The sequence below is a fragment of the Strongylocentrotus purpuratus genome, unplaced genomic scaffold, assembly GCF_000002235.5.
Source record: "Strongylocentrotus purpuratus isolate Spur 01 unplaced genomic scaffold, Spur_5.0 spur5_scaffold_5, whole genome shotgun sequence".
NCBI classification, from domain to species: domain Eukaryota; kingdom Metazoa; phylum Echinodermata; class Echinoidea; order Camarodonta; family Strongylocentrotidae; genus Strongylocentrotus; species Strongylocentrotus purpuratus.
The window spans coordinates 20,307,324-20,379,412 of record NW_022145611.1 but is presented as its reverse complement, the minus strand read 5'-3'; the positions used below and the strand labels follow the sequence as shown (position 1 = coordinate 20,379,412).

General features: G+C 36.2%; 1 protein-coding gene and 1 long non-coding RNA gene across 6 annotated transcripts; both read left to right on the top strand.

Moving 5' to 3' along the window:
- The first annotated feature begins 13,395 nt into the window (after positions 1 to 13,395).
- LOC576366 (EH domain-binding protein 1-like protein 1) lies at positions 13,396 to 63,139 on the top strand. Of its 5 annotated transcripts, none has more exons than XM_030998557.1 (21): positions 13,396 to 13,625; positions 26,244 to 26,301; positions 26,798 to 26,893; positions 27,406 to 27,462; positions 28,273 to 28,454; positions 30,066 to 30,286; positions 37,166 to 37,457; positions 37,913 to 38,183; positions 39,705 to 39,916; positions 41,448 to 41,496; positions 42,509 to 43,210; positions 43,775 to 43,897; positions 45,941 to 46,076; positions 49,225 to 49,263; positions 53,292 to 53,459; positions 54,245 to 54,378; positions 54,867 to 54,987; positions 58,579 to 58,672; positions 59,422 to 59,495; positions 60,638 to 60,752; positions 61,249 to 63,139. In XM_030998557.1, the coding sequence occupies exons 1-21, from the start codon at positions 13,522 to 13,524 to the stop codon at positions 61,343 to 61,345; spliced, it is 3,345 nt and encodes a 1,114-aa protein (XP_030854417.1). In that variant the 5' UTR covers positions 13,396 to 13,521; the 3' UTR covers positions 61,346 to 63,139. The 5 variants fall into 5 exon arrangements, with proteins under 5 accessions (XP_030854417.1, XP_030854420.1, XP_030854416.1 ...); XM_030998560.1 differs by having other exon boundaries at positions 37,910 to 38,042; XM_030998556.1 differs by having other exon boundaries at positions 37,910 to 38,183.
- Positions 63,140 to 66,467: 3,328 nt separating this feature from the next.
- Positions 66,468 to 67,334, top strand: LOC115929504. The gene is made up of 2 exons (XR_004066514.1): positions 66,468 to 66,588; positions 67,034 to 67,334. It is a non-coding gene; the product is annotated as an uncharacterized LOC115929504 (long non-coding RNA).
- Positions 67,335 to 72,089: the final 4,755 nt, after the last annotated feature.

The following is a 72,089-nucleotide window of genomic DNA, read 5'->3' as shown; positions in this document are numbered from 1 at the left end:
TAAATTGCTTTGAGGAGTTATGATTTTCTCGAGAGATCTTAATTTTGTAAACACAGCTATTATGTTTTTATTTTTTAGGCTACTTTCCAACCAGTTGCATTTTTTTTTTCTTCACCATCCCCCCCCCCCCCTCTTCCAAAAATATTGGAAATGTGACACTACCTGTACAATGCTTTTATACGATTGCAATTCTAGTTATTGATGTTGTTGACTAGGTTATCGACAGATATAGAGGCACTGAGTAGAACATCGGGGCTTGTCATATATTGTACTATGTACAGTCTGATGCAAATGGAATTTACATTGTTCATGTGGGCGGTCTGCTACATTGTATGTGTTACTTGTATGGTCTATGCAAACATACAGTTCCTTCACATGCTTTTAACTAGAGGCGTTGAAGTTGGCACACTGCCTTTCAGAATATTGTTTTTTGTTGTTGACATGCTCTGGATATTTAATGTATTTCCATGACATGGAATGAATTTTCTATAAAAACAACAAGATACATGTACAGGCACACAAATGTCAGAAATATGTAAGTATGAAAGGCAAGTCAAGATTCAAAATAATCTTTCAACTTTAGAAATTGGACTTTATTTACATGAAGGCTACATGAATACATGTGAAAAGATACATTGTAATATTGCAAACTTACACAGTTGCAATGTGTAGTGTGATTCAGAATTTTCTTGGCCTCGAATTATCTGAACTTTGTACCCACTATTCAACCAGTCTTTCTAATGTTTATAGGTGTACTGGTGTGACACATCTTTTTGTTTTTGTCTCCTACAAATAATGTTAATATTATTGTGTGGTTCCTTAGTAGCACACATTGTCAACTGTTGTGTGAATTATGATTTTTTTTTAAATGATCATTGCTCATAATGTAAGTTCGTGTCTATATGGAGAGTAATTATATTTCAATCTTACCAAATTTTACTGTTCATGATAATACCAGTTTTTGTTTCACTCTTAGTAGGATTTGCGAAACTACTACTCTTCAGTTATTCGATCATATTGAATTTAATTCTGTTTAAGATTTTCAATTGTTCTGTCCGAGAGCCATAACAACATACATGTAGTATACAACTGTTGAGTGGTTGATAGACTGATCATCATTAGATTAATTGATTGATATGTTTGTCACATATAACGCATATTCTTGTTTGTCGGGCAGAGAGCTGCAACACAAATCTATGTCCATTTTTAAAATTTCATTGTTTTATGATAAAATAATGAATGAATTCCATGTATATAGAGACATTATAACACATCTCTATTCAGATGGTGTGTAACTAATATGTATACACAAGTCATGTATTCAAAGAAAAATCAAAACTTTACCCTGAATATTTCTGAAATATTTCCGCTGACCATGATTGCAATTGTGCCATTCTGCTTGGCTCAGAACCAGATATACACGTACAGGCATTGGTGTATTATGTGAGGAAAATAAATTACCAGAAAAGGTTAAGGATAAGCTACATATGTCAGTCCCTTGTCCCTGAATATACCCGATGTCAGTTGGTAATTTAACACATCCCCTTACCCTCACTTGAACTACAAAATAGGGCCAATAACTCATGAAACCCAAGTCTTAATGGACTTGATATCTAAGCCTCATTTCCTACTCTAGTGTCTCTTTAAGTGATCATGAATCTGTGATATTAAACCCCATGCCCTCCTCTAGACCTGAGCACAGGCCAGGGATCGGTCATGTCGGCCGGCCACTGTCTAGCTCAGAGCAATATTTGGGTCAAGCACAATTTATGCATTGTGGCCTACATGTAGCTGCTCTCTACCAAAGGAAAGTAGATTGTACTTGTACAGTGTAGCATATCTCTCTGTTTTGATTTTGTCCCTTCTCTTTCTCTTTTTCTCTCATCAATACTTTATTTTAAAAGATGGTCTATTCTATCTATTTCCAATGTTTAGTTCAGGATAGATTCCCAAATCTTTGAAACACACTACTGGTAATGTGAAAACAAAAATTGTAAGAAATACAAACTCAAGACTGCTCCTGAAGCTTTTTATATGATATTGTATTAAAGAGCTGACTCATCTATACTGTATATGCTCTTTTATTTTGAAATTAGAGCTAGCCTAGCTGGGCCGTTCAATTTCACACATCATGATTTAGATGAAAAGAATTTGAGGAAGGACATGCTTTTATTCATTGGCTGAGAATGGTAATTTGAGAGGCTATAAATATGAAAGGATATATAAGTAAGAATCCAATGTTAGAAATCAATAAATTGCTAACGGTGTGCAAGAGATCACAGTTCTGTTGCTTTTGTTACATGGTATGGTTTTTTTTGTATGCCTGCCAGAAAGAATAATAATTACTGCATAATACAAGTCTCTTTCTGTAACATTTCTGTATCTAGTTTTTTTAAATAATAGAATTATAAAGTAGTAAAATCTTCAGAATTGGTGAAATTGATCGAAAGCAAATTGTAATTTATCCCCACATAAACACACATTCGCAATATTCTTCTGAATTGGGTATTCTCTTACATTTTGGTTGAAAGACCACAACAGTAACAGTTGCCAGTTTGAGCAGGAAAGATTGATCCCTTCAGCTCTTTAATGAATTCTCTAACCTGGATATAATCTAATGATTATGAACACACAATCGCATTATTCTTCTGAATCAGGTATTCTCTTACATTTTCATTGAAAGACCACAACAGTGACAGCAAAATTGCCAATTTAAACAGGAAAGGTTGATCCCTCCAGCTCTTCAATGAATTTTTGAACCTGGATATAATCTAATGAGTATGAAGTGATATATTGCTTTGAGGGACATGTGTATGGCTGTCAGAAAGTGACCCGTCTTGGAAGCAAATTCACATCAGAATGAGATAGTAGAGAAAGCAGTAACACTTGTGAATAGTATGTAACAATATTGAATATGATGTACTTTGTGTACACTGTATCATTTGCCTGAATTTGGAACATACAATGTACATGTACGTATATGTACATGCATGTATCGCCTAAAAGCCAGAAAGAGCTTAACTCTGTGTTAAAAGTCTATGAGTCAAAACCCATCTGGCACCAAACAGATGCTATATACATTGCACACAATACTTTTTTTCTATTGTTGTTGAATGACATTTCCTCATCTCGTAGTAATTGTATACATCATATTCTTTTCGTTTTTATTATTTTTTAATAGTTTGTGCAAACTGTTCATGATGATAACTTTGTAAATATACATATATATTGCGTATGTTGCATTTTCCTGTGAAAATTTTCATGCGAGAATAATGTTTGTATCGTAAGCCTTCTGGATATGAACGAATGACTTCACATCTAAAGGAGATTGTTTGTCAAATCACTAGCAAATCAACATGATAAAATGTGATTCAGCAACATGATACACTTAGGAAATCTTTGGATGTACTTCAAACATGTTGGATTTAGACTTCTTATGACAATGAATTATTTGTCAAAGCAACAACAAAAAAACCCAGACCAAAACAAAAACAAAACAAGAAATGATCATAAGTACATTTGAAAGTGTACATGTCTTATGTTTAATAAAATACATCTATTTTTAGATGTAAATACTCCCCATTCCCCTCCCCTCTTTTTTGTATTCATACAGGTTTACATGTACATGTGTATTTTTTCCCTCCAATATAAAATGCTGAATGAATGTGTTTGTAAGCTTTAAAAAAAGAAAGAGATTGTAACATTCATATAATGTTTTATAGTGCTGTGAATTTATGCAGCCCTACAGTACAGTTAAACAAAAAAGTAATTTACCACCCTAAATTTTGCTATGATTGGTGTTAAAATTATTTCAGTTTTGCCCAGAATAGAAACTCTTAGGATTTTAGGCAAAAAATGTAAAATTGCCATGAAGCCTTTTTATTGTGTACCTGAAAATTCTAGTTTTGAGTTTTAGAGAGCTTTGGCCTTGACGTCCACAAGTTAAGTGGATGGGTTTTTTCCATTTACTTGATGAATTAAGAGGGTTGATTTTTATCTCTGTGGAATTTCAGCCAAGCTACCCCATTTTCTCCTCAATAATGTGATGGCAAGGGGAGGGAGATGTTTATCTCCCTGGTACTCTCTCGTCTCATGTGATACATTCAAAGCTTGCCCAGTAGCCCCAAGCATGCAAGTACATGTACATGTAGGCATAAAAGAAGGGTTTATCAGAAACGTTTTTTGTTAAAAGGTTGTGTTGACTTCTGATAGGGTAACTTGTGTAAGGAGAAGAAGAAAAAAACATGTTTTTGTATTTCAAATTGTTGATTGTGTAGTTTATGCAGGGAAGAACTTAATTAAAAAGATTGGAATTATGGCAACATTTTAGTAATATCACAGATTGAAGCAGTCAATGTCACAAACATTCATAAAAACTGCACAAACAAATGTTCATGCAGAACTAAGTATTTATACCTTTTTATTCCATTTCATTTCCAGAGCACTCCATGTAATTTACATGTTTATTTACATATTCTTTCATACAGTTAACAACTATATTATTCATACCCCTTGTAAATTTGATGTTTTTGTGCTTTTAGTTACTCAAGAATTAAAGATGGACTGGCTGAATTATGGACTTTGTTGAATACTTTTCGATAAAAGCTTCAATATGTCACATTCTCAAGAAACATACATGTTATACAAATCAATGTTTTCACATGCTAATGACAAAACTTGGTAAGGATATGAATGATTTAGTTGTTTATTGTATATAAATGAAAAGAAGTTGATAGCTCACAAATTACTATTTTGGGACCTGTACCCGATACCTACTCCACACTTCCTGATTTCACTCAGTTACATGTAAGCAAGTGTAGTTTTTTCAAATGGGCCATTGTTGATAGATAAGATATTTAGCATTCAGGTGAGTGTTTGTAATGTATCGGTTGAGTTTGGAGTAGATTAAGTCGACATGAGTGATGTAGCCAGATTAGTTTACCTTACCTTACCTTTGTTTTCAAACCTGCCTCTTATTCCTAGATTTTGAATACCACACACTTCTATGCCCACTTGCTTGTAGCATGTTGCCACATTCATGTGTAGGCTTCTTGAAGATGTTTTGTTTTGTAGTCTATTAATGGTGTAGGATGCGCGACTTGTGACTACATGTATTCTTGTTATGTCCAAATTTCTTAGCAAGCAGCATTTTCAAGAGTTCAAAATACTACATGTATTGGAAATTATATGATTTAATCTTTTGATTGACAGCACACAGTTCATGTACACCTAAACATGAATGTTGAGTAAAAAGTTGCCTTTCTCCTAGCAGTGAACCTCATCTAATTACACCAACGGCACTGTGTGTATATTTGGTTACGAATGACATTAATGTTTAGTTAAAGTGTCTCGCACGTAGCAGTGGATCCCTTCCAATTTACACCGACAAACATATGTAGATTTGGTTACGATGACTCATAAATCATGTCATAACTTATCATAATATCAGGCCTGCCTATCCCTTGCCTGACAGCCTGCCAAACTCTCTCTTCTTTTATTTGCGAGATGAGATCGCTAATACCGTGGGATGCCCGTTTAAACTGAGCGGTTGCCATGAATACGAACATCAGACGTAATAGTGGAGTCATCGCGAGTGCACTCACTGTAATTCAATGAAATGCAATGTGATGGGGATCTGCTAGCCATGATTATGTATGAACGTGAGGTTGGATTTTCTAACCATGAAGGATAGAAACCTATTTCTATAGCTCTTGTTTGGTGTACAATGTGTATCATGAAAAAGAGAGTGAATGTGAGGTTGAGTTTTCAAACCATGAAAAATAGAGCCTAGTTCTATAGCTCTTGTTTGGTGTACAATGTGTATCATAAAAAAGAGTGAGCGTGAGGTACAGGTTTTCAAAGGTGTGATGTTCAATGTGTATTACACAGTCTAATATCCAAATGTTATCCTCTTTGTACTTGGTACTTGGTTGTTGTTCCTCCAAAAGATTCCTGGTGGAATTTAAACTGGAGGTCGTGGTGGCAGAGAGTGGACTTATTTCGGAAAGAGTGCTACTTTAAACTTTGCTGAGTCAGTCAGGGATACTACGGTCGGATTGAGATTATTCCATGCTTCGGTTGTGCGAGGAAAAAATGAGTTCTTGTATACATCCAATCTGGCTAATGGTATTTTAAACTGACTTGAGTGCCCGCGTCTGCTACGATCTGGTTTAGGTTTAATGTGGGTTCGGGGATCTATGTCCAGCTGGCCATGTAACATTTTGTGGAAACAGCTTAGACGGTGAGCTTCGCGTCTGTCTTGGAGGGAGTTCCACTTAAGAGAATTTAGAAGGTGGGTGACGCTTGCTTCTCTCTGATAAGTGCTTGTGACAAAACGGGCTGCCTGCCTCTGGACTCGTTCGATAGAAGAAATGTTCTTAGCTGTGTATGGGTCCCAAGCAGCAACTGCATAATCTAAGTGTGGCCTAACGAGAGTGAGATAGAGTTTCTCCTTAATGGAAGTTGAGCAGTGATGAAAGTTGCGTCTCAGAAAACTCAAAACCCCAATAGCTTTTGTTGTTGCGAGGTGAGTTTGGCCATTCCATCGGAGGTCGTTCTGGATCACAACACCAAGGTACTTTGTCTGCTTACATTCTTCCAGGGTGACACCAAGGAGGTTGTATGAAGATTTACCCGGTTTCTTCTTCCTGGTGACACGCATTGATTCACACTTCTTGGGGTTGAATTTCATGCCCCATTTCTGAGACCACTCCACCATTGCATCAAGGTCTTGTTGCAGGATGTCCACGTCGTTCACTGATTTCACTGGACGGTACAGCATGCAATCGTCTGCAAATAGCTTGGTGGTGCTTTTGACTTTGTCGTGAATGTCATTTATGAAGAGCAAGAACAAGTGGGGACCGAGCACAGTGCCTTGCGGGGTTCCACTTAGAACTGGCTTCCAGTCGGAATGTTTTCCGTTTACACATACGCGTTGAAGTCGTTTTGTAAGGAAATTTGTCACCCATCTTAAGTTATCTGAACGGATTCCATAATAATCTAGCTTGTGAAGTAACTTCTGGTGGGGGATGACATCAAAGGCTTTAGAAAAGTCAAGTGTTATCAAATCTGTGGTGGCTTTTTCATCTAGGTTCTTAGCCAGGTCGTTTATCGTCAAAATAAGTTGAGATTCACATGATCTGTGTCTCCTAAATGCGTGTTGATTTTCTGCCAGAATATCGAGTTCGTTAAGGTGGCTCATGAGGTTACTATCAATAATATGTTCCAATAGTTTACAACAGGTACTCGTGAGTGAAATAGGGCGGTAATTTGCTGGGTCAGTGGTAGAGCCCTTCTTAAAAAGTGGAGTGATATTTGCCTTTCTCCAGTCCAGTGGGAGATCACCAGAATCGAGTGACTGTTGGAAGATGAACTGCAAGATGGGAGCCAGTTCTTCTGCTGCAATTTTGAGAGCTTGGTTCTGAATCTGGTCCGGGCCGATGGCCTTGGTGACATTGATGTTAAGTAGTAGCTTCTTTACACCTTCGACGTCAACCCGGGTGGGAGGCATATCAGGAAAAGGGCTGGGTGGAAGGTTGGGGAGCGATGACGGTGACTTGTCTTCACGGGTAAATACACTTTGAAATTGATTGGCGAGGACTTCAGCTTTCTCCAGATCTTCAGAGATTAGCTTGCCTTCTACCTTAAGCATCTGGACACCGATGTTGTCTGTCCGCCTTGATTTAACGTACCTCCAGAAGGCCTTCGGGTTATCACCCTCGAGGATTGAAGAGACATGTTGTCTGTGGGCGCTTCTAATGGTACGATCGATCTGCTTTCTTGCTTTGGTGAATTTGTCCCAATCCCGTTGTGCACCACTTCTCTTGGCATGAATATATAACTTCTCCTTTTTATTACATAGGCGTTTTAATTTCCCTGTAAACCATGGAGTACGTGCTCGGCCCTTTACAGTCTTGTGGGGAACATTATTTGTAACAATAATTTCCAATGTGTCTCTTAACCAGGTCCAGTTTTCTTCTACGGATCTATTTCCTGGTTGGAGCTTGAAGAAATCTTCTCCAAGCTGTCTTGCCCGGTCTTTGAATTCCTCATTATCTACTTTATTCCAGAGGTGAAGTCTGCGGGGTGGTTTTGGAGGAACCGTGGTCTTAGTATGAAGTTTTGCTAGGATGACAAGGTGATCGCTAATTCCAGTACGAGAAGAGACTTCAGAAATTAAGTCTGGATGTGAAGTTAACAACAGGTCAAGGGTGTTTTCTGTGCCACTTGACTCGTCACGTCTAGTGGGAAAGGTGACTTTTTGAGACAAATGATTATTAATAAGAACTTGAGCTAGGGCATCCTGGAGGGCACCTTTAGGTTCACTTTGTGTTCCGTCTGACCAGTCTACACCCGGGACGTTGAAATCGCCGCCGAGGATGATGAGTGGAGAGCGTAACAAAGAGTTTATTTTTGAAAGTTGTGAGTCCAGGTCCTGGAGAGGTGCGACTTTTGAGTCAGGTGGGCGATAAAAACTTCCTATCTGCAGCGTCTGGCCTTGGAGGGTAGCTTGACACCATATTTGTTCAGAGTCAGTACCCAAATCAGTTCTTTCAAAACAAGGAATGGAGTCGTTGATGGCAATAAACACGCCACCTCCATGCGAATTTCTGTCCTTTCTAAAAACTTGAAGGTGAGGAGGGAAAATTTCGGCAGACTTGACTGACGGGTCCAGCCAAGATTCTGTTCCAATAATGATATCAGGATTCACAGTTTCAATGAGCGAAGTAATACCTGCAGTTTTTCCCCTAATACTACGACAATTTATAATTGCAATTTGGATTCCAATGTGACCGGTGACGTTTCGGTGGGCTTTCTGCTTCTGGGTGTCTGGTCTAGGTTTAGGTGTATTTCCATCGATGGGACTTGGGGTGATTTTCTTACTAGTCTTTCCATCCTTCCCAACAATTGTCCAGGTATTATCTATTCTTGTGAGTTTCAATGGGGGAAGAGGGTTTCTGTCCATTTTGATTGGAGTCTTACGAGTCTTATGAGGTAACTTACTAGGTCCGGAACGGATAGGGCTAGATGATCGTGGGTTCGTGTGGTTCCACTGGTCTTCGTTCAAGGAAGTAAGACTTTCAAAGGGATTTAATCCTGACAGATCAGAGTCAGTTGATGAATCAAGAAATGAACTAGTAGCAGAGTTCATAACATCACACAGAGGGCAAAGCCAAATGGCGTTTGAGTTTTCAGCATGAAAATTTAAGGTGTTATTTGACACATTTGAACAGTTTAAATGAAACCAGCTTGTACACTCTGAGCACTGAATGCCGGAATCTTTCACAGCGCGCGAGCATAGCCCACAAGGATATTTGGGCTTACGTCCACGTTGCCGTTGGTGTACTTTTGGCCCAGGGCCTGGGTTGAGGCTAATGTCCCCAGCCAATAAATTTATTATAATGAGCAGTGGTAGACGACCCCTAGGATGGCCCAGGAAGGGGGTAGATGAATGTTTTAGCCCATTTCCTCGAAATACATTTAGTGCAGACGAATAAGAGATTATGTACGCAGCTCGTAAATCAGTTTGGAATGCTGACATTTTCAACATGCACATATCATGATGGGGGGCAAAGTGAGAGTCAAAAAAAGGAACAATCCTACCGTAAGTCTTCTGGGTGTATCTTGACAAACCATGAATGCCAGGGTAAGGGTCCCTTTCACATTCTCGGTAGGTCCGTAGTCCAAGTTGGAAGAAGGAAATCAATAAGAGCAGGCAGAGTGCTGGCATTGATGATTCTCGCTGCTTTTCGCTTTCAGTAGATCTTGTACCGGATCCGCGTCGTCCATGTCCGGTGAGAAACATGTCGTCGATGTAGGGCTGCTAAGTGCTACTAGACTATCTAACAAAGTTAGCGCTTGCTTTCAAATTTACGACGGAAGTTAAAAATATTTCAAAAATTTGAAGTCTACTAATAAAATTTTGTCCACAAGTATCAGTTTGGAATAATTTATTCAGGCGATAAAAATACATATAAAAGTTCACAATACGAAGTAGAAGTCTAAAATGTGCGATGTCGTAAGATCCAAGATGGCGCGGGAGATATTCGACACATCGCGTGTATGTTGAATACGTCGCTGTGTAGCGTGGTGTACGTATTCGTCGCTGTGTATAAGACACTACGCTGTGTGTTGTGCGAATAGACGAGTGGCGGGAAATTTGCTTCACCGAAAATTTCCAAAGTTAAAACCGCTGTAAAGCAGGAAGATGTCCATTAAAAAGCACAAAACTAATCTTGATTTGTAGCATAAAGATTACTTTTCACGATGAGATGTTAAAAACAACTTAGAAGGTTAAAATTCGCGAAAAGAAAATAGAAAATAAAATGTAAAACGGGAGCTCCAGAAAAACACGTCCACTCTCGACCGCGACCACTATCCGTCATTTGTCATTTGATTACAAAGGAAGAACTAAAGCAGAAAACTCCTTCATTTGTGTTTTTGCCTTCCACTGCATATCATGTCCATTATTTTTACACTAATGAATATGAAGTATTATAATATCTAGTGCTTTTATTAAATTTGTATTAGATTTAGGTTAATGCATATTAACTCAGATATAAATCTAAATGCATGGTAGTTTTCATCTTATGGATATGTCTGTGTCACTGAAAACAAACAAACAATGAAAGTGTGGGTAGCTTCAAAAGAGCTCTGTATTAACAGATAATAACATACCTACAAATTGTTTCAAAATATCCTTATACATCTACACAAAAATCATCATTCCCCCCCCCCCCCCCAAAAAAAAAAAAAAAAACATACAGAAAGAGCCCTCATGAGCAACAATAATCACACACAAAAACTGTCTGGTATTTATTATTCTTTAATTGGATAGAAATGGGCAATAGGTAAAGGTACATGTATCTCTCTTTATTTTTGATGGAATAATATGAGAGAGATGTTAGCTACCAGGTTACGTTTTGTTATTTTATGCCCTAAAAGTCTTCATGATAATAATATGCCAAATTACCATAATTCTGCCACTGACTGGAATCTAATCTCGTCTATTTTTATTTCTTCTCTTGTGTAATGTCCTAGGCTTGTACACAATGTTCAGTGAAGTTAATTCTTATATTTTCTCATTAGATATCTCCTTCCCCTTTCCTAACATTAAATCGGGTCCTCATGTTTTTTGATAGCAATGATTTTTTTTTTTTAAATAAAATGTACAATAAAATATTCATTTTCTATTACTCAGGATTCTTATATTGAAATTGATTTACGGAACTAAATCTATGTGCGTGCTTTGGGATGCACTCAGCAAAGCAAGTTCTATATTAAATAATCTCTGATCATACATGTACATGTATATAATATTTTGCATGCGTTCAATGACACCGTGAGACTATTGATTTGCCCTCAGGAAGAATGCCCCTCATGCAGCAGCCTCTGTAATAATCCTCATTCATTTCATCTGCCAATGCAAGCAGGCTGTATTGTATTAACCAATAACAAATTCTCATTTGACTCCCATCTCGTACATTCACACAGAACTTGGTTCGAGAGAGAGAGAGAGGTTGAAAAAGGTTGAGGCTCATTACGCAGTCAACGCCACATCCATTCAATACACCCAGGCCCGGCCGTCCCCACGAGGAGCTAATTAAGTGTGTGATCGCAGCGGAGTACCGTCACAGGTGTCCTTACGCTTGCTTCACACGCTACCTGTGACAGAGACATGAGAGGGGTCGTCGTCGAGTGAGTGACCAGGTCATCCATCGACGTTTCGTGAGCCTCTATCTTTGAGTCACTGTGTAGGAGGCCGGTCGGTCAAGTCAAACTTGGTAAAGGTAAGGGGTACAGGGTGGTGAGGGTGGATTTTTTTAGTTGCATCATGTAGATTTATGCATGCTGTTACGGTGTGCCTTGAATTATTAGTCATGCTATGCAATTAGGTGTGGACACCATCAGGTATTGATCTGTTGCATGTAGGACAGGTTCTATGTATATCCATTCATGTTCAGGTATGCATGAAGTACATTACATGATATTTTGATATTGAGGTAATTAACAGTTAGTGGAAGGGAGGCAATTTAGGATTACTTTTACTTGGTGATGCTATGCCTTGCTAGGAACAGAATTTGTATCATTCTAATTGAAAATGTTCTACCTCTGAATATTGAGCAATATTCTTAGAACTTTCAGGGATGTTATATTTGCATTATATGCCAAATTAATAAATAATCAAACTACTTTGATGACCACATCAACATTTTAAATGGTATTCTTGTCTCCAGACACAAGTAAGGATAAAGTTAAAACCCTAACCCGACTCCCTTCAGAAATAACATACCTATATTCTTTTTTAATTGTAAGGAAAGTTGGTTATTTAACTTTAATGGAAACCCTGTGGAATGTTGCATTGTAATGTACCATCATTGGTGAAAGGGGTATAAAGAGATCCTTACAGAAAGGGAAAGGTTAAAGGGGAAAGAGGATATGGGAGGGGGAGGGGGGAAGGGGTTGAAACATCCCAGACATTGGGTGGACAAGATAGGTCTGTCCTCATGCCAGAATAACACAGGAAGTGGTTATTTCTACAGGACATGCTTCCAGATTACACTTAATTACTTGTGAAGGGGGTGAAGTACGTACAACAATCATGGAGGTACCACCTAGTAATAGCTCAACATTGCATATATATATATACAGGACAATATGCGATCCTTGGTATTATCAAGTGGATAGTGTAGAGTTGACGTGATTAGGATGACTTTGTTTTCATACATACATGTAGCATCTATATATCATTGGTATATGCTAGCCTGTGGACATTTTTTGTTTTAGTTTCTAAACACTCTAGTGATTCCCAAATCCCTATTGTAAGTATGATTTGATGCCAGACTTGTGCCATAACCAAATTGCTGAAAAGCAAAGGGAAACATGAGTTGTGTATTGCTAAGGACAGAGATTTTTAAAAGTGAGTTTGGTTTGTACTAATTGGAATTATTTTACATGATTTAGAATGTATCCATAGAGAAAATGTGAGATATTGGAGTTATCAAGGAAGAAATACAGTATTATCAGTTATATTTTAAGTGGACACAATAGGTCACATGTGATGTAAAAATAGGTATTTTTTTATATCTTTGTAATCACATATGTGACGTCATATATTTTTCTTTGTACAGCTTTCATCTATGAATATGAAATGAAAGTGAAATTAATGGCAATGTAAGTGGTGAAGTGCTTGTAAGCTGCAATTTTATTCAGATAGAAAGTAATGTTTGCATGATAAATGGATATATCATAGTTTCTAAGAATGAGTGTTTCCTTTTGTTTTTCCCGGTTGTAGTAGTTACAGCTTGCTCAGTTTCATATGAGGATCTGTCCACAATACAATTAAAGTAAGATCATCGTGCAATCCCAATTATTTTGAGTTTTGTTTCTTTTTCATTCTCTTGCCAGTTTTAGAAGTCTTGAGGACATCAAATCACCCTTGATTGAGACTGAAGTTGCTTCTTTTGTCTACTTGGTCATTGAGGCCTTTGTAAGGATACCTGACAGAAAGGATCACCAGTAATGGCCTCTGTATGGAAGAGACTTCAGAGGGTTGGCAAGAGGGCTGCCAAGTTCAAGTTCACTGGTTCTCTACACGAACTAGCAGTGGAAGCAACCAAAAAGTGGTAAGTTTTCTAGGGAGGAAAGCAGAGTTATATTGTTGTGTGCCCAGCAGAAAGACATGAATTGAAGTGCAGACACCAGATGTACATTCTTAGAAAATGCTTTTCAAGTTTTGGAAATTCGTTGACAACATCTAGTTACTAAGATTTTTCATCTGTAGATCATCCAAAGTGTTGAAGTCTAGTAACCCTTTTCTAAAACCATTTCTCTTTTGTGGGATTTATAGATTAAAAAGGTTCTGACTTAGGTTATAATCCTACCATTTATAGCCAAACCTTCCAGGGGCAACAGGAATGTATATTTTTTTTAACCATGATCTTAGCAGATGCAGCATCACTGCCCATTAGCTTCAGCGATTAATGACAGTGTTACAACAGCATGGTGTTGGTGAATGACAGCTAACAGAATGCGCATGTATACACACCACACGCAGTAGAGGAGTAATATCAACATGGCCCAGTTTAGCCTTATGAATTAAACAAACTCTGCGGCCAACCAGCTAGCGTGGATGCCTGTGTAACAACACCAAGCGAGAGAAACCTCGCCAGGGATGCCAGTCATCCCAATCGTCCACTCTCACATGAACTGAGGGGCCAGAGCAGATGGTGCAAACAACGAGTGTAAGCTTACACTCGTTGCCATGGGTGCATTCTCGTGCCGGACAGGACTTTCTTCCTGTTTTGCCCTCATATCAAGGCCTTATCCTACATAACCGATAGTGATAACTACATTCATGAATAAAAGTAGACTTTATTATGTGACATATTTTATTAAAAATTTGAGAAAATGAAAGTGTTTGAGACTTTCATCCACATTAAATCTATTTCAAACTGCTTGCAAATAGTTTGGAAAAATTCATTCTATGAAATTGACTTTAGTTGTTGTAATAGAAAGGAGTTTGCCTTTCTTGTTTTTTTGTTCTTTTAGTATGCACTGATAGACGCTTGTTAGAAAAAAATTCAAAACCTCACACAGAGGTGTCATTTTAAAGACACAAGTCAATATATATTTGTTTATTATTGGTTATCATGATTTTTCAAATACAATACTTCTGAAAGATATTAAGCTTAGTATATAGTAAGCTTACACTGGTTGCCATGGATGCATTCTCGTGCCGGACTGGACTCTCTTCCTGTTTGGCCTTCAGGCCTAGTCCTTCTAAACCGATAGTGATAACTACATTCATGAATAACAATAGGCTTTGTATTTCACATGAAAGTGTTTGAGACTTTCATCCACATTAAATCTATTTCAAACTGCTTTGAAATAGTTTGAAAAGATTTAGCCTACGAAATCTACTTTAGTTATTGTAATAGAAGAGGAATGTGCCTTTCTTATTTTTTATTTCTCTTAGTATGTTTAATGCACTGATAGGCACTTGTTAGAAAAGAATCAAAACCTCACACAAAGGTGTAATTGTAAAGACACAAGTCAATATACATGTATATTTGTTTATTATTGGTTATACTGATTTTTCAAATATAATACTTCTGAAAGGTATTTCATTGTACGACAAGAATCACAAGTACTACCTTTAATCGAAAGTGTTATCATCTTTGGTTAAGTGGGAACTAACCCTGTCATCTCTAGCCTGTGTTTGACATGTTTGCAAGCTGTGGTCTTGAGTGATAAAGATCATTTCTTTCCTCAACAAGATTGCTCCGTAGTTCTCACCTCCTATAAATAGTCCCAACATCATCCCAATATAGCTCCCTGCTGCATTCTGTGATGCGAATGAGTTGGTTTTCAATCAGCTGACTCTACTCAATTTCCCCAAAATAAACTTGTCAAATCATGTTGAAGGAAGAGAGTGCACTTCTAAAGGAGTTCTCCCCTGTGTTTAAGCTTCCATCTGATTCGACGGTGAGGACTTTTTGTAATTTTGTTATCCTGACCATCAGTTATTTTCAGAGTTATGAAATACTGGTTTCAATCGGGACTTTCCCCAACACCTTTGTTGACGTAGATGCTGAATTCATAATTATTGAATTTTTTCTAAGAATACACTCTATTCAAGCCCTTGATTAAAAGCCTTGGGGGAAAATGAAGTTCCTTTGACTATGTTTATGATTTCATGGTGTGTCATGTTTCATGTAGAATTTGACTTCTGACACGAATGAGATTGCAAAACTTTAGCTTTGTAAATGTTTGTCCACTAAAACCTCATATTTGGTGCGTTTTAGGCACATTTCCCCCAAGTTGCTAAATCACGTTGATTTTCGACATCAAATTTATCCTATCTATAGATTCCATCTTCTATCAAAAGTGGATACTTGTTTCCCTGTTGTAATCATCTGTGATACTTATTGAATACCTTTTCTTTTAATCAGTTATGTCAGATGTTGAGAAAAAAAATTGCATACCACCGTATATAGGTACATTGTTCATCTATATATGCTGCACATACTCGACCTTCCTTTTTAGCGTTCAAGGATGCAAAATAGAACCACACTAAATTGATCTCTCTTCAGCTGCTTGTTTAAAAGAAGTGTGCTTGACACAAATGCATGTAGTAATGTCGAGTTAGAACAAAAATAATAGAAATTCAAGTGCCCAAACATTTACAAGAACAAATCATCTGTTAATCCCACCCTAATAATAGCAAACAACTCTAAAAGAAAGCAGAAAAATCATAGAAGCAGAATAGTGAAATTTTAACAAAATCATATTTGAAGTATTCATAATTTTCTTTTTATTGGTTCAATCTATTTCATACTTTCACCATTCTCTTTCTCAGATTTTTCTGCTTTTGCTCAAATGATCTGATTACATGGGTTGTATTGATCTTTAAGAGCGAGAAGGGCGTTAACTCTTTGTTGAAGTGTAGGAAATAACACTCTCCTGGCTCTCAACAGACAATATTTTGTTGAAAGACAGAAAGCATACTTAAAGAACACAATGTGTATTCTATATACAGTGAAACATGTATTTAAAGACCACTCAAGGGAGACTAGAACAGTGGTCTTTATGTACAGGTTTCTTTAGTGAGTGTTTCAATGCGAAACTATTTTTAAGGGTAAATAAAAATTGTTTCATAGACACATGGTCTTTCTATTCAGGTGCTCTTTAAAGCAGGTTTGACTGTATACAAAATAATTAATTTAGCAGTGAGTTTGCACCTGTAAAAAAATATTGTGACTGACTGAAATAGTCCATAGAGTCCAATGAGAAAGGTGATCACAAGTGCAAAGTTGGAATTTAATCTAGTAACCATAGTAACGATACACTGAAGAGCTTTGAGTAGAAATTGAGATTGTACTATGTTTATAAAATTCATCACTCCCACTCCTCCAGGCCATTTACTTGCAAAGAAAATGAATGACTAGAATATTACGCATATAGAGCATTGATGGAATAGTTTGCAAGGCAATGATTGAAGAGGTGCTTTAGTGGGAATGAAAACATCATTAGGCGCCTTTCATATCCTCATTAATGAATGATTAACACCAATGGATGCACATGATGCACTACAAAATGGTCAAAGGACATTCAAGAACATGATTTGAGATTAAAAGTTTGTTTAAAGGGGGTACGGTAATCAATCAGTCTTAGGCATTTTTTTTCTTCATTAGTAGGATTTAATTTGATTTAATGTAATTTTATGACTCAATATTTAACTTTACATGTAAAAAGAATTAGATAAATAATATTTATGATCAAAATTTGCAAATATTTACATTCATAAATAGTTTACAGAGCTATACAACCCTTGAGTAAAGTAGAATTCAGTATCTAATGAACAAGCCAATAGCCAGTCATTAATACTTTCCTTTTCTTCACACTATGAAATTAATCACATGATAAATCTTGGATTGTAATAAGAGATATACAGTACTTATTTTACCAAAGCCAAATACAGAACTCTCATCAAGAGTACTCTATTTTGTAGAAGATTGCCCTCTTGTGTTCAGATTGTGCATAGTATCCCTAAAATCTTTGGTGCTCTCAACACAAGTTCATAGAATAGGGACTCATAATGCTTTTAGAATTGGAGCTGTTTGATTAAGAAGAAGACTGACATCTAGTGTCAGGGAATAGAAAGTAGATTGCTTCACCATGGAATATCCATCCCTTGATGTGAATGTACAGTATTTAACTGGGTTTGAAATTAGGCCTTTACTGTCATTCTTGAAAGAATATTCAATATCTTCATATATTTCACACTTCTGATCTTTGAACAGATCAAACTAAGGCAAATTAAGGGAGGAATACATTCAGGTGTACAAGTTATCATTTTCTTCTTTACTTTATTCATGCATTTTTAATTTTTTTTTTTTTATTGTTGTCATTGATAGATATCAGTTTTGGTTTGAGGTTTTTATGTCGAACTTGCAGCTCGTGATGAAATGCTTTATTTGTTAAAGATTGCATTTGCTTTGCTTTGTTTGCCAAAAGACAGTGGCTTTCTTTTCCTATAATTTTTAATTTTTGATAAAATGAAAATATACTTTCTTTAGAATAAGATATTTCATTATAAATTCTTTTCTAATCTCATCTTTATTGTCATGAAGAACAGACTTTACTAAAAAAGTGAATACTGGTGAGTTTTACTGAAAATCTTTGATAGTCATGGTTATTACCTTATTTCCATTTCCTTAATCCCGTTTAATGTCCCTAATCCCTCTTCCTCCTGATCTTGTTACCAATTAAAGTACCGGTGTCTGATCAAAGAGGGTACACCTGTGGGATGATCAAGGGTGAGAGGTTGTGAAATAATTCAAGCAATGTCATTTTATGATTATCTGTTCATTCACAACTCCTCTTCATGCTCATCTCCTCTCTCTCTCTCTCTCTCTCTTTCTCTCTCTCTCTCTCTCTCTCTTCTTGAGTTGTGGTGTTCTCAGGAGAGATGCGGTAAATTCAGAGGCTGTTTAGGAAACAAGTGTGCTAATCTAAAACAACAAATAAGATAGAAGTGATCCACTTCACTCTAGCTGCCCACCACTTCCTTCTTACACCATACACCCCGGCCCATACAGACAGCCCCCTTTTAGCTCCCCTAGAGCCTTTGGGAGTTGACATGCACAATGGCCGCTCCACCGCCTGGGGAATTCAAATGACGTTCCCAGCACACCAGGAGAGCTCCATTCTCTCCCTTCCCATTGTGTTCTTCTTCTCCTTCATGAAGACCGTCAACTGCCTCTATTGTGCTGGCTAATAACCACTGGTCACTCACGTCTCTCGGCATGGCTTGTGCACAGCTAGACAAGATGGGGGAAGATTTGGCATTGGAGAGTGCGGAGGCTGGAGAGTCATACCCATTTATACCCACTTTCATTTTTTTCTTTCTCCCTCCTCCTTCTTTGAGCTTCTTTGAGCTTCTTATCTCCCCCACAAACTCTAATTGATTCTGCACGCATGAAATCTAGTTTGCAGAGTTTGAAGCTCATCTGGAAGGAAACTGTATAGTATAAGGTGAGGGACGATGAGTCAACCTTTCATCCGACAAACTTTTCTTTTATGGTTGATGTATCTGTGATACCCTCCAAGAAAAACGTGACGAGGAATAATAGATAAAAAAATGAATATTATAATGTAGATATATACATGTGGACAACAGTATATTGATTCCTTTCAGCTATCAGTAACATGGATTTGGGATATTACAAATACAAGAAAATCATGAAAGTTGAACTTATTTTGATTGATTTCAAAAGTAGTATCCCTCCCCCTCCCAATTTTTCTGTTGGATTTAAACAGTTAAGTAATTTGTTTTGCGTAGATTCAGTTCCTGTTTTGAAATAAAGATAAATGCCCCAATTACATTGTGGTGCACAAATCAATTACAGCACGTTGAAAAAATATTGACCTAAGGCAAGTGTTCAAGTTTGAAAAGGCATTCTTTCATAAACAATTTACGACCATTTATCTATTGATCCGTAGAGAGTACTGGAGCTTCTGTGCCATTCATCCCTATAATTAATATCTGACATATTTTGATTGATAATGTGTTGAAATTATGGGTTTCCATGTCATTTTTTCCTTATCTGATTTCCACCTGTATAGCACTCTTTAGCAAATTGGATTTATCTCTTTCGATACAAAAGAGATAATTAGAGGGGATGACTGTCAATATTCCGATCCTATCAATGTAATGAATACCTCTTTTATTCTTGATAGGAGATCAAGGATTTCTTATCAAAATAAAACAGGATGTAAACAACTATTTAACACAAGTGAAAAATAGATTTCAATTCCATTTAGCTCAAGTAGTGGACTTATCTTCTCATGGAATCTCTGTATTTTGATTTTGAATGCTTAAAGTGGATAAAGGGTAAATATTCACAAGTTACTGTTATGCGTAAATTCACCAAGGATTTGGGGGTATCATGATTGAGAGTTTGTTTTGGTAATTAAGGATGGGATGTAGACCAGTGTGGAAAAATTGAGTATTAAAAGGTAGTTTGATGATGAATGAATTAGTAATCTAGTGTAAGCTATAATTGAATACTTGACACGAGGGGTTGTATTAAGTAGTGCTTTACCCTCATATCGGTATGATTGAGAGACAATTTTCGGGGAAGTTTGATTGAAATCCTGATCACCCATCCATCTCCAGCAAGGGATGGGGCTTTAAGAAATCTTGTAGGAATCTTAAAAGGAAGGAGAAGACCTCATTGTGATGGAATGTAGTAGCCATTGTCCAGTCTGTGGTGAGTGACCATCAAGTGGACAAAGAGCGATACACATGACAGCTCATCTTCCTTTGCTACCTCTCTCAGGTATCGATCGGCCGCTGGCTGCTTTCACTTCTCCATGCTGCACTGCCCTTTCATAGGACCCTTACTTTCTTTGTTTCTAAAGTTTTTTTCAACATCCCATTGTGCCCGCAGGAGGGGACGGTCTACCGATGATGCTTGACCAGAAAGGATGGGGTAGAAGAAAAAAAATTGCAAGCCACAAAAAAAGAGTTACAATCAATTGCACAAGAGTTGGATGAATAGATTTGAATGGGGATAATAAAAGGAGAGCAAATAAAAGAAGGTGGGTTTCATCTGGCTTCCTGAAGAATGCTGGGCCACAATCTTGCCTTGATTCGCAGGATTAATGCCTAAGCTGATGTACAATGCAGATTAGCAGTCTTAAAAAAAGAAAGAAAGCTGAGATTGTAAAGTAGCGAAGAAAAAAAATTGAGGGATGAAAGGCCACGTAATGTGAAATATACGATGGAGATTGGCCTCTAGTGGTGTCCCTCACTCAAACAGGTGTGTGGATTTTAGCCCCTGGTCTGGGCCCTGGGGCTAAATTACACCCCTGCTTGCCCATCAAACACATTAAAATGTTTCTTGTATTTTTGGTTTACCTTTCTCTTGGCAAGGTGACGTGTCCCTTTAATATCGTAACATCACCCTCTTTAATAGTTGATATTATACTAGAAGGGTGATAGATAGGATATTAATGTATTCAGAATGTTGCAATCTCCATTATTATGACAAGAAAGTGGAAATAATAGAGATAAATGTACCTCTCTATCCTAAACTCTATGGCTTCTGATTAGAAACAAGAAATATATTGCACTGCTAATGTGCAGTAATTACATCTGTGAATGCACATGCAAAGGAGAATGGAAATGGCCAAGATGGGGGATAATGCAAAAGTTACTTTGGAAGAGATTTTTCCTCCTCCTACAAGCAGTATTAATGTAAACCAGATATTTTCGCAAATTGCTAAGCATGGCCATTTTCATAGCAAGAGACTAGCAAATTGTGAAAATGTTGTGTTGTGTGTCATGATTCAATTATTTTGCAGCATGAACATTTAAAAGACCTCTTGCAAAATTAGAGTGTTTTCTTTTAGACAATAAATGTCAAGGCAAAACAAAAAGAAGTCCAGTTGACCTTGTGCAGGCATTCATTAAAAAGCAAATCTTACTTGTGTTTGCAGTGTATAACATTTCAGAGATTATAAAAGATATACAGTCATATTAAGTCATATTATGTGGGCTCTAGTGTAGGATTTGCATACAATTCAAAGACAAACTAGATCTTATATCATCAGAAAATAAATTCTTTGGTTTCGGGCAGGAGAGTGGCTTCCAAAACAACTTTAGATCTACCTACCTCTAATTAACCAGCACAACCAACACTGAACATCTATGAAAGCTTTTCAAGTGAGACCATTTGATAAAACACATTAATTACTTCCTCTCTCATAAGAGGTTGGGGACCATTAAAGCAAAGTCGCTCTCTTCTATCCCGACTTATTTCACTAGAGGAGATTGGCCTTTTGTTCAGGTTCAAGACCAGGATTTCCTCCCATCTTTAATGAAAAGAATTCCAATTTGGGAGAGGACCCCTTCCCCCTATCCCCCCACTGGGTATGAACAATAGGGACTTACATTGGCAATCAGGACCCTGTTATAGGACCGGTATCATGAATTGGAGGCTAAGAAGTACCTTCATTAGTGGACAGAGATAGTCAAGATTGTGTGGGAAGAATGGAAGTTGAAGATGACCGGAGAAGCCACAAAATGGGCGGAAGGGGTCGTTGAGAATAGAAACCACCCCCTCACAATTAACTAACCTTGTATGTCTGATGCTTATACAGCCTTCCCCTTAGATTACTTTATTTTGCTTAGTTTTTAGTCAAATTTTTTTTTTAAAATGGAAATCTTACAATTCCTCCATCATCTCTTCTTATATACCATTTCCTCTTCTCCAATTGTCTTCCAGTTATTTCTATGGTTACATAAGTTCATCTGAGAGAGAGAGAGAGAGAGAGAGCTTCCACTCTTTCATCATGTTAATAATAAATAAATGCCGAAAATGAGAGAAACTTGTCCAATATATTTACAAGAAAAGTCAGAGCAAGGATAAGAAAGAAATTGCTATTATCATTATTTTTCGGCAGACAAATAGATCAGATTTATTAATCTCATCTTCATGTCATTTTCACATTGAACCAAACACACAATTTTGTATTTGCCAGAAAAAAAGGGAAAAAGAAAGCCTGTAAAATTGTTGTGATTTATCATGGACATGGCCATAGAGAAGCCTTTCAAAGGTTACGTTTGGGGGACGGATACATTTTGTGTATTAATTGACTCATTGTTGAGTCCTATTGTGTCAACCACCTGTGTTTACACCCTGAGTGAAGGGTTTCATTCATTCCTGCCAATAAAAGTAAAAGAAAAGAATATGGCTCAAAGCAATCGCTAAAAAATATTCCTGACATTGCGGTTGAAAAGGTAGTCACTTTGAGGCCAGAGCCGGTGGGATTGGTCGGATAGTGGGAAAGGGGGGAAGGGGGAAAGGCCCAGTGGAAGCCAGAGAAAGTTCTCCTCGGTGTCTGTGACTTGGGTCTGTATGCAAGGGTTGTTCTTGCTAAAAACTTGGTGTGCCTACACAAGAACAGTGAGGATTACCTTTGTAAAAGGTGAACACTTTCCAAACTTGCCCCAGGGTACATACGGCATGGAAGGTCCCATGTGTTCTCACACAGTGCCCCCTTGAAAATCTCAGACTTTGGCATTAGTAGACGGATGTTAAAAGAACTTGGGGAAGAGAGAGGGGGGGGGGGGGACAACTTATGCATGAAATTTCAAACCCTGCATTTTCACTTGCTTTAATTTTTTTTTCATGAGGCGAGAAATCAATTTGACCAATTATTTTTCGACAATTATTTCATGGAAGTTTACTGGCCGAGAACATTGGTTTGTAATACTGCACGCTCGCTGGAAATGTATCCGCTTTCGTATTGTGCTTAAGTGTCAGAAACCCAGGATACTATTGCAAACGATCGTGACACTGGCGAAAAATTGGCATCACCCGCCGCACATCGGTAGGCTGTGTGTCAACAGAGAGGTGTTTTTCATGTGGTATGTCGGAAACAGCTTGTCAATTTGTCAATCATCCTGCAATGGGCAACACCTGGGCTTATCTAGACCAGCCACTATTGTGGCATTGACCATTTCTATAGGTGTCATGACATTTAAGACTTCAATTGACGGCGGTACCCCCTTTGAAATTTGAGAACCAATGCACAGTTATTACTGATTTAATTGCACTGCATTTTGTTCCAGATAGACCGTTAGTTGAATGAGAAAAAAAATTGCATCCTTTGAAATCTTGAAAACTTGTTCGTCTCAATCATTAGGAATATATCATAGAGAGTTCACGGTAGATTTTAAGATTTCATTTTATTAGACACAAACTTTTTTTTTGAATAATCTTCTGAAATACATGATACAGATGCTTTTAGACTCAATTTCTCTCGGATATATATCTTGTTCTAATATTTACACTTCCTGTATTCTACTTCAAGTTCTGATTCCTCTTTATATTTGAACTATGGCTATTTTTTACTTCACTAAACAATCTTTGCCATTTCAGAATAGACTTCTTTTTACGGTATCATTCAAATTTGGTTAGATTCTGATATCATTGGCTAATCCTCCTGTCTTTTTTGAAGGATGTGGTATAATAGAATCCAAAAATTAGGAGTGTGAGTAACTGTTAACTGCAACCATGCATTCCAAATCAAACTGGTTTGGATTTATACCTTGGCTTGTCTCCACAATATAAATTGCCTTCAAGATCCATCAAATAGGTAAAGCTATTTTGTATAGACATTTGAATCCAAACAATCCCTTAAATAGTGGAATAGAACTAAGTAGATAAGAAGATTCTCTTGTGCTTTCTTTTCTCTTCTAAATCTTTTCTTATCTGTTTTAATCAGATGATCCTGTATTGTGCTGTAACATATCACCCATAAGGCTTACTAATCATCATTGTGCGAAAAAAGACTTGGAGCTTAGTGTTATAATCAAGGGAAGCTATTTGTCCAGATCTTGAAGACTTCTCACAGTCCACTTCAAATCCTTGTATATGGAACCCTTTTTGTCAGGTTTAGGACCAATGATTAAATTAGTGAACACATTGTGGTGGAGACACCATTTTACGTTGAAAGTTTGATCCAATAATTTCCAAGATTGGATAAAAGTTTTGTTCTTAACCCCAAAACATCACTAGATGTACTCTACTAGGTTGCTTTCAATCTGCATGTACATGTACTGAATCCCGATACAGTCACACACTATCAATATTCACAATTTTAATTTTAACATTTTCTTGAATGTCAATGATCAAAATAGTCAAATTACAAATTACCTCTTTCCCAAATTAGGTGATGCAGAGAGAGAGAGAGAAAGAGAGAAAGAAAGAGAGGGAGAGAGAGAGAGAAAGAGAGAGAGAGAGAGAGAAAGGGGAGGAGAGAGAGAGAGACAGGGAGAGAGAGAGAGAGAGAGAGAGAGAGAAGAGAGAGAGGAGGGAGAGAGGATTATAACAGATATATTAGATATAAAGAGACAGATACAGATACTTCATAGGCATTGAAAAAGAAAATGAGAGAGAGACCGACATAAATGATATGCGTGCCTAGGAGTTTCCATGAATTCACCTATTTAGTATCATGCGAACAATCAAAACCACATCATCCTAGTAACCTGTCTTCCTCTTGATATTGACACCCCACATTAACCCTTCTAAGCATCTCATCCCCATTGACTTCAGCATCATCCTCTTACTCTTCATCTGTAGGAGGGAGGGATGGAGGAGAGCTTGAGGTAGTAATAGGATTCTAGGTGTTAGATATAAGCATGCTATATCACATCTCATCCTGTGTTAGATGGATTTCAAGCTATTAGCTGTATAGCCCCACCAGCACTGGCCTGAACTGATGCTAATCCTATCAAAGTTTTAGACAATTTAGGATGATTGCCTCCCCTGATTAACTAGTTTAAGACTATCCCTCCTGCCTGTGATTGTTTGCAAACATGGGTATTAAAGACCAAATTAAAGACTTCAGTGGTAATAATCACATTTCTATTGAGATTGAAGTGTCTAAGACCATATTAGCCAAGTATTAGGTGGTAAAAAGGATATATTTACTTTGTCAACTTGTTGAATCTGACTTCACAACCTGCAGAGTAAAGATCCAAAGCTGCTTGAATAACCCAAACAAGCGTTTAGTCTGATATGTGTCCAAAGATGAATATATTCCGTTTATCTTAGAGATTACGGATATCTCCTTAGCCCTTGTGTTATCCCTTTGTAAATGAATGTATACAATTACAGAATAACATGTTTTCAACTGGTTTGGTCTGATTTGGATCTTACTGTAATGAGCTTTGCTTTCATCCTGGACTCTTCGCAGTTGTCACCTTGGAGGTTCTTAAATACAATTTTAAAAAAGGAAATGAATCACAGCAATTACTAAACAATATATGAATTGCTCACTCAGAAACGTTGTTGTCATTGAGTACCCATTGAACAAGGTAAAAGTCTAATGAAACACATTTATTATCACATATTTACTATCACAGTTAGATCTGAAGTTGTTTTGTTCTTGGTGAACTATATTGAAGTGTTTTTTGTTGTTGTAATTCAGAGATAGTTATTGCATACATATGTTCTAATGAGAAGGGCTCAAGCTGTTGTTCGAATGAAGTAGTTGTAATATCACAATAATCACTGAACTAGAATTTTTAAAAATTCAGTTTGCTTTGCCACCATTGTGGTGGGTGCTGGCTGTTTGTTTTTTTTCCTCTAGAGAAGTAAATGCCAGAGGTAGAAAGTATTTCCTAACAATTTCCCTTTTTTTTCTTTTCTTCGTTTTTTCAGGCAGCCAGATAAATTATGTATGATATGGACAAGGAGAGGCAGAAAAAAATCAACAGAGGTAAATATCTCTTTTTTTTTGTCTTTCTTCTTTTTTCCACAGTTAAATTTAGAGTACATATACCGTATATGGCATCTGTTAAATGCTTAATTTGATCTCATGCATTGTTGAGTAATTGTCTTTCTTTGCCCCTGAAAATGCAGCAGATTAAAATGGTATTTGTGAAGAAATGTGTAATAGATATAGTGAATCATTTTGATACTCTTATCGCTGATAAACTTTCCATGTGGACATTTGGAGGCTCTACAGATTTTGTTTTACACGTTCCAACTACTCTTTGCACACTAACAAATCAAGACAAATTCCAGGTAGGTTTCAGGAGACATGACAAAGTAATGTATCACATTTATATCTGCAAATTTATATTCACTTTATTTTCTTTATTTCAATTTTTGCTGTTGTTTTATCCCATGAATATATCATATGAATCATGTATGGTGTCCTCAAAATATTTAAACACAACTGCTTTTTTTTCTTCTTCTTCTTCTTCCTGCAGCTCCACAAGTGGGTTCCTGGAATCAAAGACCCCTACAAGGGCACAGTAACCTGGACAGTACCGGAGAATCTGGAGATCACTGTTACTTTGTTCAGAGTAGGTTCATTATCTAGGTTTATGTTTTTTTTTAAATAGTTATAAGGAATACAAATATTATGGTCATATTTACCCAGGGTAGCCTCAATATGATTTTAAAAAACGGTCTACTAAGAGGACTTACAATTATATATAACTTTGGCTGAGACAGACAAACATAAAAGGCCTTGTCCAAGGATATAAGCACCAACTAAGTACTCAACCCAGGACTTTTCATATGAGCGTCAATAACCTTTAATCAATCTACCACAGTCCTTTGCTTCAGTTTTTTAAATAACTCTTCAATTGAAATGTTATAAACAGTCTGATATGACTCTGATCCAGTAGTACTTTTCATCACAGCTTGAGAGAACAAAACACTCTTTAAAGGATACTATACAAGTGTGACTGTTAAGTAGGTGCCTGTACTAAGATATGGGAAGGGGAAGATGGTAGAGCCTGGGTATAAAGTTGCATTTGGTATTCCTTTTCTTTAAATTGCTACTTTTCAACCTTTCACCTTTTTTTTCCAGGAGAATCGAGCTGATGCCCCATTCGAGGACAAGGAATGGCTCTTTGTTTTGGAAGATGTAAGTATCATAGAAAATGTTCAGATTGGATAGGATTAAATCTTGCAGCAGTAAAAAAAAAAATCAATGGAGTTTTTGCTAAACCCAGCCACACAGACGCAACACACTGGTATCGGTGTGAGCTTCCTAAGTGAAAATTTTGATTATTTTTCCAGAAACTTCCGTAACATGAAACTTTCATGATTTGAAAATAAGAGTTATTTTAACAGCAGAAACTTATCGAAATTGCAAAAATTATAGTATTTTGTCAATTGTAATAAAATTCCTTGCAGCATGAAACTTTCTCAAGCCTGAACCACTTGCGAAATTCTTAAACATTTCAAATGCGTGAATATGATTTTGAGATATCAGGATTATCTTGAGGCCGACCAAACACGACAGATAAAAAGTTCTTTCATATTAAATTGAAACATGAATAAATAACCTTAATAATATCTGTGTTCAAACATTTGTTTTTACTCTTTTTTTAAATAGATTTGCTTTTCATCCTTGTGATGCTACAGTAAACGAAGATTGATACGCATTTCTTGCTATAAAATATTTCAACAACATGACAAAATTTCACTGATGCATAAGAGATGTAGAATAACGGTGATACATCACTGCTCTTTACTTCCTTCTTCAAAACAGATTTGTTTTACATCCTTGTGATCATCCAGAAAACAAAGATAGAAAAGTGTTGCAACCACTTCAAAGAATGCCCTGATGCGTGTGAAATAGCGAATGATCTTGACAGGATCATGTTTAAAGAATTACTACGACTTGTCTTTGATTTTTACAGAGAATTATTTATAACTTGTTCTGATACAGGAAGCCAAGAAAGGAAAGCGTCGCGTGCTAGCGCAGGGCGTGATAAACATGAAGGACTTTGCCAGCATGGTTCCGACACAGGAGAGACAGAGGATAACCTTGAAGCCTGTGAGCAAGAAGATCATCAGTGCATCCCTAGAACTCACCGTTTCCTGTATGCTGCTCAGGGAAGGGGCTGCTACGTAAGTCTCTACTCATCATCATCATCATCATCACTATCATCGGTGTAGAAATATGTCTTTACTTGATGCACATATGAAATAACAGTAATATTCATTTCGGTTTATTGAATCGAAAATTCCTTGTTAAAACAGTCGGGAGACTGGTACCAACAAAGATTACAAAGTTGAAATGTTCAAAGATATAAAGTAAAATTTCAAATACATCAACATGGAAAAGAGTCCAAAATTAGTTCAAGGAAAGAATAACAATAATAGTAATAGAAACTTCAATATATTGCACATCTTACATAAAATAAATCGAATTTACATACATGGATGAGTGGGAAAAGAAGAAAAAAAGAAATAGAGAATGGGCAAAGCATTTCATTCCCTTTTCTTGTGGAATTTCAGATTTTGAGTGTTTATATTTTAAACACAATTAGCAGAAATTGATATATAAAATATGATGATGATGAATAAAGTTGGAAAGTAAGAAATGAAATGGACATCTCAAGAAGATCTAAAGAAACAAGCGTGTGTAAAGACGTTCCTGACCCTGCAGTTTATGATAAAGTTCTATTTAAGCTGATAAATTTGTAAAGTTTCTCAGAAGAGAACAATGCATTTACAGTAGGAGGAAATATATATATCCGGCAAGATGGGTAGATATATAACTTATATCCCTCCAGCATATTCATGGCTATCGAAACGCTTGTTTTGATTCCTAAGAAACCATTTCTTATTCATGGTTATTGAAACCCTTGTTTGGATTCCTTAGAAACCATTTCTGTTTGTAAGAAGAAATAATCGTCATACACCAAGAATAACATATTTCAAATAACAACATTCATGGCTATTGAAACACTTGTTTTGATTCCGTAGAAACCATTTCTCTTTTTAAACAGGGATAATCGTCATAAACCAAGGATAACATATTTCACATAACAACATTCATGGTTATTGAAACACTTGTTTTGACTCCGTAGAAACCATTTCTCTTTTTAAACAGAGATAATCGTCATAAACCAAGAATAACATATTTCACCTAAACAACATTCATGGATATTGAAACACTTGTTTTGATTTTCCATGAAACCATGTCTCTTTGTAAAAAGAAGCAATTGATATACACCAAGAATAATATATTTTACCTTAACAATATTCGTGGTTTATATTGAAACACTTGTTTTGATCCCTAGGAAACCATTTCTTATTCATGGTTATTGAAACACTTGTTTTGATTTTTTAGAAACCATTTCTCTTTTTAAACCGAGATAATCTTCATACATCAATTTCACCTAAACAACATTCATGGTTATTGAAACACTTGTTTTGATTTTCCATGAAACCATGTCTCTTTGTAAAAAGAAACAATCTTCATACACCAAGAAAAACATATTTCACCTGAAAAACATTGAATTTGACATGGCTTCACTTTTAAGGGGGTTATTTTGAGAATATTTTGTATTTAAAAAACGGGGGGGGGGGGGGGGGTGCTACTATATCTCTTTATAGAATATTTATTAATTTTGGGCCCATTTGCCAATTGCAAAAGGTATCCCCACTACCCATGTCAGCATTGAACCCTGCCTGTAAAAATCTCAACATTTTCTCCATCTCCCCCACTCCTAGTGATGATGACATGCAGAGTCTCGCCAGTATACTGAGTTTCCACCAACCGGACATCGCCGACCTCAACGACTTTGACGACGAGGACGATGAGTTTGATCGGGAGATCCTCACGTCGGAGAAGATCTCTGAGTTGGCCAGCCAGTACACCTTCATGGGGCCTGACCACAACACGGAGGATCCATTCAGTGCTTTAGATGCCCTGGAAGAGGAGGAGTATACAGGTAACAAGTTGTGCTGGTGGTGGTGGTTATGAGGATTATGGTGATGGTGGTGGTGGTGGTGATGGTGGTGTTGATGGCGGTGTTGATGATGATTGTAGTGATGGTGATGGTGGTGGTAGTGGTGATGATATCGATGAAGGTTGGGGAGGTGATCGGAATGAGGATGATGGTGGTGGTAATGATAGCTGTGGTGAGGATATTAATAGTAACCAAATATACAATGACACTCGAGGATCTAGCTAAAACTTTTCGCATCGAAGGAACATCAAATAGTACTATTGATGTTCCTGAGTGTGAAAAGAATATGGAGACAAATCAGATACTAGAGGTGCCAATTTTGAGGATATATTTGCCCTGGAACCTCTTTATGCAGGCCTCTCTGGCTTTCTTCAGGCTCCATATTGGTCAGCAGATATGTGGCTCTGACATGTTTGGGACACCTTACAGGGCTAATTGAGTAAAATTAACTGCCACCCATGGAATGATGATGATGATGATAATAATAATAATAGCCTAATAGTCCACTCCAAATTTTATTAAACCGAAACGGAAATTCTTTTTGCCCATTTGATCGTCAGCCCGGCAGCCACTGAGCAGCGCCAGATCGATGTTGCTCTATCCCTTATTGTTGAACGCCAAACAAGGTAGCAACAACTCCAATCTTTTAACGTCTTTTGGTATGACGCAGCAGGGGTTCGAACCCACGACCTCCCGGTTGTGAGGCGGACGCTCTACTGACTGAGCCAACACTCCGGTTGGGCATACTGGTAATGTGTTGATGATGATTATGATGATGGGGATATTGGTGTGTATTATAGCAAGAAAGATGATGGCAGTAATTGTGATAATACAGATGATGATGATGGAAGTAAACAATTGTGGTGTAGTTATGGTGTTGATGGTATTGGTGTGTATTATTGCAAGAAAGATGATGTCAGTAATGCGGGCCACAACATTACATGCATTTCAGCACTGAAAAAAATTGAAATATTCAGTAGCATTTCATGTGTGTCTCCGATGTCATGTGCATCTGTTGTTTATATTGATCTGTTTTTATGAAAGCCCAAATCATGTGCATCTGTTGTCTATTTCCAGGGGCAATCTGTCCTTCTCTCTTTCCATGATCATTTATTAAAGCCAAAATAAAAGTCTGTAGAGAGATACCAACTTGATAGTTCCTACATACAATGTATAATAATAATAATAATAATTGAATATCCAGCAAAATAGTTTGTTGTTAAAAATAATATGATTTAAAATTATACAGAGGGTCCTTTGACATTCCTTAATTATTTCAAGATATGTTAATGTGTTCTGATCCTAAACCTTTATTTGATAAGAGTTCTATTTTTCACTTGGAAGTAGGTCTTGTTATCTACTACTGTTCTGAGATGCCATTCTATTTGCAACAATTATCTAAGAAATAGTGTTTGTTTCTTGGTCAGCGGTTTGCTTTGTTCTCAACCGATTCCACATCAGCGGCAAGGCCTGGCTGCCGCCCAGAAATCCATATTGATCTGTTTTTATGAAAGCCCAAATCGGTGCCTACTGCTGTTTAGCACTCAGCTGCAAAGCCCTGATGAATTATTAATGAGTCGAATGGGTCTCGCAGATTTCAATAAGCAGTGCTAATTCGGAGGGGCAGGGCAGCTATGTTTTCTTGATTGAGTCAATACTTTTTTTTGTGCTGATAGATTCTTGCAAGTGGCAAATAGTGACACGATTGACTGCCAATTTTCACCTTCTCAGTTAATCTACTGTAATTCAATTTTCAGCCAATTACTAGATGCTTCCCTCTATAGGTTTTTAAGAGAGATTCTGTCATTTGAAAAGAATAAAGGTTTATTCAATTTGTTAGTGATTTTAGCGGGTCAAACTAATTTAATGTGAAGATGTTATTCATGACTGAAAAATCAGTCTAATTGAATTGATTAAACAGAACTAGGACTTTAATAGAAGTGACTCACAGTCTCATACCCCTATTATGTGTATTTCTCATGTTCCTACTGGATATTCATCAAGTTTGGATTATAAAATGAATTTTAAGATGGTGCACTGTGTTGAAAAGGTTGAATAATGTCTATTCTTATTTTCTTCATTTTTTTTTAAATACACCTAGAAGGTAGGATATATCTTCTAACAGTACATTGTTATACACCTGCACTCCAATAAATCATATATTCGCTGTTGAATGTTAAGATTCTCCTATTACCAATGATTTCTAGTGATGCAGTCGAATCCCTTAATTGTAGATATCTTGCATTTATAAAGCTATGTCTTTTGAAATTCCAGACAAAGGTTATATATGTATTAGTAAATCTCATAATACAAAAAAAAAAAACAAAACCAAAGGGGAGAAAATAATGAGCAAAATGCTTTATCTGGCCGGACAGATAAGCCTGACCAATACTGTCCCGCCGTAGCTTCAAGCTAATTGAAGATTTTTTTTTTTTTTTTTTTTTTTTATGGAGGGGGGGGGGGGGTGGGGTCAGGGGATGACCCCAACTAGAGAACATTACATTTTATTCAGAATAGGTCACCTTGACCAACATTTAAATTTGATCAACTTTATTTCTTGTCAGTGCTTGATCGATATTTAGGGATCTACTTATGTATGATGTAAAATCAGGGTTTGTTGATAAATGACACTTTAATTTGAGCATTCCTGAACAGATGAAGAATTTGCTCTGATCTGCTTATGTTTGTATTCCATATCTCCAAATCCTGAAATTCTAAGGCATGTTACAAAAAAAGAAGAATGGTATTGTGTAGAGACAAAGCATTTTCTTGTAACATAATTGATGTGTATAATTCCATGTCCATTTATAAGGATTTGCTGACATTTACTGTATTTTCTGGTAATTTTTAAGTTCAAATGAAGTTAGTTGGGGTGTCAGTTAGTGTTGTAACAGACAGTTGGTCTGCTTGTCACAGCTATTTATTTAGTTTGATTTGATAGAAGGGTAAGAGGATTTGATCAGATGAATTCATGTCCCTGTAATTCTTCATACTTAGGAAGTATGCTTCGTTGCTCTTGTCATCCCATTCTCCCTCTCTCTTTCTCTCCCTTTACTTCTCTCTCACTCTCTCTCTCTTTCTATGTCACCCTCTCTCTTTCAATTTGTAGCTCTATTTCTGCTTTACAGTCCACTTATCAGACTCTGTATAACTATTTCTTGTTGTCACTTTCCCTCTCCTTTTCCCTTATTATTTTTCTATTACTCTCATATATTCTTACTATTTTTCTTATTATTTCTCTCATTCTTTTCATCATTTTTAACAAAACTATTACTCTCCATACCCCCTCTATGTTTCTCTCTCCACCTCATGCTTATATTTCCTCATACTCTTGCCTATACTCTGGCCTAGTAGATTAGTCTTTCACCCTTCAATGTACTTTTCCCTTTTTTTTCTTTGAAGGGGGGGGGGGGGTGTTCTGAGAGAGGGAAACGAAGGAGTAAAATTAGTTTATAGAGTCGAACGATAAAAAGAGTGAAAAAAGAGGGTGATGGTAGGAAATTGAATAGGAGAGATTTAGTCAGGAGCATACAATGGTGTGAGAAGCATTATGTAATCATCCCTAGCTCTGTCTTATTGTTATAGGGTCTTCCTATACAATCCCACAACTTCTGAATAGATGTCAAATCAAAAGACAGGGAGGCGTTGGCCTCATCATTTTATCTCCAGCTTTTTTTTTTCCTTCACCTCATCTCATCTCTCGTTTTTTTTCTTCATCAGAACCATTTTTTTTTTTACCTCTTTACTTTCTCAAGTAGAGTTACAACTGAGCGGACAAAGCTTACAATGTGTCAGATCGTGTTCTTTGTCTCTTGACTTGAGTTTGGTGATTGTAGTGACCATAGAGTGACCATTACAATGGATGATCCCCACTCCTAAAGCGGCTTTGCGCCCCACATTACCCTGCAGGGTTATTGCTCTAAGGCTGCTGCGAACTAGATCCTATTGTGCGACTCATCTTGAAAGGCTTTGATTGAAACTTTGCAGTTCCCTTTTTTTAATAATTGTAAGCTCTTAGCACCCCCCCTCCCCTCCTTCTTGCAACACTTTCTGTCATCTTCTTCTTTCTTTCCCTCATTTGATTCTCTTTCTTGCCCCCCCCCCTAAAAAAAGAAGGGGGAAAGAAACCACCATGACATACAAAGCTCCAGGCAGTTGTAACACTGTGGGTTTATTCTTTGGCCCGCTATGTCTTGTGTGTACCCAAATTGATTATTTTCAGATTTAGTGCATTATCGACCCTGATCCCTCTTGGTCATTAAATCATAATCTTTTTCTCCCTCCAGGGTAAAAAAAGGGGGTCCTAACATCTTCCACCCGGGTCTCTTATCCTCTTGTCACCTGCTTCTTAGAGTTTTGGTAAAAATGGAAAACCATGGAAATCAGCGAGATAATACCTTCCCCATTATTTTAAATGAAGAAAGAGATAGACAGATGCAGAATTTTAAAGCTGGGAACCGGTGGTAAAATAAAGAAAGTTGAAATTGATTGTTTCTTCTTTATGCTAATCCCTGCTCTGGAAGAAAAAAAGCTCCGTAATGAAACGGGTTGAAAGAACATAATTAAGCTGTGCTAATCATTATGAATTGTTCCTCCTTTTTCTGCCTTCAAGTTTTACAACAAAAAGCTGCTCTTTAATTTGAAAAAAAAAATGTTCAATAGCATGATCCTGGTGAAGAAGATATTTTCAAATCAGTTTGAAGTTTGTGTTTTTCCTTTGCAATTTTTTTCTTTTGTAAATATATTTCTGATGTGAAGTGACCAAATACAAGAATTTCTCCAGACTTAGTTGAATGTTTGCGAAATGAATTACTGGAATTAAGCCTCACTAATATTAATCCATTTCTCCACGAACCAATTTATAAAGTGCTTAGTGATCATGTGGTTGAATTATAGATTTATTCAATTTGTTTAAAAAAAGAGTCATATTATTTACTGACATGTAATCTTGTGTTCTTTTACTACAGATTTATTTACTGGGATGTAATCTTGTGTTCTTTGACTACAGATTTAAAGGAATGTAACCTAGAAATTATGTTTTAAAGTATTGAAGTCGATGCGCCAAAAAAATTTGCTCAAGAAGGTTTTTTTTCAGTTAATATTATCTAGTGCATACAATACATTATGTATGTGTATGCTCAAACATATCATCGTTTTGGAGCCAGAAGGGCATTAACTCATATAATTTTTTTACAGAACTAACACCATGCTGGCTTGAAACAGATGATATCTCTCTCTATTACACCTGCTTTAAAAATAATTCTCAGTTATGACAAAGTTGAAATGATGTTTCAATTATTGATTCATTTGCAAAATTATGATGTGCATTGTACATTTGTCTACAATAATAGCAGATCTAGGAGTTACGATTTATAGATGAAAACAGATTGTAGGACTCTTGCCAGTTGAGTTGCAATGAAAGCAGTGCTTTGAAGTACGATGAACCCTAGTGCTAAGTAGAATAGAGATGAAAGGTATTTTAAGAAAAAGTTTCCAAAAGGTGCACTTTCTCTCTCCTTCTTTTGCAACTTGCTCATACAATTGTGTCAAGTGCTACTTAAAGATGTATTTCACATACTCCTTAAAGAGTGCTAGGAGGATCCAATACCTTTTACCTTTGTGTTGCTCTCAAAGTCAGTGCCCCCCTTATTTTTCCAATTCTTTCTCTAATTTTTGCAATCACATTCTCCATTTGTTGTTGTATGATGTTAAAATATATTTTGATATCTTTTAATAAATGTAAATTCCTTTTTTGTCTTCATGGCAACGTCCTAGTCCCACCCCTTTTTGTGATAAGTCCTTCACTTATGTTGTGTCCTTACTGTAATATGAAATAAATAAAAAAAGAAAAGTTCCCTGGCTGAGAGTGCAATATTTCATGCCGGTCTTCACCTTACACCACCTAGCCACACAAACACCACTAAGCGGTGAAACACTAGCACCGGGGTGAAATGCACCTCCTACCTACCCCAAGAACCGGGTCTCAGGAGCTCAGGTTTCGGTCAGGGGGTGAAAAACAAGTGGGCAAAAGTACAGCTCACTCTTGGAGGGGTATGAAAACATGGGCTAGATACATCATACATCCAAGGCTGGAGAGGAATTCTGATACATGGATGGAAATGAAATGCAGGGGGAGGTGGAGTGATGAAGGGTCCTTGAGGGTTGTTCAGTTTGTAGAAAAAGAATGATGAGTAGATTGATTTGTGGATGGGTGAATTGATGATTGGATATGTAGATGGATGGATCAATTGGTATATAAGTACATGAGTGAATTGATGAGTGGTTGTAAAGATGCATGAAGATGAATTAATTGGTATATGAATGATGGATGAACAGATGGATCGATGGCTGGCTAAATAAACGGGTCTATAAACTTATTGAATATTTTCCAGAAAATTTACATCTAGAAGATTGATATTAATCAAAGATTACATGACAGCAAAGGGAAATATTTCATTTCTTTTTAAAGAAAAGAGAGATACATGTAGAATATAATAAAGTTTATCTGTATACTGCAATTTTCTAAAGGACAAATACATTTTTTTTTATTTAGGTGTGACCATTTTTTTTTCTTTTGGTGGACTCTTTCGTACACATTTATAAGACAATCCATATATTTGTAAGATTTTCATTATCTTTTAACCATGACTTTTAACTACTTTTATATATGAAGAAAATAATTATTAAAAAAAAAAAAAAAGAACTGTATGTCACTTTTGTCCTGTTCTTAGTAGATAGCTTATCATTAATACAAAAATGTTGCCTTAAAAAAAAAAAAATGTTTGATACTTTGTCCTGTTTTTAGTAAACAGCTCACATTAAATACGAAAAATTTTATCTATTTTTCTTCCCTCAATTCAGGTGACCCGTTCCTGAAGTGTGATTCCCGTGGCAGGCCGACGCGCCTTGATGCCTCCTTCAACAGCGACTCGGCCGACGCCCTGGAAGACTCCTACGAGCCCGGCGGGGAGGGTCTGGACGACTTTGAGTACGATGGAGGAGCAAACTACCAGCAGGAGCTCAGAGAAAGGGATGATATATCGCCCTCGTCTGATTCTACCACGCCAACCGTCTCCTTAACCCCTAGTACACCTGTAGCATCTTCTGATTTTGGAATGCCTTATATGATAGCTGATGCAGCAGACTATGACGAGTGAGTGACAAGATTCATTTCTTCCATAGTTTTTTCTTTCAAATCATAAAGAGTAATCATAACCCATAAAAAAAAATTTCCATGTTATGATTAGAATAATAATTTATTGTAAGACATTCTAAGGTGGAATATAAACACAGATGATCTTTAAAAGTTTCCTCTTAACCCATATGATATTTTTTTAGTACCTACATTAGAAGATAGAATAAGGGAAAATTCTTTCCTGGAATGTGAATAATCCCCATAAAGTTGTCTGAGGTGAGATCCAGAAGATTGTTAACTCTAGGTGAAAAAATGTGTGTAAATGTTGTTGCTCTCAGGAGCAGATGACCCCAAACTTTTTGGAGGGGTAACTTTCAAGAATCGTGTATGTACTCCGACATTTTGGTATATTTTCATGTATAGAATAACATACATCCTTCACTTCTATTTTCTTGATGGAATTCTTCCAGCAGTGCAGACAAGAAGCAGCGAAAACGAAAAGCACCTCAACCTCCGGCCGGCGGCGGAACCAACTCGTCCCCCTCCTCTCCGCAGCCCCCCAAGAAGGATGGCGGATGGGCTGCCGCGGCAACCGCCGAACCTGTAAGTAGCCGCTCTCCGTCCCCCACTCACTCAGCTGCATCTTCTGTTGTGGCAGCCCCCAGACAGTCCCCCATTCCGATGGAAGGAGACGGAGAAGAAGAAGAAGTCAGGGAGAAACCGACCCCCAGCCCCAGATCTTGGGTAACATACTTGCACATAGACAGACAGATAGCATGTGCATGGGAGTGTCCACCTAATCTTCATCATTCTCAGTTGTCTGCACACTTTTGGAGTTTCATTATGGTTGATGTATCCTTCTTTTGGGATGGCTATGATGATGTCCTTCACTTGTAGAAGTTCCTCTTTCCTATTTTGTATTGAGGTGTCTCCTTTTTTTGTTTTTACCCACCACTTTCCCATTGATTTTGCATTAATTCCTATCAAAATCAGTTACTTTATATATATTTGCATGTTGTGTTATGTGTCTTGTTTGCACGAGGTATCTATGATATATATGATCATCTTATTATCACTCATCTCATTTTGCATCCTATTGGAAGTATTTTCTGTACTGATATGGGTAAATCTCAGTATCATTCTTGTGACTAATTTATCTTGATTCACATTTATTACAAACACATTTACAATTTTCAGCGTTTTTATTATCCTTCCCCTGCACGTAGGTATGTAGAATGATGAGCAAAGTGTGGTTTTGTGAAACGTTACTATATATTGGCTTGAGGTCTGCGGTGATGAATGTAGCTTGGGACAAGAAATTAACTAATTGAGAAAAAAAATCAACAACTGGATACAAACACTCTCTCTAAAAGAGGTGAAATTTGTAGGTAATTTTACCATACCTCATGCATCTGCCTCTACAGAGCGCTCTTAGAAAACAAAGGAATGTATTATGAATTTCTCTCTCTAAATTGAAACATTTCGATATGCATTAGGCAAACACTTTCACTTTTTTGCTGAAAATGTTAAAATCCCTCAAGAGAAAGAAACAATTGTTTTCACAACTTTCAAATTGTTGTTTAAGATTATACCTAACACCTTGGCTTGTCATCTTTGTTTAAAAAATTGGTTTAAGAAAGGAAATTAGTTTAAGGTCTAAGTCTTCCTTATGTTAATCATAATCTTAGACCAAGAGTTGGGTTTAACTGAATTGTTTGAATATGACCTTTTAGTTTATGCGATAAATGTGTGATGTGAACATTGAAAGCTCTTTAATGTTGTAAATGTATATTGTTATATATTGTTCAATTCCTTCTGTTATACATATTCCCAAAATACTAGAATTATCATACCTAATTTACTAACTCTATATAATCGTATATAGACCGCAAATTTATCATTACTTATTTTTTAAATTCTTCAATGAACAATAAGATACAAAATTGGGTCTGTGACAGTACAGATATCAACATATTGATTTACTCTGATTTGATTTTATTTTTTATTTTTTATTCATTTAAATACTTATGTATCATTTTTCTGAATAAAATTCCTTCATCCTAAAAGATAAAATTCAACAAAAAGAATTGTCAGTGTATGGATACATGACACAACCAATTCAAGATTCTACTGGTTTTATTTCATTTAATTTGATTTTTTATCAATATTCTGAAAGACAAGGTACAAAAAAATTAATAAGTTAAAGATAAAGAAACAAAATTTCATAGGGTATCTGTATTTAATGTTTCATTCCCACACACACAGATCCCTGCCAGTCCCAGCCGACGTTCCAGAACAGGCAAAGAGAGTGGTAGCCCTTTAAAGTTGAACAAGAATGCACCCAGCCAGCAGCTCTTGCTCTGGTGTCAAGAGGTCACCAAAGGTTACCGTGGGGTCAAGGTCACCAACCTAACGACCTCATGGAGGAACGGGCTAGCTTTCTGTGCAATCATTCATCGGCATCGACCCGATTTAATGTGAGTGGGAGTTCTGTTTTTCATAAGTCACTCTATAATCTGGAAATCGTATGCAAATTCATGATCAACTTTTTATCCTCATGTCTTGATACACACTGATATACATACTGTTTAAAGATTTCATCTACATGTATGTATGAAACTATTGTTAAAATCTAAAACTGACAGTCAAGCTCCTTGAATGGTACATTTACCTTTGCACAATGGTTTTAATGTTTTTTAATTGTTTTTTAATTGCATACAGACTAATATGTAAATGAAATGAATTTTCTTCTTTTGTGCAAAGGTAAGGTTTACATTACACAGCACTGTAGTTACATGATTCAGTGAAAGCAGAACAAAATCCACATTGGGTTATTAAGCTTTAAATATACAAAGTCATTAAATACATTGTACACATTCATGATTAGAACTTTTACCAGTAACTATTTGATTGTTGGAAATATTTTCCGATATAATTTCTATTTCATTTATTCCCCTTATAATTCAGCATGTAGAAGGTAACATGATAACAAGTTCAGTGATTAAGATAAATGCCTGTAATGAGATTTTTTGTTGTGTGTGTATGTGTGTGTGCTCATGCTTCAGAAGCAATTCTAAAACTATCCAACTTCAACCCCGGACCAAACACCATACTGTACCTATCCCTTACCCTAATCATAACCCAACCTTATCCCTGTCTCTATCACAAAATAAGTTGGGAGCGAAAGTTGTTGGAGTAGATTTGAGGTCATCTGCTGTTCTTATGTCGATGTGTTATAATTCTTGGAATATAGCATTTTGATCCGAGATTTATTATCTCCTGTCTTTGTTGTGTATACATACATGTAACATGTCATTATGAAAGACATAGATTTCATTTAAGGAAACATTGTGTAATGGTGCCCTGTTTCTTAATGAATTTGGTATGACTGCAGTATTGAAAATTGTATTGTCTTGCATTGGACAATTAATAAATCCCATGAACTATTGTGGACGTCTGGTACATAGCAGGTAGCTAGACAGGACGACGCTGATTGATTCCTAACTAAATAGCCTTGTAAGTCAGGGCACCAGTACCATGATTGTGATGTGATGAGCTACTTAATGAGGTCCTTTTAACCGAACTAATAGCTCAGGGGAACTCCCCCTATCCAGTTACGCTGACCGAGATGGCGTAATGCCAGTGAATTGTATCCTCCTGGAAAGGCAAAGCGGAGACGACAGAGCGCGGAGCTGCTGCAGCTAGCCGAGCTTGGGAAGTCAGCAGCGCCGAGCCAGCGCCAGGGGGGCGTGAAAGATGATCCCTCCCCAAAAATGATTTTGCTGATGAGTTGGTATTGACTGCGGCTGGTGGAATAACACTTGCACTTTGTGTGTTCCACCCAGCTGCCAAAGAGGTAGGAGGCGCCGGGGGCGTGCTCCGACATTAACAAAGAATACAGCTCAGTAGGGTGTTTGCAAGATTTACCAAAATTAATTGATATTTAACCGTTCTTGTTTTTTCCTCCATCTCTCTCCCCTTCTCCCTTTTCGGCCTGTCCTCTTGCAGAGAGTTTTCATCACTGTCACCGCATGATATAAAGGGGAACAACAAGAAGGTTTGTTTTCTCAAGTCAAGTTTTATTGAAGCAGCGTAATATTGCGTGTGCGGTTTTAGGGCCTAGGTGCAGTTCAACTCTGACATTATAAACACTGGAGCTGTGGTGTTTGATGTCCTAGAAATTCCCTTTCCATTAAAGTTGTTATTCTTTCTTGCCTCTGAAATATTATTTTATGCTTTATAACAATGTGGAGTTGGTGCTTGAAGCACTGAACAATAACATTTCCTCTCCCATGTGTTATTTTACAGTTCACTGCCTAATGTCTATTCATTGTAGCTTGTCACTTCAAGCCTCTTGTATCATCAAACTTGGTTATCATTTATTATACAAAATATTATAACTAAAATTAGAAATCTTCTATAAAACAATGTCAAAATGCATATTTTGTGTAATATGTAATATTTAGTATTAATGAAATAGAGAATAAGAAAATACTTTTCCTGGTTACACTTTGTTAAACTTGTGTAAATTTGAGAGTGAATGTGGTAAAGCTATATATATATATATATATATATATATATATATATATATATATATATATATCAATAAGCGATTCTATGGGATTTATTTGCTCCGGTAAGATGCATGTACCTGTAGATCATGCTTTTATGAATCCATGTACTTAATGGGTTTAATGTAAGTCACCATTTCATGTATTCAACACCTTGAAATTGGATTTTTAAATAATTAGGAGATGCAATTATTATAAGTGTTCATTGCTTTTGTATTAACTCCCTTGAATATATGTATATATATATATTTATATTTATAGTACATGATAATGAAAGAAAAAGAACAGCTGGTTTATGCAACTGACCTGTACAGGATGAAACCCTCCAGGTTAAATTATTTTTCTTGTTGGTAAAAGTATGTAAATGCCCCTGTAATTTTATGCATAGCTCAATCATTTTTTTTTTTTAATGATCCCCATAATGACCAATCCTGCCACAATTAATGTAATTATCCTACATAATTTGATATTTTCTTATAAAACTTTTAAATCCTGCAGGCTTTTGATGCCGCTGCTGCCTGTGGCATTCCAAGACTTCTGGACCCTCAAGACATGGTCCTTCTGGCTGTACCGGACAAACTCGCCGTCATGACCTATCTCTTTCAACTGAGGGCGCACTTCACTGGCCACGAACTAGAAGTCAAGAGGATCGGTAATGCAACGAAAAAGAGCACGTACATTGTTGGAAATTACTCGTCGGACAAGTCCATGCCAGAAGATGTGTTTGCGCAGGAAACCAACGTCATCCATGATGACAGGGTCGTGGCGAACGGAGAGAGGACAGAGAACGGGAAAGAGGTTGTTTCAAATGGGGTTAGTAGTGTACCAAAGAGCCCTGGCTCACCGACTAAGTCTGGACCCAATAGTAGGAAGACTTCCCCAGAGGGTGGGGAGGACACGGTGGAGGGGGTGGACACCATGAACATGAAGAACTCAGACAGCAATAGCCACGGGCTATCGGACAAGCTGCAGAGTGCCGGTAGCAAGGTGGAGAGGAGACTCACCAAACAGAAATCGAGAGATAAAGAGCCAGAATCAAATGGGGTGGATTCGGATAAGAATAGGACTCCTACAGACACTCCTGCAGAGAACGGGAGAAAGGTTGGAAGCCCTATAGGAGCAGCTGGAGACCAGGTCTGGTTCAGAGCATCTGCTATGGCCAAGAAAGATGTAAAAGGGGATGGGGAAGCGCCACAAAAGGTAGGCCGGCTATGTTCAATTAAACTCCTAGTGCACCAAGTATTATCAAATAGATTTCCTGATTTGCTGTGTGAATATTAGAATGTTAAGTAGTGTATGTTCGATCATGTGTTCTTTGAGACTCTGCTACATAATGTTGAATAGTTTGTTATGTTTGACCATATATATGAATTAGAATTTATGAAATTCTCTGAACTTTTAGAACCTTGATTAGTTTGTAATGTTTGATCAATGTTAGCTAGCTTTGTGCTGTTATAAATGTCCTTTTCTATCGATTAAGACTTGAATGACGATTATAATTAATTACAGGTTCCCGTTGGTAGGACAACATTTACCATAAATGGTCTCTCTCATTCTTTACGGAGTACAGGTTTGCAAATAGTTGCCAGTTTGCAAAACTCACCTTTCATTTCTCTCTTGCCCTGTATACCATTATCTGCCGAGAGCCAGAGGGGCGTTAACTCCTACCTCTTGCCGTCGAGTTAACGCCCTCCTGGTTCTCAACAGATGATGTGTTGGCTGATGTATCCATTGCACTTCTTGTCTTGCTTGTACCTTTTATAGTCCAAAGAGGATGATTTAAAGGAGCGAGCTAAGCGATTACTAGAGCTCGCTAGGAAGGAGGCGGCGTTCAAAAGAGCCACTCTAAAGAGAGAACAGTCGCAGCAAGATGGAGATGCAAATGAGGTAATGGCTTGGAACGTATCACCTGCTTAGAACCAGAAGGGTGTTACTCCTATTCTTTAACAAAGAGTTGTGCCCTTCTGGCTCTTGCCATACTATTTTGGGAAGAGACTTGAGAGGGGGAGGAGGAAAGGGAGGGGGCATCTAAGAAACCAAAAAGAGAGAAAGAGAAGAGAGACAGTGACAGAGATATAAGTTCAAAGAGAAGTGGGAATTATGAAAATGAAACTTAATGAGAGAGAGAGAAGAGAGAGAGAGGAGAGAGAGAGAGAGAGAGAGAGAGAGAGGGAGAGGGGGGGGGGGAGGAGATGTGAGATTAAATACATTTTAAATGTAATTCATTTTAATGAGAAGGAATGAAAAATATAATTGCCCAGACTGAATGCTAGGCTAAAAGAGAGCATGATGTGGGATTTGAAACAAACAGCTGCCTTCATTTTTTTGGGGGGAAAAAAAGATAGAAAGATAGAAATATCAAGATGTAGGCCAAAGAAATTTGTCTTAGAGGTCGAAGAGATTTAACTCTTATTCCCATACAGTCAGGAACATCAAGTAACTTTTCTGTATTACTTTTGACCTTCACTTTACTCATATCTTGAAAGTCCAGATGGCAAACTTCCATTGATGGAAAGTGCAAAGTGTTGTGCGTTTGTTATTTTCAAAGTAGTAGCAACGAATTGGGTCTATTTTTGCACATAATACCCAGCTCAAATACATGGAAAATGTGTGATCTTCTTATGTCATTCTTTTCTGTGTCAATTGCTCTCTGCTTATATCGCATCTGCTGAATGTGAACCATATATTGGATTTTAAAGCACTTTATTGTATTGTGTCAGGAGACTTGTTTGAAATCTGGAACATGCTTTCAATTTTTAAACGCAAGTGGGATTTTAATAGTTGAGTGATTTGCAACTGACTCTGGTTTGTAATCAATAGCAATTCAGTTTTCGTATTCACTTTGTATGTACATGAATTATATGAATTCGTACAGCCGATTATGATAGAAAAGATGAGGGGACTTACATGTATGAAATGTTTTAATGTTTACATTATGTCAAGGGATTAAGCATATTTCATACGTGGTACAGATACTGTGCTGCCTTTTATGACATGTTTGATTCGTGTTCTGTGGTGTGTGTTTTTTCTTCAGGCTTGTGTTTGTTTGTGAATTCTGTTTACTTCTGTATACCTGTGATATAGGAATAGGAAGATGAATATTTGTAGTTGCAGTGTGTCTTGTTGCCAATTGTTATTTCATCTCAGAATGGATATTTTTGTTGCTCGCTTAAAGTGCATGAATAATAAGCCAGTTCACGGTTGCAGTCTGAGCATGAGCAGATAAAGGTCAATGCAGAACAAATTTTGAAATACACGGAGACAAAATATTGGATACGTGCTCTTGAAAGTTAAGTAATCATTATTCATTAATGCACTCCATAATGCACAGGTGGAAGTATTCTTTGTAAAAGGGGAAACAAAGGCTATTTTATAGCACCTCCATCGCTGTAGGAGTGATTATTGCAAAATGTACAAAGTGGGACCTCTTTATGTTTTGAAGATCTGTGGATATTCGGGGTCATTGCAGTAAGGTGCTAACCGTGAACTGGTCTATTTTGGGGATGTAATATAACTAGTATGTCTCATCCGAAGTACTATATTTGTTTATTGGCCAATTAAATAAATCTATCATATCGATTAATTCCAACATGTGCACATGTTAAAGTGATTCAGTTAGTATATGCTTTCAATAATTTTTTTAATTTTTTTTAAATTTTTAATTGGCATGAACAATTATTAATTTTAATCTTTATGTCTTGAAAATTCTCCATCAGCATCATCATCACCATCATCATAATATGGCAATTTTGCTATTTATTTATTTATTTTAGTTGAAATGTTATTGTCCATAAAACCCCATTAGTTGTTATCCTTGTATAAAACATCTCAATGTGATCTGCATGATGCTTTACATTGGATTTACAAGTGATGGTGAACATTGGAAATACTTTCCATTTATACTAATTCTCCATATATGTTATCAACCAGGAGGAAGAAAAGCGGAAAGAAGATTTGAAAGTAAGAGCAAGAAAGTTGATAGCAGAAGCTCGCGGAAGCATCAATAAACCCCAGATTGAAGGTATCGATGAGATGGCACAAGCCGTCAAAGAACAGGCCACGATAGGTAAGCTCTTTCTTTTCATCAAACTCCTCTTGATTGCTGAATGGCTCATGAACTAAATCTTTATTATGCATTTATAATTCAACATATTTTTCTGATATAATTTACTTCGAAAGTGTATAATTTCTGTAAGGTGTGGTTGAATTTTCACAGTGTAAATCACATTTACTCTTTAACCAATCCTTAATCTTTTTATATTCTGATATGATTTACTTTGAAAGTGTATCATTTTTGTAAGGAATGATATAACTTCTTCAGTTTATATCACATTTACTTTTGATCGTTTGACAGTTCTTCGATATTAACCAAACTCTTTGCTTTCATTAACTTGTATGATTTCCTTCTGTTCTTGATTGTGAATTAGTACATTAATATTAAATACATTTATAATATATCAATGTACTTCTGTTCTATATTGCTTCATAGACATATGGTATTATCACCCAAAAAGAAATGTACTTTCAGCATACAGATTGGGCATTATAGCAGTACTTAATAGCGCAAGAAACCAAGAAAACATAAACAATACTTATTTTTATGTTTTGTTATAGTCTTGAAAACATAATTAAACTAATTATTTTCTGCATGGATATTAATGAGAATTTAAAACGTGGGAGAACACCTGTTTCTCTGGTTAAAGGAAACCATTGACCATTATCAACAAAGAAATAAAGAAGGAAATGAAACAAAAATGAAGAGGAGGGAGGATTAGAAACAGGAAAAAGAAGACTAAAGCACTTTTTAGATTTACTATCCAGAAGGATGACACATGTAATCTTTCTCTATTATGCAGAAGTGAACATTTGAAGCCTGGCTTTGTTAAGTGTGTGGGAGGTGTATTTAATGCACAGGATGAAAAATTGTCGTTATCGTATTGTGCATGAAATGTAACTGGAGAGTTCAATAAATTGAATTCTTCTTTTCATATTTGTTGTTACTTGTTTGCAAAAGGGTGAATTACTGAAGGCATTTAGCAATGCAAAATTAGTCTATTAAAAATGTTATAGATAGGAAGATACCCAAGAAAATTAGAGTGAAATGTGGAATTTATAGATGGTCATGGTCCATGACTCATGGAATATTGGTTTTTCACATGTCACATGAAAAACAAAAGATTTATTTTGAGACAAATCAAATAATAATTTAAAAAAATCATTTTCACCAAATTCATGGCCTTGACCAACATTTCTTTTGCTTTCATTGTACTCTTTGAAAGAGTTATAACATTTATTGGAACATTAAAACTTCATATTAGGATAATGAAATTGTCACCATGGTGAGAATACTAGCATAATTCTCATTCCAAAAGCACCCTGTATTAAAGAACATGGATAAATGTGAAGACTATGTAGAGGATTTTCTGAATGAGCTGAATTGCTACGAGTGTAGGGCCTCCCCTGGAGATTTCAATTGCCTGGAGTGTGCTGCAAAAGTAGTTGTAACTGCTACATTTGAATAGGACAGCTTCACATAACCAGTATTAGCCTCTCTAAATCGTACAAATCTTATCAGATTTACGGGGGAGAATGGAGCGACTCTCTTTGATGAGAGAGGCGCATTGTTCGATTCCCAGCTATTCCGACATTCCAACGGGAACGCTAGGTACCCCCTCCATTCAGAAAATGGGACTGAAACTTTCCGTGGAAGGGGGAAGAAGAGCGGGATGAAAAGAACGAAGTGATAGAACAGAGACACTACAGTGTCATCCAGCACTTTCAGATGATGCATTTTTTTTCCTTCTTCTTCTTTCATTCTTTCTTTTGGGGGGACTTGTACTAGCTACTTATAGGGCTTTCGCTTGACAAAAGAGCGCGGAAAGGTGCACCAAGTTGTGGGTATGAATGGAGTGAGAGATTAGCTGGACTAGTGACTTGAGAAGCTCTGTAGTGATGTTTGGTTCTATACCAGATTACCAGGCCCTCCATTTAAAGAAATGTTTCATGTACCCTTGGGATGTAGGGCTAGGTGTCGTGAGAAATGTACACTGGGTTGCCAAATTGTTCCGATCATTCTTTATATTAAAAGTTGGAGCTTGTTGTCCTGTGTTCTTTTTCATCTTCTTTTTTAAAATAAAAAATAAAGAAGATATCGATCTTGAATGAAGAATAAAGAGATGAGATCCTTGTGGCATAGTTTCTGTTTTGAGAAAAATATAGCTACGTTAAAGTTATGAAATAATGATAAAAGAGTAGGTAAAAAGTAAAACAATAAATGAGTAAAGTATTTTGTTTAGGTGTTGTTTTGTTTAATTTATGTATAAATAGGATTTGCCTGTTATTTTGGAAAGGCAGAAATGAGCACAACTTTTGATGTAATCAAATAAAAATTGAGTCAGATAAAAAAAAATAGACACGAATGTAATTAAATATAAACTTTTATTTTTACTATGGAATGTAGATATTCTCAAGTATCCAAGGTATCTATAAGGTTTTTTTTTTTTCAATTAAAAGATAATTTATAATAGACTTTGACACAGGCCTTATAAAACCCATTAGCCAGTTCATCTGGACACAATGCTTGACCTTGCTATTCCTACTTCTTTTCTCAAATGCTAGAAATAGCATCAAGGACAGTGTTTTTATCATCTATCTAGTTTATGACTTTCATCAATTCTGAAAATATTGTGATTTATGGAGAGCGATTCACAGTCATCATTAGCACCATGTTGTTAACTCAAACCACAACTATTGGAGTACAATGAGATTGAGTTTTAATGTGTTTTTTACCGTCATTGCTCATGTCATTGCATGTGTTTGCAAACTTGATATAGTACACTTTATAACTATTTCAACGAGTGCAGTCTAGTGTATTTTGAGTTCATAAATAGATAATAGATTTTATTACGTTTGCTCTATTTGATCAATATTATTCATAATTATACATATTTGAATTCATGTTTATTTTTATTTCATCTTTAATATGCCGACACTTAAATAATTGAATAAACTCAAGAATTCATTTTCACTTGATATTTCTAGATGTCTATCTAATCTATTTCTCTCTATCTCATTTTTCCTATGGTAACAAACACATCTTCCATTCAACTTTTGTTTGATGTTTCTGTTATTATTCTCATTATTTTTTTTTCTGTTGTTTTGATGAAATCAACTTAGATTTTCTGTTATCCCTATACATTCCCTGCCTGCCTTAGGTCTTGGTTACAACTTTTATCAATATGGTGGTCAGTGTGGTAAGATATTTATTAACCATGGCATGTGCTCCCATTCTCAGTTTTATTTTGCTTCAGCATTTATCACCCACCATCCTGATCCAGTCATGTCAATATAGTGTATTCACTATAGCCCTTGTGCAAAACCCTGTCACGCTGTAACTCTAATATATCGACAAGGAAAGCTTTAGATTCTAATGAGAGGTTGTGTCAGAATTAGCATTTCAAGAATGAAATGTTGGAAAATGAATTACCCAGTATTGTGCAGTAGCCATCAGCAGGCGTTTATCTAGCAGGCATTTGGTATTGTTGGTTTATATTAATAGAAAATTAAACCTAGTCATAGGCCGACATGTTTTTTTGGTGCAATCATTTCTTAAATGAGGCAGCTCTAAGATATATTCATCCTTTGTTCACATTTCCATTATCTATACATGCATGGTGTGGGGAAAAAAAAAATGTACCATACATTTGTATGCACAACCTAGATGGGGAATCATTATCCAAAGTTACATATTATGGCTCTATGATTCATGGGTATTGTCCATAACATACAATGACACATTTCTTGTCACAATTGAAAACAAGAATTCATTCAATGGGATTTCTTACAGTGTTTTATTTGTTATTTCGTTCATGCCGAAGACAAAACAATATGTTTTTGAAAGATTACATGTATAGTGTAGTTTTAAGACTTTCAATGGGAGGTCAAGAAAATAAAAGCAAACAGGAGAAATTGTCACATGTTGCTGCCTGCAGCCATTTTAATTTGAGAATGAATGCTGTATATATTTTTACCAGACGTCTAACCCACATATGAGCTGCATATAATACATTTATTACCATCACTTCCTTTCCCTCCTTCCCAGACAAAAGAGAGAAAAAAGAAGACAGAAAAACCAAAATAATATTTAAGATTTTTCCATCAATTTCCATCTACTCTATTATGAATGATTCATCTCCTACCCCACCCTCCTCTCTTTTCACTATTTTAACATGTCTCTTTATTTAAATATGACATGGTATTTAAACTGCTAAAAAAAACTGATGCTGAAAACCCTTTGAAGTTGAAGTATAACAAAAAAAAGTCAGTAATCTAATTCTATCCTGATATCGGTGTGTTATGATATACAGAAATCTGATGCACGATGTGCTTGTGTGAAGTTGTTTCATTTTTGTTTTGTTGCAGCAGGTCTTTTCAAAGTCAAATTACCATGTCGTATTTAATAGAGGCTCAAGAGAAAAGCCATGTTAAAGGCAAACAGAAAACAATTTTAATAAACGTGGAGTATTTTCATGGAAACATAGTTATTTTTTTTTTTTTTTAAAGGGAAGCCATTTTAGAGACAAACAAGAAACACCAGAAACACTTTCTCATAAAAAAATGTGTTTAATGTAAAATACCATAGATCTACTAACGATGCCGAGAAATTGTATTAGTTTGTGAGAAAAATATCTACAATAAAAAACCAAAGAATACTCATTACATTTGGGTAACAAATAATCCAATGTTCGTCTCTCTTCTTTGTTCCACAATTTTCTAGGATTTAATTAACTGTGGTTTTCTTCCACAGAATTCATATGTAACAACATTACCCCTGCATGTAATAACCATTAATTATATAAGAAGTGACAGAGGCTTCCCAATATTGAATTGCATGTGTCCATCCATCCACACACATGTAGGACAAATATTGAAGTCCAATTAAACTAATCCATTCCAGTAATTCACATAATCTACTTATCTTTTAAGAAGAAAATCTAATCTCATGAATATTTATTTATATATATCTCATTTAAAATAATTATTGTGATTGTCTAACAATTTAAAAATAATTATGTGAATGGGAGGTAGAAGATTTTTCACCACGTTAGTTAGAATTAACGGTGTTTCTTAATCTTTTCTGTATTACAGTAAATGCACTAAAATGATTGTACATGTATATTTAGTTGTTATTTGCAAGCAGCAACACGGATGCATGAGTTAATTTTTTCACCACTCTCAATTTAAATATTTTGCCTTTCTCTTTATTTTTATCTATGTATCTCTCTATTTCTCTCTCTCTCTCTCTTTCTCTCTCTTCCTTCTTCCCTCTTTTTCTCTGTCTCTCGCTATATCTGGCTCTCTCTGTCATTCTCTTATTCTTGTTCTTCCCCTCTCTGTCTGTCTTTCCCTGTGTCCCTCTCCTTTTTATGTCTCTCTTTATTTCTCTAATATGGTGGTGATAAATGAATCCATTATTCTTTATAATGCCAGTACAGCTTAGCTGCTAGTTTTGTAATATGATTTGTGACCCGACTCACATTTCCCTCCCAATTCTTTGTCTGATTAAGTTCCAGTTTATTGTCAAAGCACATTTAGATCAAGATAAATATGAATTATTTTGTATTACCCTTTAATAAAGAAAGTTATTTTGTAGGAATTTTAGTCTGTTATGTATTTCTTGTCTAGAGATATACATGTATGTTCTTGTTATAAAGATTCTTGTCGTTGTGCTAATTTGATGTTTTTAAAACCGATGAATATCTTTTCTCTGCAGATATTGTGCACACACAAAAACGTACAGTGAAATATGTGTACTAAATTGTATTTCTCTTTCGCATGGATATTGTTGGTCTTGAATTAAACATGACATGCACCAGAAAATCAAAAATCAAAAAACCAAATCCAGTTTTGAGGAGAACAAGAACGTAGCTTATGATTTTGGATGCTGCCGATTCATGCATGAATCCAAAATGATGGAAAATATATGTTTGTTGAGCTGTGATGGAATTTCTGGTATGATTTTTCAATAAAGAAATGATACATCAAGTTTTATACATGGGACTACTTGTATTATGTAGATGTATCATATTTGGTAGGACCATACAAAGATCATTATGGTGGAAGTTATCTATATGTACTCAAAGTAGTTATCGGGTGATCCTGTGCAATGTGTTCTGTTTGACAAATGACATTTTCCATTTATTTTATTCAAAAATGAAAAAATTCTTGACTTGAAATAACAATGAAATAATGATGAAATAATGTTAGTGATGTAACACAAATAACCATTATTCAATGGTCATTCATTTCTTAATGAAATAAACTGGTAAAAAGTCATGTGTTGTATGTGACACATTGCACATATTCACCCTTATAACCTTCTTTGGTTGTTTCTTCTTGGGGATTATGATAGGAAACGGTAGTTTTCATTTAGTTGGCTTTATAGAAGGTGAAATTAATATAACATTATAGGGGGCTTGGAATGATTAACAACATACTGCAATATGAAAATATAAATGTTTAGAAAGAATTCAAGCACATTGTTATCTTTCATTTAAACAAAACAGGTAAAACAAACCATACACAATGAAATAATAAGTTGGCATTTGTCAGGTTTTCTTTTTCCAAATTCCTTAGAATTTTTTTTATGATAATATTTTAACCTTAAGTGGCTCCATTTATGTTACATGTTAAATGTTAGGAGGCATGGGCTAGTTATCAAGTGCTCTAATCCCTGCTTATCTGTACCAGTAGTTGTAATTTTTAAAGGGAACACAAGACATTAAAGAGTACCAATGATTGAAGGTATGAACCTTAATTTCCCTTAGACAGTAGTTAGAGAAATCTGGATAATGATAGAAAAATGAACATTTAAAAGGTGCTCAAATATGGCATTGTGTTTGTCAATTCCCAGTCTGTCCACAAAAGATAATAGAATATAATGAGATTTTAATGGGTATTTATAAAGGTAAGTCTTAGATGATGCCTCATACATTAAAAAAAAATCAAATTAAGGAAGTTAACATGCCCAATATCACATTGGACAATACCTTTGATATCAATATCTGTTGTATTTTTACCTTGTATTCTGTTACAAGTTGGACAAGATTAATATCAATCTCAAATATATTCATGACAAATGTATCTTTGATGAGTCAATGACATATCAAGAGGTTCCCTGTGAAGATCACACCCCATCCTAACACTTCATCAACCAAATACCCATAGAGCAGCCTAGCCTGCCAAAGAAAGCCCATTACACAAGGTTCTTATCACTTCCTAGGTGAGAAGACAGGAGCAGATGGACAGCCTCTAGCCAGCCCTGACCAACCTACGCCGCCGGTCAGCCCCGACGACAATCAACTCGCCAAGGGATTGACCAAGGGCAATATCGCGGTCAAGACGCCGCTCCAATCCTTCACCAATTTGGTCCAGCCCGTACAGAGAAAAGGTTAGCTTGAAAAAAAAGACTTGTATGGGGTGTGGCTGGTGAATGTATGGATGGTTATCTCTGAATTGACTCTCTGTCCAGATGGACTGGTGGTCAGTTGTGGTGCGAGTATGATGGATGACCTTTCTCTTGGTTCATACGAGATCGGAAAACTTCAAAGTGATTGTGGAAATAGTGAAACAATACATGCTGGATGTCTCTGCCAATTTGGGTGGATGAAAATGGACTTTTAATGAGAGATCATCTTTGTTGGGAGTGGATTAAGGAGCTGTTTGAATCATCTTAATCATCATTAACAGTATGATGGCATATAATTTTGTATAGCAAATCTAATCTTAATTATGAATTTCATTAAAAGTATGAATACAAGTTTCCTTGTCAGTAAGAAGCTCTTGAAGAAATAGATATCCAATGAGATAATATTCCCTGTAGCACCAAAGTCAAACCGTAGTGGTACTCCGTTCATTTATCTAATTAAGATTATCATTTTCGAAATGGAGCTATAATTTGCAAATTATTTTCATTGTTTTACACCCTTAAGGTATGCAGAATTATTGGAAACTAAATGTGTAAGTTACTGATGATAATTATTGGATTTATACACTAGTAATTACTATTTCAAAGGATACCAATTATCCCCACCTGCAGCTGAGCTACTATAAGGAACATTCACAGAATTTCTTACCATCTGGTACATAATTACTTCACCTGGGTGAAGAGTGGCAAATGTAGATTAATGCTTGCTATAACGCATGACCACTACTCCTGTACCCCCGTACTTTCAGCCAAGACCCCGGATGACCCATCAGATGAAGCCAGGACACCGGATGGACAGGTCAAAGAAGAGATCAAGGATGCGGAAGAGAAGGATCATGAGGTGGAGAAGAGTAAAGAAGGAACAGAAGACCTAATGGAAGAGGTAGTTAACACCTTTCTTGCATTTCAGTGATGATTTCGCTCTTCCCAGTTCTTATTGTTCCAATTTTTATTCCAGTTTTCTTTCCCTATCTTTTGTCTTTATGAATAAATACTCCTTGTTTTAGCACCCCTAATTATCCAATTTAATCTTAATATTTGTGAACGTTGGATGTTATAAAAGAAACAATTGAGTCATTTGGGTCAGTGTAACAGGCATGTTTCCAGGGACAGATCTGTGTCTTGTTCCATGTCAGTTATGACCTTTAGAATGCATGATCGTTGATGTAGAGGAATATAGCATCTGTTGAGATCTAGAAGGCCATTAAAACTCTATACTTTTTAACACAGCATTAACGCCCTTCTAGCTCTGAGCAAACCGTATGTATGATGTGCAAACTCATCAGTTTAGCTTTTATGTAGAGTTGCATTCCTGTGCAATCAGTCATTGCTCACAGAACTAATTCTTCCTACCCATCACTAAACCTACAGGACCTGCAAGAGACAAGCGAGTACATCCTGGGTGAATACTCAGCTCTGGATCGAGAGCAGAAGCAGATCGACGAGAGGGCAGCGTTCGTGGAGAAAGCCCTCCGACAGGCCATGGAGGAAGGTCAGTGGTCAAGCCTTAACCAAAAAATATTTACATTCCAATCTAAACTCGAGACTTATCAAATGATATTAATTTATCACGTCGCACAATGGCTCCACACCAGTGGAATTGCCACAAAAAGTTTTAATGTGCAACTAATGGGCAGTAAATGTGACAGAATGCCATATTCCTTCATCTTGGGAACCAAAGATAGAAATTAGCGAATTCTCTCCTTTGTGGACCTGATAATGACTGTTTTTATAATGACTCATCCAAAACCAAAGTTTTTGTTACTGTTCATTCTCTCTGGTCAAGGAGAATACCCTCAATATAGCCAAATTTATTCTCCGGCCTCATTTTAGAAGAAGAGTAGGGAAAGAATCCTTTTCATGCATTTTTGAAGAAGGAAAAAAAATAAGCCTGAAAGATTGTTTAGCTTTAATTGCAGGTTTGATGTATTCTGAGTGTGTGCCTTCACACTCTTCAGGTCAACCCTCTTTTCATTGTAAAGCAAGAAGCCATCGGCACCCATCAAACCTCGCTCCTTTTCAAAGAATCACCGAGGGGATAGAGAAAGCCAGTGAAAGGGACCAAGGTTTGCCTCAATAGCCCAAAGAGAGGGGCCTTGTATCCCCCCATTACTGCTACCCTCATTCACTCCAACCCCTCTATGGGGCTAATTACTGCAATCAACTGGGCTAACGTTTCGGCCAGCCTTTCACGTCACAAACTCCCCTCCAATTGCCGCAAAATAGTTAATCCAGCAATTTGTGATGATAAATGCATGATGATTACATACGCTCATAATTGGTACGTGTGTCTGGTAAGCAATAATTCTGCATTCATGTATCTTGTCAAAGTGCACAAATTACTGAAGATTCTAGATGTCAAAAATCTTCTTCTGCTTTAAACCAATACAGCTGGAACATTATGTGAACATTCTGTTGTATTACCTTATGGTAAAAAGGTCTACACTTAAGCTTTAGGTCATTTTCAAACCTCTGGGGTCCACTGTGACTTCTGTACTAAAAAAGTCTTCTCTAGGCCTCAAGGGCCCATGTTAAATGTTTCTTTTGACGCATTTACCTACACATCTATCTTATCAAAAGCTACTGCATTATTCCTACATTTATGTGTGCTTCTGGCTTAATCTTTAAAGAGTAGGGTATACTGCATTCATTATACTAGTGAATTTCTTCTCCTTTTTCAATCTAATTACCTGGTGTCCAGGGAGGTACTAAACTTTACAGCACCATTCCTTAATGTATTTAATTTACAATCAAAATGATACAAATGACAATTTGACATACATTTCAAAGGGAAGGACATGTATTCATGTTTGATGCGCTTTTAACTTTTCCTCACGCATTTTTCAATGTATTTTAGCATTTTTAATGTGTTTAATCCGGAGGAATGTTGGACTTAGTGTTCAATGGAGTTAAAAAACTGGGTTCATGCGAGGTGGCATTATACTTAAAGTGACTCAGTAACATTGCCTCAGATTATGAAACAAAATCCTGGACTTAGCTCATGCTGCAATCATAATTATAAACCTTTAGGTCAGTAGGAATCCCATGAATTTTACAAGCCGACCGCTTGTCTGATTATCAAGATATTTATGATTGGAAATCAAAATTTCATTTTTGGGGTTTTCCTAACGGTTTTTATCACACTACAGTCTATTTGGGAAATGAGTATGGTAAAACCAGTCATTCAAAGATTTGTACTTTTTTGAGGCACTTCATGATCACTTTGAAGCGCAATTTTTTTAGGGCTTCAATATGACACCATATCACAGACACTGATAACACATAGGGCCGTGCATCTCAGATTTAACATTGTTAAGCGATGCCTTTAAGGCTGTTAGTGCAGTGTTTCTTAAGTCAGAATGGACAAATGAACAAAACCTTCACATAATGTCCTATACGGTACTTTTTTATGACCAGCCTATTAACCTGCCATGAAAACAGAAAAGGTTACCTGTTTGAAAAAACATACATGTATGTCACTCACTACAAGGTTTACAAAATTTATGTTTTTATAAAACATTATGTTTGTCATCATTCTAAAATTGCTCATTACTATGTTAAAGGTTTCAGCCTTGAGAAAATAATGTCCATGTAGAAAGGAGAGACTAAAATTAACTGTACATTAACTGTAGATACATGTACATATCCTTCAGGGGGGCAGATACTCTGGCAACATGAAGAGAATGCCATGCAAGGCATTATTATCTTTAAAGTAGGCCATCCAAAAGTTAACTTCAATGGATATTGCTGGTTTTTATGTCATGCCAAATGAGATAGACATACACAATTTCTGGAAATTTACCCCCCCCCAAAAAAAAAGGTTGAGAACATCATTGTGTGACTTTCGTCTCTGTCGCCTTTCTTGCATCTTTCATAGGCCAGTGCACCAATGTTTCAAAACTTTGAAAACAAACTTGAAAATATTGGTATGAAATTTGTTAAACATGCTGCTGCAATCTCCACCTATAAAATTGGCAAACCTCATGCATGCTGTGTCTATGGTTTCTGCAGTGGATCATGAAGCCATTCAAGAAACCATAGGCAGATTGTATCCTGACTTCATCCTATCAATGGACTGCCTTTGATGAAGCTGACAAGTGACATAGAACTTTGATATTGCTAATATACTGTATGAAATACTTATAAAACATCAATGAAAACACTGATATTTGTAAAGTTTGACATAGATTTATTGATATGGCTTTCAGTTGGACTACCATATATTCATTGCGTTTCTTAAGTTTATGTGGGTCTGCAAATAGACTTCTATTTATTGCTCAGTATGGATAACTTATACACAACAGCCCTGATGCCATAATAAAGTATTTGTTAAAGCTTTGCATAGACTTGTAGATATGGCTTTCATTTAAACTACATGTGTTGCCTTTTTTGTGTGTCTTCATTTTGGGTCTGAAAATAGAATTCCATAGTAGCATAATATGGAAAACTTACAAAAATCCTTTTTTTTTATTTTTTATTTTTTTTATAGTTTGTTAAAGCTTGACATAATAATGCAGATTTGAACAAAATGCATTTCCTTTCTTGCCTTCTTCATGGGATTCAAAGGAGACTTCTATAATAGCTCAATATAGGAAAACTTCTAGGTTAACATAATTACTACTCTAATGTTTGTTGAAGCATTGACCAAGAATTTTTATTTGGACTATTTGTGTAACCTTACTTCTCTTTTTGACACACCTGAAAATAGATTTCCAGGATAACAAAAACTTAGAACACCCATTTGAAAACTTTCCATTTATTACTTGTTCTAGAACTATGGATATTGCAATGTACGACTTAATATTGTACATGCTTGTTGTACCAACTGAACCATTATGTACATATTCTTGGATGTCTATCCTTGTGAACGAGTGATAATATTAACTGGCTCATTTAAAAAAAACGTTGTATGAGACTATATTACCAGAATTATTATCATCTACAACCATAGTGACTGTTCTTATGCAATATAGTCACATAAATTATCCTCCTTGAGTGTATTTAACCAGTCAGTATGATTTAAATATGAACACTAATTACTATTACTATCAGTATTTAAGTCATTATTTTCTCTTTCTCGTAGGTACGGATGATGAAGCTGCTCTTATGCAGGAGTGGTTTGAATTGGTTAACAAGAAGAATGCTCTGATCAGGCGCCAAGAACAGCTCAATGTCATGTGAGTTTATTGTGTCCTCACTTCATCATGCTTGTTTATTGGAAATCACAAACAAATAGTTCGTATTAGCTCAAGTATAGTAATTGCAAGATTCATTAGTTTTTTGTTTTTTTTTATTCTTTTTTTTAGCAACTCTGCATTTTACAGCTTATGCTATCCTATGTTTAAGAAAAGAGGTTAAATTCATTTGATGACTGTCCAGTGTCCAACATTTATATCAATGACACATTGTTTGCAAATCCCTTCTCTCTCTCTCTCTCTCTCTCTCTCTCTCTCTCTCTCTCTCTCTCTCTCTCTCTCTCTCTTTCTCTTTCTCTCTTTCTTTCTCTTTCTTTCTCTCTCTCTCTCTCTCTCTCTCTTTCTCTCTCTTTCTCTTTCTCTTTCTCTCTCTCTCTCTGTCTCTCACTCTCACTCTCTTTCTCTCTCTTTCCTTTTTTTTTAGGAGACATACATTTCTATGTAGTTTATTATAAGGGAATTTATCAAAAACACAGACAGGACTACATTGTATTTCCTTGCTAGTGTTAAAAATTACAATATCAAAGATACACATATATCTTAACTTCTTAAGTTCCTGGTTTTGGGGTTTTCAGGGTACATATTGGTCAGAATGCATAATGCCCATGCACATTTCTATAATATCAATTTGAAAAATCTATTATAATACATTTATATGTTATCTTTGGGGTATTTCTAGGATAATAATTTAACATGATTCATTTCTTTCTCTTTTATTCTCTACATGATAGGGAGAAGGAACATGATCTTGAGAGAAGATATGAAATGCTGAATCAAGAGCTCAGAAAGATGATGGAGATAGAAGGTAAGTAAATATAATAATAGTCACAGTTATATGGCGCTTCTTACTATGTTTTTAAGCGCTTCACATTGTAATTATTATTACCCCGGTCATTGGATTAAATTGCTAATCTGCACATGATAGTGGACACGCTCTGCTTCCTGGAGAGTATTCCAGCCAAGTGCCATTTAACAAGCGCACACAAGCCAATCCAACCACATTAACATCCGCATTCTACTGGATACCAATGGGTGGAGACTGGCGAATGTAGATTAATGCCTTCCCATAGGGCGTTTGTGCCGCAGTGGGACTTGAACCGCAAACTAGGTGATCCACAGTCTGGTGACATATCCACTAACCATGACAACTTTACTGTGAAATAATATGATATGATGTCATTGATATTGGAATATATATTTCTAGCATTGTGATGATGATGGTTTCCATACCATGTATTCATGCTACTGTCCATGTAATTACAATGTCATGATGCTTTCTTGTTGGAAGTCAGTTTCATCTTCATGTCATCTTCTTAATCATAGTCATCAACATCATAGGTACATCATCATCATAGGTACATCGTCTTCATTATTTGCAATCATGACGAAATTCCTCAGTTTCGCAATCATCTTCATCTTCATACAATGTAATCATCACTGTCATGGACCTTCTCAGTTATTTACTTTTAATGACACGAGCATCAATATCACTTTTACCGTAATCTCCATCATCAGCATCGTAATTTCTGAGACCATCATCAGCTTCAACTCCATCACAGTGTCATGAACTTCTCAATAACGATACACTAGTTATAAGCATTCCTTCAAGTTACAGTATTTATTTATTGTTCCGAAATTCAGATACATATGTCATTATACAAATCACTTCATCTGCAAAACAAGAAATTAATACTCTCTCTCTCTCTCTTTCTCTCTCCCTCTTGCTGTCTCTCCCCCCCCCCCCCCCCTCTCTCTCTCTCTCTCTCTCTCTCTCTCTCTCTTCTGTCTCTCTCCCCCCCTCTCTCTCTCTCTCCCCTCTCTCTCTCTCTCCTCTCTCTCTCTCTCTCTCTCTCTCTCTCTCTCTCTCTCTCTCTCTCTCTCTCCTCTCCTCTCTCTCTCTCTCCTCTCTCTCTCTCTCTCTCTCTCTCTCTCACTCATGATGGACAGATTGGCAGAAGACAGAGGAGGAGAGACAAAGGGAGGCTTTCCTGCTGGAAGATCTTGTGATCCTTGTCAACAAAAGGGATGAACTGGTGATGGAACTCGATGCGCAGGAACGAGAGTAAGTGGATGCAGTCCAGAATCTCTTTTGCTTGACTTGATAGATTGAATTAGAAGTACCCTTGAGATGTCTTATTATCGCCAGTGCTTGGTTGGGCAATATCATATATACATATGAAGAAATATTGTATATTCAGAAGTATTGTTTGTTTTGAAATTTCTATATTCAGAATATTGTTTATTCTTAATCCTGTTTCCTCAGAAATATTGTTAATTGAGAAATAAATATATATTGAGAATGGTTGGTGTTTGAGTAGGAAGAGTGAAAACTCTTAATCATCACTATAAAAAATGCCTTTTACAACCTACTCAGATGATTAAAGAAAAACAAGATGTCAAATATTTCTTGTGACACACTACATGATTAATCTAAAATTTACATCAACAAAACATGCTGTTTACATGTGAAGTCACGTTTTAGGATTGAAAGAAAGCATGAATTGAATGTTTTCGACATTAATCCTCTTCATTCTTTCATACTATCTTTCTCTACACAGGGCTGAGGAGGAAGCGGAATACTTGGAGAATGCTCTGATGAGAAGACGCAACAAAGGAGGGGCAGGGGTGAGAGACGAGAAGTGTAGTATTCAGTGAGGAAAACAAACGGGTCAATGTGTCAGAGGTCTGTTCACACACGACGTAGTAGTCCGGCACTGCTTAAAGGCATGTTCACACATGATGCAATAAACCATCGCGGCAAAATAAAAACTGCTTTACATGGAAATGAATGGCAAGTGAGGGTGAGAGAAAAAGTATCTGCCTACGATAAAGACCGCTAAGAATACTTGCTTATCAGTTAACACAGTGCCGACTGGAACCGGGTGGTTTCTGTGTTTAGCCGATAAGATGTACGGGAATCCAATTGCCAGCGTGTTAAGATACAGAAATGTGAGGGGCACTGCGATTATGATGTTTTATCTTGCTGCGATGGGTGTTTGAGGCAGTTTACTATGTTGCGTGTGAATGAGGCTCAATCATGGTCGCATCAGCATGGCCTATGGTTTTGGTTAGAAAAGAGAGAGTGATGTGAAATATATGAATGAAGAAAGATGGGCATGTGTATATGTATATGTGCAGAGGAAGAAATTGACTTTCCTCTGTGCGAGGTGGTTCACTATCTTTAGAGGTACTAACAAGCCAGAGAAATATGATGAAATGCATCAAAAGAAGTGCAGAGAGAGAGAGAGAGAGTGGAAGGGAGTGGAAGGGAGTTTAGGGAAACACAAAACCTGGGTGTTGTTCAGATTAAAGACGTGGAAAAGGATGGAAGAATAAAGTACCATTGATAAATGTTTATAACAGTGCTGGTATTAAATCAGTTGATGAATGCCATTTAAAGATAATTTTTGTCAAAAAGCTTTACTTTAAAAGAACCTTTTTTTATTACATTTTTCTTTGAAGAAAAGTGAAACTGTGTATATAATACATTAAATGGTAAAAGATATTGAATTGCCTTGTACTTTTGAAAGATTAATTTCTTACTTTGGTGAAGTACTTTTTGTTTTGATGTTTTGATTAACAAACTGTTTTCTACTTTGTACTTGACATGGAATTTGTACAATGTTCCAAAATACAGCCAAGGAAATTTTTGATTTTAATTCATTAACTCTTTCATAAGTTGTACAATTCATATTATTTTGTGCCTTTTCTGAATAGGATTTGGTTTGATGTTATATATTTATGGTATTAATGTAAAAGTTTTAAGACATGTCATTTGGAGTATTAGTAAATGTGATTCATTTTATACAATGATTTGATTCAATGTCTTACTTCGAGGTCATGTTTTGCCAGCTATTGGCATGTTATAAATACAACATGGTAGTAAAGATAACGCTCATCTACAATTTATTAGGTATGAAATCTCACTATTATCTGACTATTAATGGGACTAAAACAGATCCATTTTGCTCATCACTAAAACCAATATTTTCAAGTAAAACATATTAATCTGAAAATGTTTTACATACATGTGTGTTTCAATATCACCCTAGAATTTTGAATTTAAAGAATGATAAACTTGCCATGTACTCTGAGCTATTTAATATTATTGATAGATATATGCAACATAAGATGTTAAGATGAACTTTAAATTCCATTTTGTGCAGTTGGCTCAGACTTTACGAATAGCCACAGAATTTCTTGGAAGAAAACAAAAAGGATTAGATCTAACCATTATAGGCTTTATGTGCACGGCTTTGGCTTTTAGCAGATTTAACCTTCGTTTCTGTGAAGAAAAATAGCAAAATAATAAAACAAATATTATGTTGGGAAATATATGTATAGATATTAATATTAAATTTGTTTTGCCTGATATTTAAATAAGTGGACATAAATTCATCTTTGATATAGGTGCATATCATATAAAAATAAAAAATTGTATATAATATACTCTATATTTGTTGATGGCAGAAAAATGTTATATAAGCTGACAATTGATGTCAGCACATGTAGTGTGGTGAGAGCAAGAAAGAGAAAGATAGTGAAAGAGAGAGAGAGAGAGAGAGAGAGAGAGAAAGCACATAGATGTTTATGCTTGTACATTTGTTAAATGTAAATTGCTGAAAATGTATTCACCTAAATGTGCAACAATAACAAATGAAAAACTATTTATTTGTAGTTAGAAACTGCTTTAACATAGTGAGCATAGCTGAGGGTTAGATTATGAACAGATGCAACGTAGTAATTGAATAAATGATCAAAGTTTAACACTCCCCATCATTATCTTGATATTGTATATTCTACTCTATGCCAAACTTCATAACCATCTATGACCAAACTTGATGTTTTGAAAGTGTTGGGCAAAATCTAGGCATTTTGGGTTTTTGTTTTTATTCTTGGTAGTTGATATATCGAACATTATATATGATCAAATAATAATTTTACAATAGATAACTTAGTTATCGACTAGAAATGTGGACTAACTGGTATATTGAAAGTAATGCCTGGTACATTATAATTTGTGACAATTCATTTTTTAATTCAAATTCGCTCCAGTTTAGTAATCAGTCTGTCAGTTTGTATGCAGGTTGTCTACCGGTATATGGAATGATTGTAAAATGAACATCTCTTTGATGAGCAAACATTTACATGAAAATATGTCGGTCAATATTTTGTATAGTTCTTGCCATGTGTTATTTAGGCTTATGAGACGATACACTGTATAAATCTAAATTATTGTTATTATAATTTTCCCCCATATTTGTTACAAGGATGAATAGAGAGAGATCACTTTATATTTTTTGAATATCTAGATAAGATGCCAAAAAAAATCTTTTTTTTTCTTCAATATTTGATTTACGATGTGTTTTGATTACATGTAGACTTGATTTGTCCTGCATGTACTTCTAGACTCTTGTTGGTCTGTTTAATTTCATCATTTGTGTAAATTTTCATATAATATATTGACAGGGTTACTGGTGACATATAGTTACAGCTTTTCTTTTTCCATCTAAAAATGTAGATGCTTGAATATTCTCACCCTCTTCAGTAGCAAAGAAACCATCATTATTGTGTGTGTTTTGGGGGACATTTTGTTTCTTTGTCAATGTAAATTTCATTCTGCTGTGTTAAAAAAAATTTAAAGATGAAAGTTAACCAGGGTTAAAAACTTTGACCCGCCCTTCGTGAAGACACAAGTCCAACCAAACTGTGCCTTTTGCCATGATAATGTGTGTGTATGTATCCTTTTTTTGGTGATATAGTAACAGGTGTAATTGGGTTCATACAGGTACAGCAACATTAGAATACATGTTAAGCTATATCAAGTGAGTGTATTTCCTTTTATGGGGGATGACATTCTTACATTAAGCTTCCCAGTGTAGCATCAGTTTTGGTAGAGATTACAAAATGGAAACTCCTTGGCTGTCAAGTTTGTATTATTGCTATAGTATATATATATGTATGACTAATCTAAATAACATTGTTGGGGTGAAAATATGGTCTCTATTACATAAATAGCATATGAAATGTGAATACGTTAAGAAGTCTTTGATGTATGTATTTTGTTTTTGCTCAGAGAAACTAACTTGGAATACTAATGATGATTTATGGAAATCACCTTTCTTTGGTTCCAAAGTGTCAGGAGGGCCTGACAGTTGAGACTAGAAACATTTTTATCAAGGTCTGGGTTATTGTGTTATCAATTCTTTGGGTTCAATAATATATTAACCTCTGGCTATTCTTTTACCTTGTGAATCATGTGTATTTGGGTTTTACAGATATGCATCGGACCTCTGTGCACCAACCTTTAAAGTCACTGTATGACAAATTTGACTTTGTTTTGAGCCGGGCCATCAGAATTGATGCTTAGGCAAAGACATAGAGCTGATTATACCACAACACCAACTTGCATCTCATAGTCCCTCCCCAAACATTGTTACCGTAATTAACGGTGTATTAACCCGTGTTTTTTTTTTTTTTTTTTTTTTTTAAGTTTCGATTTATGCCCCTCCACCTGGCGCTATGCTAGGCAATGTCTCCCAGCTCGGTAATCGGTGTGTTGACTAGCCACTCGGAAACTAGAACAACACTCAAATTTGTTTGTCATCTTGGTTTGAAAGTAATCTTTCTGATAGATCTCAATATGTAGTTTATAATAATAATTCCTCCAATTTTTCTTCTATTACATGGTGTACCACAAGGTTCTATCCTAGGTCATCTACTGTTTTTTAATTTACATTAATGATCTTACAAAAAGAAAAAATCTCGGCAAATTTTTTTTTTTTTTTTTTTTAAAGAGCGAAAAAGAGGGGTGCGGTTAATACACGAGGGCGGTTTATACAACGTTAATTACGGTAATTAGTTTAAATGCAGGGAAACTGAATACTGAAAACTAGGCCGTTCATGATTACAACATAATTAGTTTGGTGTACAAAGGAATAGTAAATGTAAAAGCTTTAAAAAGCTAGTTAGCACTTGTGTTTAGGTAGTTCTTGTCACGTTAAACATGAAATATGTATTGGATAAAAATAAACCGTTTGTCTTTCTGTGCTTATGATTCGGGTAACATCTTCTCGAGGAAAACATTGATATATTTCGAGAAGTCTGTCTGCAAATTTTCACTTATTAAAATCGTCCAAATTTGTTAATTGTCTTTGCATAGGATAACAATTTTATACTCGATGGATGTAATGATGACTTCTTCTTTACTGAACGTTACCTGTAAACCCTTTTGTTTCTTATGTAATATATATGAGTAAAATGTACACATACTTTGCAACATTATTATTCATACGATAATGACTATTTTGCCTTACACTTATGTTTTCATATTCATTTGTTCAGGGGGAAAAGGTAATCAGTTCATCTAGAATGAGTGTTCGAGTCAATAGCAGTACATGAAATACATTTTGTAATATTGGTCTTCTACAGACTGAATTAGATAATTATTGTGCGTATTGATAAGCTATCACTTGCTGTGATATATCATGTTTAGATGATGCAGAGAGAGAGAGAGGGAGTAGCAACTCTCGTTCAAGGCTAGCTCTAAAGTAAGGAGCTCAGTCAGTCGATGCTTTGTGTTGTCACTGATTAAGGTATATATAGTTCTGTACTCCTTGTGTATTATCATTGTATGCAGCACTTAGCATGCAAGCACAGTCCAGTTGCAATAAGGAATAAAAGTGGTTGGAGATATTGCTATCAAAGACGGTTTTTAATGCTCCATTTTCTCTTGTGTTGGTGTCTGTTGCTATGATACAGTTGTGGCGGTTTACATATATTCACTTCACTTTTTTTTTCTTTTTCCCCCTCATATTCGAGATTAGTCTGCTGTGGTTTATACAAATCCCATTTTGTGAGCTTTCCTAATCAATTATGCATGAACAAAGATATTACCGGTAAGAATATTGTTTTATATGTCAGGGAAGATGAGGTTGTGTAATCTGTTTGAGAAACGAGAGAGAGAGAGTAAAGGCCTTTATCATTTTGTTAAGAAACCTTTCAGATATTACCCATCAATATGATATAAAGGTAATAAAGGTTGTCCATTATGAGCTTATTACTTCCCTATCCACAGTTTCTATGGCAACTCTATGACAACTAAAAGAAATGAAAGAATAGAAATATAAGTTAATGTCATCAACGTTCTGTTTGAAAATTAAAAATTAAAAAATAAAGTTGATTACTTTTGGTAAAGATCTGGATGTGATAGTGGGACCGGATAATAAAGAAAGAGGATATATCTATTTTGGACATTGGTGATTTGACAAGATAAATAACGAACAAAATAAAATGATTTGAAGCAAATTGAGAGAAAGCTTGACTTTTTTTATATTTTTATAGAATGCTGAGGAAATATGAAATAAGGAAGACTGAATGAATGGTAAGGAAACTTGAATTGTGTTTGCAAATGCGGCCATGTCGAATGCCACAGGCAAGATTTTGTTAGATGAGTGGAGATAACAAACGGGCGATACAAATCTTGTGCGTTCGACCAATTAATATCCATTTATCTAATTGAACTTGTGATTAAATAGATTGAATTCTTGTTAACCTTGTCGAGGTCTCACTGAAGTTGATCCCTTTTCTTGGGGAGTGATTAACACGCAGGGACCAGGGTTCGCGTCTGGATATCAGTTTCAATTAGATTGATCGTAAGGTTCCGAGGGCAGTACTTTACATCGGCACGGCTTTGAACTTCGGTCAGATGGGGGGCAGGTTATACACATCGCACCCCCTTCTATCCAATCTCGTTCTGATACATCTAAGACTCGCGGCCTTCTGTCACTTATTACTCCTGCAAGAAGGGAACTCACTTCAAAGCCGGCCGACTTGGGGTGGAACACACGCCATACGTGTACTAATCACACTCCGACTAGATCTCTCTCTGTAACGCCACCCCAGATATCGCGTTTGCTAACTTGCCCCCAACCACAATAACGTAAACCTGACACCCTTTCCAATGAGGGAAGAATCATTTCTTTAGCGTGTCATAATAGTCTGGAAGAAAAGAGAGGGGGAAGCTTATTCTAGTGACCATTTTGTGGAAGTATACATTCCGTTCAAGTCCGACATACGGGTCGTGAATACAGCAACACATTATGGGCAACGATACGACACCTCAAGTAATCATCGCTCTTTCTATGGGTGCTGAATAGCCCCCCTCCCTTTCGGCCCTGGAAATAAAAGATGCAGGCATGAGGTGCACACTACCACCTATTTTTCTCCGACGCTGCCCCGCGATGTTCCATACACTTACTTACCCTCCTTCCACCGGCACCCGGCGGGCAGAAATTCATTTACCATTCATAGGGGCACGCATGGGTGGTGTCTGAGATAGAGATGAAAACACCGCGCAAAAAACCCTCACCAATCACACAATTGCCGTTTCCATTGCAAAATTATTTTTCTAGATTCATTCCACAATTGAATTCATAGCCATAAAAATGCGCGGATGTATCATGCACAAAGAAGTGCTAGCGATACGGTTGAATTAGTTAATGAATTTGTCTGAATTAGAGAATGGGGGCTCATGTTGTATGTCATGGATCTGTTTTCAATGCCTTCGGGTTATTTTCTATGTTTGGTGCTTGTTCACCCCCTCCCTCTTCTCGCCATCTATTTAGCCCCACCGGTAAAGAAATGTTTCACTTAGATTGCTTGGAAAGCAAATGGTGTGGTGGTAAATAAAGGGCCAGAATGACGGGGTTGATTTGATGTATTAGTTTGGGAGTAGGATGAAGACATTATGAGATGGTCCGCAGTATACATGGCGGGAATCCAGGGAGTAAGATTGATTAACATACAGTCATGTCGTCTGTTCTCCTCAGAGAGTTGCATGTCGGTCGGGGACTGAGAAGACAGAAATAGCTCTGGGCATATTATGAATTCAATCAAAGAAAGACCAAAACAAAACAAAAAGAAAAAAGAAAAACCTTTAGATTATTTCCCGACTTCGCATAGTATGCATTTTCTCCATCATCTAGCAAAATATGGCACGCTAAAACAAGTGGCATTGATGTGGAGGCTTGATTAAAAGGGGGTTGCCCGTAACTAATTGGACAAAAGCTGATAAGAATCGGTGCGCGTGCTTTTCATCAAATTTATCTAAATCGCATTATATGAGCGGGGTGCAGAATTATGTGCCTAATAAATTAGTATTTCCGACTCATTTGTCGTTCTTGTTTACCCCTATTTCTGCGTGCTCGCTCACCGAGCCCTGGAAACTCGTGGCGCCTCGGCCTTCCCGTGCGTTGGCAGCAATGATTACCTACTTTCTGCAAAAGGAATATAATTCAAAGCCATGTCTTGTAAATAGAGTGAAATGTAATCCAAACCTATTTTAACAATTAAATGGTGACCTGTATTCCTTCATTCAGTTCTATTTTTTTATTTTAAAGATGACGTTCTTGCTCCTGCCATTGACTCCAATACACCACTTGTTATGAAGGGGGCATATTTCCCTTATTATTAGGGGGGGGGGCTGAACCTACTGCAGTGTGTTCGACTGAAAGGACCCATGCAGCCATGCACTATTTAGCGGCAAGTAATTTTCCACGTTTATGAACAATTTGAAAAGAACGGTACAAGAGTTTAGATCAGCGCGACAGACTTTTAACTTGGCAGTGACGAATTGTGATTAATAAAATAGGTTCGAGCAAAATCTGAAGCGTTTTGACAGCACGCGTAGTTGAACGGAACACAGACGTGCTTCTCCGCCTGAGCGTTAGCAGAGTGAGGGAAAAGAGTATAGTAGTTGCCAGCTCGCATTTACGTGTTAATCCAGTTAGCATACCAAGGAGAAAAAGAATTGCAAATATACAAAATAAACGGGAAAATATCATGAATTAACTTAACAATTGTTTTTCTTGTACGGCTGTTTTCTGTGCAGTTTTTAAACCTTTACCTGCCATGCCGGCGGCAAATCCTGAGAAATTTAATGTAAAATAAGATGTTTGAAAAGGATAGTTTTCTCTACGCAAATTGCACTCTGATATTACAAGATGAGATGGTGAAATACATTTTTGCTATCTGAATTTGTTATCAAACTGACATTAGTTACTTTAAAACGTGTAGAGTTTAAACCTACTGAACAAAAGTTTTGAACATAATTTCAAGGGACCTATGACTCGATAACTCGACATTTAGTAGTTTCCTCCCCCCCCCCCCCCCCCCCCACCGTAAAATAGTGCCTCACAAGTTTGAGCGATATATTTTTTTTTTTAACATGAATTCATGTTCTTTTTACGAAATACACAAATCAAATGAACTTAACTTGTTTTATTTATTTATTTTTCTTTCTTTCTTTTTTGGGTTAATGAAATGAGAATTTTTTTTTAAATGACAGGTTATGTCTGCACCATTTATCGAATGACCAATATATTACACAGTTTCAAAAACTGGCAATGTAATTGATTGGACTCGAGACATTCGTTGGATTAAATTTTTAGCAAAAAGAAACAAGATTCGTAATTTTAAAAAGAAATAATGTGAACAAAAAAAACATCAAAAAGAGAGAGAAATACAAATGGATGAAATATCAAATTCAAATAAATTCTAAATTTTAATGAAAAATTCAGGGTTACATGAAACATAAAATACCAGATACTTAAACGCAGAATATTTCTCATGAAAATGACAGTTATATTATCTTTCTGTATGTGTTCGCCAAATAGAAGAGGAAAAACTAAATCATTCACAATATGGCTAAATTAGATTTCGAAAGTGATTAATTTTTCGATAATTCATTGAAGCTCTCAAGTGAATTTTATTTATCAAAATATGAAATTAAGATTCTACACGATATCATATTAACCAACATGAGTGCGTTTTCAAAAACACTGAACAGCCTATAATGATTTTTTTTAAACAGGATATTTTGCCTTTTTTCAAAACCTGTTTTCAGTACTTTGTACGTGTACATAAACACACATCACACACTCTCACACACATGCACGCGCACTACGCACACAAAAATGATTAAGAAATAAATTGATGGCGGATATCAATCGGCTACCTACAAAAAAAAATCAATGTCATGTTTGATTTTCCTCCGTTTTGATTGTAAGAGATATAATAAAATCACACTCATGATTTCTGTATGACTTTTGTTTTTCATACATTTTCCTCTTTAAATCAGTACCCCATCCGTGCGTTTAAAAAAGCACTGAATCAGTGAGAATCTCAGTCCTTTTCTACCCTATACATTTTACCTTTATTCGCTCAGGGGCAAGCCTGGAAGATAGTCACAAGGTATTTTTCGTAAACTTTATGGCAAGTGTATTTACAATAGATAAATGACATTTTTAAATGAAAAAGGAGATGCGATGACACAATTTTGAACATGCACAATTTTATACAGTGAAACAAAATAATGCTTCAAAGACAATACAGGATGCAAAATTATATGCTCTTGGCAATTAATGTCACACACAAAGTACACTAAAGAACAAGTCTTTGAAAATGATTAGACATTTCCTCGTATTACCATATACCTCTTATACAGAAAATAGTCAAACATTTTAGCTTTTTATAGATATTATAAATAAAGACCTTTCCCCCTTTTTATCGAAATTAACCTGATTTTACATACAATTTGTTTACATATAAATGTCGAAAAGTAACATGTCTTTGACAATTGATGTTAAAAAGGACATTTTAAACAATATATCGTAATTCTAGTAGAACAGTTCTCATCAAGAAATATACATCATTCACTAAAAGCTATCAGAAGAAGACATTATCACAGACAATTACACGTACTTACTTTTTACTCCCTATTCTTTATTCCTTAATTATAAATCCAAGAACACTTTCATCGAGTTTTTAAAAGATATCTCCCCTGTTCCACGCTGAGCTAGCTGAGCTTCACATTACCTTACACCAACGGCAAAGGGGATATTTTTTCTGAGAATTTTTCGACTTTGTTCTAGACTTAAATACTACCTTACCGTTGTCTGTCTTTCAAGCTGGAGTTATTTCAGGCTATGTTTTTGATCGGATAGACTGTTTCTTAATGCGGTTTGGTATCTTGATATAGACGTACGGATATAAGGTTTTTATTTGGCGGGCATGCATGCACGCGGCCTATTCCGCGCCATTTCTAATCCGTCCAAGCCGGGGTAAGCCGAGGAAAGAACCCCAAATCCTCGTTGAGGAGAGCGTAAGTATCTTGATCTTATTACCCAGCCCTCCGAGAGAAAACGAAGAATTTAAAAAAGAAGAATTTACGAGTTTTAGGACGTCAGTGATATCAAGTAGATTCTTTTAAGGCACGGGGTAGTGCTCATTTCTGTTTGTATATCTTTTAAAGCCGTTTTAATCACCTTTCTCATGCTTGGTCTTAACGTGAAGGAATTTTATAGGTGTCCATGATTAAACTATGAAAATTTCTTGTCAT

Coding starts and splice junctions, on each gene's coding strand:
- LOC576366 (XM_030998556.1), top strand. CDS start 13,522: ATGGCCTCTGTATGGAAGAGACTTCAGAGGGTTGGCAAGAGGGCTGCC. Junction 41,497..42,508: donor TAAAGGGGAACAACAAGAAG/GTTTGTTTTCTC, acceptor TAAATCCTGCAG/GCTTTTGATGCCGCTGCTGC. Junction 49,264..53,291: donor TCAATATGGTGGTCAGTGTG/GTAAGATATTTA, acceptor ATCACTTCCTAG/GTGAGAAGACAGGAGCAGAT.